Below are 69,308 nucleotides of genomic sequence, written 5' to 3' on the forward strand. Positions count from 1 at the left end.
CTGATTCTACTGATTTTACTTCAACTCTTTTGGGGTTCTCTACAGTTTAGGGATAGTATAAGGCAGTTTAATATAATTTCCTTGTAAAACTCCACTATCATGACATTCTTTAAACTTAATCTGCTCACAGCAAAAGTGAAAGACGATAACCAAGAAAAATAAATAAATTCTCTTTCTGACATGTTATTTGAGATTGAACCTTATGCTGGAATCAAACTAATGAAAGCTAAGATAATGTTGTCAAGTGCATTATATTTGTGTACCAAAAATTTTATGCCTCACTTTCTGCCCCAAACGAAATGAATATTGAGCATTTTCATATGCCAGAGCCTTTGCTGATGCTGCCAAGGACTCTGCCTCAAGTTTTGAAATTTCATCCCGTAAGTTAGCTGCCAAAGCATAATCCTCACTCTCAATTGCACTCTGCAAGTCTGCACTGCAAGGAAAGAAGCAAAAGGTGCTCTAATTTAATCTCAAAGTTGATACACTATGGCACAAGACAAAGAGGATGAAAAGAGGGGGAAGACACATATTAGCAACTTCATTACAGAATTTCTAAAATAAACTTAAGCAGATGCTAGGAGGAGACAGAGAAGGACTCACCGTAAGCGTATGATACTTATAGCCTTATCTTGAGCTTCACTCTTTGAAGATGAGCCCCTTTTTGCTTCTTGCTGCCTCATGACCTCTGCTTCAACCTTCCAAGAGAAAGACTTAATAAGAAGGCTGGAAATCATTTGATGCATCAAAACAAGGAGGCTTCTACAACGGACATGGAAACAAATTAGTCCAGGAAATTATACACATAATCATGGTCTTAAACTCTGTAAATACAAAAGGTTGCAGTGCCAACAATCCTCTTTAACAACACAACCATAGTGTAATCATGTGTTTCTATAAAAAGAAATAAATGTAGCTGCTAGTGCATGTGTGTATAAACTTATTGAATTTCAAACAAAAATTACTGGCAAAACTATTGAACAATATACAATGCCCCTGAACAAGTCTTTGAAACAAACTCCCAATTTAATATGTCCTCTTGCTTATCTTACATAAAAAGCAGGAAGAGAGGACTGACTAACCTCAGTCATCTTGTTTCTCAGTTGTTGTGCAATTTCATACTGCTCCAAATTTAGAGCGTACTGCCATGTGTGTATTCCAAACCAAGAAAAAAAAAAAAAGGCTTGTTAGCACAATAAAACTACAATATATATGTACATCAGTCATACATATAAAAATAAAAACTTAAAAAATCGCCTCCCAAACCTGTACTCGAGTTGCCAAGTCCAGCTGGAAAAAGAAGATCAATATATCCTCATTAGCACTCTCACTACGCTCACAGCTTGCTTCCAATCCTTGGCCACCTCCTTTAAACAGCCATCCAGCTTCAACTCTAAAATTCCTTTGTCTTAATATATTGGGATTACTTGTTAAGAACAAACGTTGCATGCACTGATGCCAGATGTGATGTCTATCAGTTGCAGATGTTATTTGACCTCTCTTCATTAGTTTGAAATGCTTTCTCCATGAAGGGGTTGATCCATAAACCCCACTACTACAAGAGGTTGTAAGAGTGCTTAATGACAGACCTTGTGCCATTTCCACCATACAATGAAGTATCCTTTTCAAGAAAAACTACTTTTATTTTCCCACCCTTTCGTTCAATAACCGCAGCATCTGCAATCAGACAAAAAGGTATATTTGGAATCGACCTACATAGGTAGCCTATCATTGGAACATCCAATCAAACTGAAAACATAAATGTTGCATTTAAATCCTAATAAGCCCATCAAACATCAAATCACCCAAGAATATAATGTATAAAAAGCAAAAACTTGTACGTATGAATAAGGCAACTTTAAAATCAGTAATAGTTAAACACTCTGTCACTAAGACAGAACTTTGAAGTATCTCCTTATTCATTTATTTATTGTTAAATGCAGAATAAAATTACGAATCTGAGGCATTCATACAACAACCAACAAGTCTTAGTTCAAATTTTGGTGTCTGCAATGATCTTCAACAGACTAATCAGGGAATCTAACACATTCATACACATGCGCATAAAACTTCAAGATAGATTCACTTTGATATATTAATCAAGTTACATGCACAAACAAGACTGGGTTATTCATTTCTTTTATTTTTTATCTTTAGAAAAACAGTTTTATTTCAACTTAATAGCTAGGTCACAAACTATACAAAAAGGCACCAATTGTATAAGCTGAAGCAAAGCTCAAACTTTTCATTATCAAAATTCATCCATCCCAATGATAAGGTATGTCCAGTTACCTTGTCACCCAATCTACTTGCAATATATAACATTATCTACATAATGGATCCCATATTACAAAACTACCAACAAGTCTAATTATATAATTTATAAAAATCTATACATGCCAACAAGAACAAACTCAAATGACACATTCTTCTCTTGTAAGAGAAATATACCAATAATTATCTTATTATGCATCAGATATATACATCTTCCCTCTCACATTGTGTAGACCCCAAAGCCCTTACCTTCTTGTGTGTGTATATATATGTATAGCCAAAAAAAGAACACAAGCCCAAAAATAAGCTAAGTATAAGCTAATCACATATGTAGTTCATTTTTTGTTTGTGGGTAATTAAGTATAAGCTAATCACATATATAGTTCATTTTTTGTTTGTGGGTAAGTAAGTATAAGCTAAGTACATATGATAGAACACTTTATTTGCATAAAATCTTTCTGGGTTTTACTGCCCCTCCTCAAATACATTTTTCAAAGGTTAAATCCTGGAATTCATTCATTGTCTTGCTGCTAGGACAAACAAACATGGAAAAGAACTAGAATTTGGAAATTATGAAAACCAAAAAAAAAAAAAATCATAGTAAATTGGATTCATGAATCGAGACAACTAAATAAATCAAGAAAGTATCGATATTTAAGTAATGATTGGAGAAGTCACCGGAATGATGGTCACCGGAGAAGCTTGGAAAGGCTGGCAAACCGAGAAAAGACCCAAGTTTTGTCTTGTCCTCACAAAAATTTTGCACACTATTGCAACTAGTACAGAAAACAAAAATTGATAAGAGTTTTTTCTTTGGTGGGTAGAGATTTGACACGTGGGATGCAAATTGCCAAACATGCGGTATTTTTTTTTTAAATATTTATTTTGTTGGAAAAATAAATAAATTTATTGATGCAAGAGGAGCCCATGGGCCTGGTTCATCTACCATTTTGCCTAGAAATATGGGCTGCCTTAAAAATTTGGATAGGAAGATTAGAGATGGAAAAGGCCTAATAGTATTACGAAAGGGGTGTCCATGAAGTGATTGAAGAATTTTGATTTGACATGATAATATTTAGAGATCATAGTAAATGAGGGTAATTAGGAGATAGTTTGATACTTATGTGATTGTCAGTATCTGTTACTCATTGTATGAGTTGAGAGAATTTCCGAGTCAATGATTAAGAGGAAATGGGAGAGGGGATTTTCCATATGGATTAAAATCTAGGACTCTAAATAAATCGGGCTATTCATAAATAATTCGGGCTTGACTCAAAAAAGAAAAAAGTCGTTTATGTTCATCTATTAAGTAAATGAGTCAAGTTCAAGTATAAGTTTAGGCTTGATTAAGCAAATCAAACTCTAACCCTAACATAATCATGTGCTCATATGAACAATGTCATGAATATGAGACTTATATTGTCTAAGTTTGTATGTGGCTTGCAATCAAACTATAACAATGTTTCTTTCAAAAAAAAAAACTATATCAAAGTATTGTAGCTTGCAATCCACTTAGATATCACATGGTGAATGAGAGAGTTTACAGGATTGAAAGGAATGTTTTATAGCCCACTCAAAGTCAAAAGCCCAATTCTCCCACCCTTGAAATAAAAAACCCCAAAACCTCTACACAGCACAGCCCAATCCAAAAGAAACAAACATGGAACTCATCAGCTAAAACCTTTCAAAATTACAAAAGGACCCCTAAACTTTTTCCAAATTACATTTTTGCTCCCAAGTTTTTCAAAATTACATTTTTTCCCTAAGGTCAAATTTCTAATTCTACCTATTTGATTTAATTCTTGATTTAAACTAGGAGAAGGCTTGTGCTGAGTGTACTGAGTTTGGTATGATTGATGACTACATCGAAACTTGTCCATCACTGTGTTCGCAATAGAGTACAACAATATGGTGCTAATAACTTTACATTATCACAGAATTTTAGGAAAAAAATGGGCAAATGCCCCTTTCAAAAAAAAAATCCAGCATTTTGCCCCATTTCCTAAATTAATTAGGGAAATGCCCCTCTTTTGAAACTCATTTTTCTCAAAATTGAGTTATAAAAAAAAAAAAAAAAAAAATTGTAACCCTATAGTGGCGTTTTAAGGAGCCTATAGTGATATTTTAAAGACCTATAATAGAGTTTTGTAACTCGATCTCCATGAAGTTGAGTTAAATGCAATTTTTTTTTTTTTTGTGCCTATAACTCGATTTCAAGGAGCTCGAGTTTCAAAACGTCACTATATGTCCTTAAAACATCACTATAGGCTCCTTAAAAACGCTACTATAGGGCTTAACTTGATTTTGAGAAAATCAAGTTTCAAAAGAGAGGTATTTCCCTAATTGGTTTGGGAAATGGGGCAAAATGCTGGATTTTATTTTTAAAAAGGACAAAGGCCAATTTTTTCCCGGAATTTTCAGAAGTGAAAGATACACTTATACATATTGTGAGGCTTGATCAGAAGCAATGTCGTCACTTACTGAGTTCTTCAGTTATCACTCATTTAAAAGGAAGAGATGTAATTAAAATTGTGTATTTACAGGCTTCATCACTCACTTATTGTGGCATCAAAGATATTTTGAAAAAATAGATTTATATTTCAAAATGCCCACAATAGAACGACTGCTTTCAAATCTACCAAACTAAAGAAGAAAGTGCAATCATTTATGAAGGATTATTCAGTCGGCTGGATGGCCTGCCACATAGGTTGCTTTCTCCCCTGTAGCATCCTTATCTACTACTGTAGCCCTGCTCTGTCATCTTCGCCTCCTTCTTCGTCCCCGTCGCCTCCTCTACTGATGCAATCTCCTCCTCTTATGAAGCTCAACTCTCACTCACCATCCCATATCATGACAAGTCAAAACTATATTAAATATTTACTTTAATTCTTATTATGGGAGTAAGTTTAAGAAGGGCACTACCACTTTTTTTTATTAATCTTTGGTTTCCTCCACTATTTCAAATGATTTTTTTTTTTTTTTTTTGCTAAACACCAATTTCATAATGCACAAACAAAAACTATATTCTTCCTCCATACATTCCGAACAGACTCAAGTAGGGAGTTCTTATTACAACAGAAAAAGGATTTGAGAGAGGTAGCACATTTAGCTACAACATGGGCTAAAGCATTTCCATTATTTCAAATGATAAAGTAACAAGAAGTAAAATATATCGAGTATGTGTGCTATTTATATTGAGAAAGACATTATGAATAAATATTATGTACAATACTAATTATTCGCTTGTATAGTACTCCTCATTTAATTACTTGAATCATGTAAAGTGACACACAATTGTCATTCACACTCACACATAAGATAAAAGTATTGCTAGTTAGGTGAATTGAACTTCTTGAGATGAGTGTGTTATTCTCCTTGTCTCTTTTTCTTTTTTGTTAATATAAGTGTGAGTGAAGTCTCACATTTGTTAATATATCATACTTGGGCCCAAACTCATAGAGTTTAGCTTTTAAGTTAATTGGTATCCCTATATGCTATTTAAATATTCTATTGGAGTCTCCCTAATATGTTAACTCCCCAACAAGTGGTATCAGACCTTCACTTCATATACTAACCATCTCCAATCTTCTTCTTCTTCTTCTTTTTTTTTTTTTTTTTTTTTTTTTTTTTTTTTAAGGTTACACACTTGACATATTGATTGTCTTTTTTCTTCCTTTTTATTTGTGTCTCATATATCTTCTCCCCCCCCCCCCCCCCCAATTTAAGATTTGCCAAGTCAAATAGACAAATACTCATTGGACTTTTACACTAATTTAGATTTAGAAGAAATAACACTTAATCCATAGTATCTGAACCTTTGTGCTACCTTTGTAATCTCCCCCTTTTGATAGTGAAACATCCTCTTCGACTTCACCCGTGGTTGTAGGCCTAAGGCTGATTCACGCAAATCTTTATAATTTGTATGTGATTGTTTATTTTATTTTCTATTTGAATCCTACACATAAATCAGTTACTAAAAGAATGGAAAGGGTTTTGATTGTTTCACTTAAGTTATATAGAAATTCTTGAACCCAAGAGTTAAGAATAACAAGTTCTTTATTATCTAGCATAGAATAACCATTTAGAATAATGAAACAGATCATATTTGCTCAGAAGTGCAAAATACAATCTTTATTGTGCATCTTGATCAATTGGATTGTAGAGAAGGAGAAAGAGTAACAAGAATTATTTTAACAATTAAGTTTTATTTCCATTTGACAACCCATGAATGTAGGTCTGAGGCCACACCACATAAATCTATGTGTTCTATATATGATTATTTATTTTTCTATTTTAATTTTTCATAAACTCATTATTATTAAATACATTCACAACAATAATACGAAGTAATGTTCAAGACAGAAGTGAAAAGAGAAAGGTTACAAAAATAATTCTAACAATTACGTTTCGTGGTGTGGCCTATTGACATTCTTTACTCAACTAATCGAGATTGTTTAATTCTAAGACAAGGAATCCAAAATCAATTAATAAGGAAATCAAAAAGCCCAAAAAAAAAATTTGGATAAGAGAATTGTTACAAATGCCATCTCAAAAAATAAAATTTTGAGTTGCAGCTATATTATTGGCAAAGCTCTTTAATCTAAATCCCCAGTCTCATTACTTTTCGGGACATTGCAAATCCATTCGTATATTAAATGGAATTACTATCAAATTGATTTGTGATTCAGATTATCTTTAACTTGTGCTTTATTCAATTTCTAGATCTCATTGCCTAAAGATAACACTACCACCATCGGGAAAATAAAATAACCATGGACTTCGCCAACATTGGAACTTTCATAGTACAGACGTAGATAAATTTTGGTATATTCTATTATTTATTTCCACGATCCGAACAATTAATCTCATGCAATATGACCTCTTCTGATTAAGGATTGTACTTCAAATTTCAAGAGATCAGGTGGCCATCAGAGTATTGATGGTTAATTCTTGTAATCAGATAATAGAATAACAGTGGAAATTTCTTCTTCTTTTTTATTATTGGTTGATAGAGCAACAGTGGACATTAGTTATAAATATTGTTTTCTAGCAATGTGTTGTAGCTTGCAGGGTGTGAATTCACAGGCTTGAGTGAATGCCTTGTAGCTTGCAATCCCCTTTAGATATCAGGTGGTGGATGCAAAATTAACCAAACCAAATATTTGCGGAATGTGAATTCAATAATTGTAAAAGCTAAACAAATAAAGTAAAGAATTTTTCAATATCAATACAAACACAAGCATCCTACTTTCATGACCCTCATACATCTTGAATTTTTTTTAACTCATCCAAGATAATACAAAAAGGAAATAACTTTATTTCCATTATAAGACAAAGAAAAAACTGCTTCAAAAAATAAAATAAAAAAATTGAGATATATACTCTTTTTACAGATTTAATGACAAATTTAATCACCCCACCTAGCACATTTATTAGAAGAGAAACAAATTCCAAAATCGCAATTGTGGACCTGCTTTTATCACCTCATGCAACTGGTGACTAGGGTCGATGATACACATATTTTGTTCTCGGGTCCACAATGAGACCCTTGCCTCCATTCACTTCTAAATCATGCCTGGTAGACCGTGTCATTGAAACATTAAAATCAAATATATGATTTGTTGGATTTGCATATTTGTTATTATCATTGTAGACCAGAAATGGCATGCAAGATGAAACAGATGCAACAAAAGTGATACAGGAAAGGACTGTTAAACCAGCCATCTATCATAAGCCTGTGGTTTGCACACTGGTAAAATATAAATGAATGGAGAATCCCTATGTATCATGAGTGTTGTCTGCCAAAGAGTCAAATTGCTTTCTATCGCCATAATAAAAAAGCATGAAATTTTAAGGGGTAAAACTTAGGTACACTTCATTAGGTCTATATCTTAGGTTCCCTAATTAAACTCAAAACACAAAAGTGTATTGAATTTTTTTTTTTTAACAAGTATAAAGGGTATTGAATTTAATTGTGATTGAGTATGATAACACCATTTGCTTTGCATCGGTCAATGCAACAATGTGTTTAAATTTAATCGGGGGAACCTACAGTACAGCACAAAAGAAACTATACCTAAGTTTCACCCAATTCTTTTCGATTAATCAAGAAAAAAATGGAGGAAAAAGAGAAAAAGAACACTCAACTGAAATACAAAGTCAGGGATTGTCAACTGCTCACGGGGAACATATCTGAACAGCTGCAAAAGTCGATCAACATATACCACTTTCTTCCACACCTAAAAGGGGTTCCCACATAAGAAATAAATAAATAAAAAGAGCACACTAGTGACCCATAAGTTGGTTCGGGTTCCAATATTTGATCAATTGAAATAAGTTTTAGACATACCACATTATCTACAAGTAATTGGAGAGCAAATATTGCAGCCTTAAGTCCAAACGTCGGGTGAAGAACATATATTGCCTATACAAAGCAGATCAAGATATCAGAGCGAGATGGTAAATATATTGCTCCAAACAAGACCAAATAATTCAGTGGTGCATACATGCAGGTTGCGCTGGTGTTTCCGACCTAGTATCTGTTGTAATCTTCTCATCCATCCCAAGTCTGGTTGACTGTTAATTGAAAGTAACATGCATAATGTATAGAATCAGCAAAATTAGATTACTTTCAGAAGAAGGAACTTCACATATACAGCATAAAACCTACCCAGATTCCCTATACGAGTTCCATTTAGACTAAGAACCATATAGAAGAGCTCAAAAAAAGCATCTTCCTTTTAAAATAACTAGTTTTTTTGGTTCTCCTGCAATGCCTCAATATTCTTATTCAATCTTCCAAAAGAAAAGTCACTGTTTGTCTTCTTTAGTATGTGAGAAGGTGAATCATTCTTACGTTCAAAAGTCTCTCCATGACTGAAGGTTATCACTCAACAGTTACCATTAAACATCAACCATCTTAGATGAATATAAATTTAGATGTTCCAAGTAACCATCTAAATGCCTAAAACTGTCAATGTCCCTCTTCTTCCCCCTCTTTGTATGGATAATAAACATGCTACAATATTTACCACAAGTTTTACTTCTTCCAGCACCATTTTTTTTTTTTTTTTTTAAAGTATTAATTCATCAATAATAGTAAAGAGAAAAAACTAAAGAAATGGGGAAGTTATGAGAATCGAACTGGCGAGCTCTCGCACTCACAGCAAAAATCATACCACTTATACTGGCCATCTGTGGCATAAATCACATAAGACAAGGGGTACTTTAGCTAGCAACAATTTTATAGTGTAACGGTTAACCTTGATATACCTGAAATCTGTTGGATAAAAACATGAAATCCCATTCCTCAATAAATATTTAACTACTCTTAGCAAACAAGCTAGGCATAATTTGCAGAGAGGAAGACAATTGAAGTTATGAAGGTGCCACCTAATTTAGTAGGTTAAGTCTCTTAGACTTATGCAAGAGACATTGATCAAATCGCACCTTCACTAAAGAAGGGGATTTTATGGGATGGCAGAAGGTACCTCTCTTCCTGTTGCTCATAGGCCCAATAGCCATCAATGGAACTGGGACAATGAAAAAAAAAAATACAAGTCATGCATTTTCTACCATCCTTTGAACTGTTGAACTTGGGATAGCAACAGACGCTACTAACCACCAAGGCAACTCAGAGGGCTGGTTAAAAGTCATGCATTTTACAAGTTTGTCATTTAACACTTACGGGTGTAAAGATGCAGCAGAGTGGAAGTATACAATAGTATAAGGCTTCTGTATCACGGGCTCGAACTCCTGACATTTGATAATAAAGATGATGATCTTAGTTACAACAGACAATACTCATAGAAGGACAAAAAATTTAGAAGATTATAACATGACTATTCACAAACAGTTGTATGCATTTTCCAATATCAAGGAGCAGAAATTCTGAAACTGATGAATCCAACTACCAACTGCTATGCAAAAATATTTCTGCAGACAATAATTAATGCGAGTTAAAGCTGTAACCAAATTACCTTTATGACATAGAGCACAAATCGTTCCAAATCGAGACATCGCAGCAGGAAATGTGCCCCCACAACCACCATCACAGGACGACCCTCACTGTCTACCCCACCACGATAGCTGATATAAAAATAAAGAACTGATGTTAAATGCCAACCAGCACCATCAATTTCAACACATAATAATGTCTCTAAACAAGAAACACTCTCTGAGGTTATCCAAGTGGGGATATCAGAAAACTGCTAGACAGAGTGCTGTTGCATAAAAATGAAAATTAAAATTCTATCATGTGTAGATCTCATAATTGGGGCTCACCACACACTTAGTTTTAAACTTTATTCTGTAACCACATATCAGCATCACAGTGTTCTGATGAACAAAAGCACATTCCTTATGAAGTTGTAAACATGGGTTTCTCAAAAGGTTTCTAAGATAATCACTGAAAGTGTACATACAAAATAGGCAATGGGAGAATCTAGGTCCAAAGAGATCACTATATCTGCAGCTGCTAAGGTGGCAAAGAAATCACAAACTTGAAGACTCAAGAACATGCACTAGTTAAACCAACCTAGACATCTTAAATATTGAGAATTGCATATTAATGGGAAAACATATTGATTAATTTATATAAACAATTAAAACCTATAGTAGGCAGGTAAGCAGTAGAAGAATATGAAGTACGGATGCTTACACAATCTTCATCTCTGCAATTTCAGAAAGATTAAGAGAATTTGCTTTAGCAAGGTATCTAGAATGAAGTGAGTATTCTTCAGCAACAGATAATGGAGGTGCACCGAGGTCACCAAATCCAAGCATTCTTGCACAATTCCAACCCCGTTGTGCTTGAGCAGTTTTCTCCCATTGTTCCTTGCGTCTCTGATCTGGATCTTTGATTAATGACATGAAGGCAGGATCCAGGTATGAATCCAAATGTGATGAATTCCTATAAAAATAACACATTCGTCCAGTGAAGTATTTGAATGTTGAAAACTAAAATCCAGTAATAGTTCCATTACAAAAGGAACAATAAAATGATAAACACAAAAGGAGAGCAAATGTGTGCATCAATAGCAACAGATATAGGCAGAAACAAAAGGTAACAGAGGTTATCATAGATGAAGAACTGTTTTAAAAATTTGTCCAGTTAACATTCTTCTACAATGTACACTATGCTTTCTTTCTTTTTTAAAATAGAAATAATTTTATTTAAAAGAAAGAAAAAAGGTTCACATACACAGAATGTGTACCAAACCAACATACACAGAATGTGTACCAAACCACTCCTAAAGAATTACAATCTCATGATCAAAAAGCTAAGAAACCAATAAAAGACAATGGGGGAATGCTGCCCAATACGGACATCCAATCACACAAGGACCTCAACAAAGAATGTTTGATATATGATTAGTACTCTCAATTCTAAATATTCTCCTATAGTCTTCCTTGCCAAAACTCCAACATATCAAGCACAGTGCCATTGGACAATGGAGTAACAGTCTCTCAACATATTCCCATCCACTGTCAATATTTTCCCCAAGGCTTCTGTTTATATGAAAACGCAACCTTTCTTGATACTCTTACTATGCTTTCTTAAACTGCTTTAATTTCTGCTTTGAGAAGTATCATTACTAAGATGTCAATTATAGTGGACTCAAAGAAGTAGAAAAGCAAGTAGGCTTGTTGAAGTTTGGGTTTTATTTGTGCAAGTTAATATCGGATTTCCCAGCTTTTCTTAGTAACCATTTATCAATAGCCATTGGATGTAAAAGGCTGGAACAATATTATTGTAGAGTTCTATAACATCCACAATGAAAGAATACATACAACCACAAAGAAATGCAGGAATCAAATAAGAATTGTATGAAATGCTGTGCCAATATACAGCAACGATACCAATTTCCCTCAACAAATTTAAAGTGACCAATTGTGCTGTGTAGCTACATGAAACAAATAAAAAACAATTGTAACCCCCAAGAAACAACTCAGGTTGTGGCAGCTAAGTTGGTATGGAAGAACTGCTGCGCTGCGGGAAATCCTTCTCTATACAAGTTCTCGGACGAGGTTTTTGAATAGAACTTCGATAGGCGAGAGTTGTAAGCACCGCGAGGTGTGAAGCGATCTCGTACTAAATGTTTACTCATAATAACCAGATTGCTTTTTAAGCAATCCTAACCATTAGCATACTAGTACTAGATTACCATTTACTAAAAGTCATTTTAAGGCTATTTATCCAAAATTCAATTGTAAAGTAGCGATGAAGTGTAGCAAACTAGAAAGAGAAATGTGAATGTAAAAGATGCACATGTATTATATAACTTTTTTTTCTTATTGGTATGGTAAGTCTTGACTCTTGAATCCACAACCTCTCCCTTCACATTCCTCTAACAAGGAGAGAAGTTGCCATATGAGCTAGAGCTCATTGGCACATTTGTTATATAACTTCATAGTGGCTGTTTTCAATTTGTCAATATCATTTAGGAGACCATTTAGGTTTGGTTAGAAGAATGAAATATTTTGGTATAGGTTAATACCAATGTACAGTTTCGGGGTTACTGCTATTTTTATAAATCAATACACACACACACATAATGATTTAGGGTATTTTGTCCCATATGTTTTAGGGGATATTTGTACCAGTTTAGTGGCTGGTACAGAATGGTATCAACAACATTGGACCGTACCCATTCCAACTCTTCTATATAATGATTACAATAAAACAATCAACCAGTAAGACCATTCATAGTGGCATTTAATTTTCTTAGATGTATTAAACTTCACTGACCTTCGTACCAACCCAACATCACTAACAGGAAGAGCATCTGGAGCTTGGGGAGCTTGAGAAGATTGGGGAGATTTCGGAACAGTCTTCTTTGGCAAAGGCTTTATTCTGATTTTACGTTCATCTATAATTGTCTCACCATTCTCATCCCCAACATCTGCTGGAAGCTTCGAGATGGCCATCTCCTCCTCATGTTTATCTCTAGGAAAGTAGAGTGGAAGCAACCTACATTGGAAAAATGTGATCAGCGATGATGCTTAAAGCCTACACAGTCGTTAAAACAAGTTGTCACAAAATTAATAGGAAATTGTAAAATTTAACTGATAAATCATACCATTTGATCAAATAGAAACACACTTTGCATCTAAAAGGCTAGATATTTTAACTGCAGCATTCATATACCTCTTATATATTTCAGTATCGGTTGCAGTGGTAGTACAAAAAACAACAGCTGCCACTTTATCTTTCTGCTTCTCAAGAAGCCGCCGGACAGTTCCTGAAAGAGTAAACAAAAGGTGAAATGGAAAGAACAAACTAGAAATATTTAACCCTCCAAAAACAGCCAGTTATGTAATAATTCATAAACATTCACATGATGCTTAGATGCATTCAAAAAATTATCTCCTTCACACTCACGCCAATAAGAGTCATGATAGCATGTACATCACATGAATACCACTTATTAATTCTGCTCCTTGTAATTTCACAGTATTTCACTGCCTCTGTTGTATCAGCTAAAGCATTTGAATTTTAGAATTTTCCAATCCATTGGATTGAGTGAGGCCACCACTTAAAAGGAAAAAAACACAGATTGGAGCTATTGAAGAAAACTGGAGGCTCCACCACAAGAAAAAAGAAAAAGAAAAAAAAGAGAGTAAGAAATCAATTTTGGGACTTCATAAGTTGGACCATGCCACAGACTTTCCATTTTTCTTCTTCTTCTTCTTTTTAATTTAATTTAATTTTTTAAAGTTTTCCACGATAAGAACAGAATTTTAGGGTATGTTTGGTAACTATTTTTTCCCTTATTTTCTGTTTTTAAAAACAATTTTCTATTTTTTAGACTAAAAACTTGTTTGGTAACCCAAAATAAACAGAAAACAAAAACTGTTTTCAAATCTCAATTTGTGAAGGAAACTGAAAACATGCAAAAGGCTGTTTTCAGTTTCTAATTTTTAAAAGTTAATGAAAACACGTGTTTAATTTAATGAATCTGTCTCATTTAATGAGTTAGCATTAGAGTTCAAATTCTAGTAACAACATATTTTAATATTTTCCATTTTTTTCTTCAAAAAACTATCTTTTTAATTTCAACTAACCAAACATGTTTTCGATTTAAAAAATACAAGAAAATTGCTTTTTCTTTATATTCCCAAAAACAAGTCTTTGAAAATAGAAAACAAAAACTGTTACCAAACATAACCTTAGCTTTTTTGATTGTTTGCATTGATGGCTGTCTGTTTATTGCTGGTGGCATTTATGATGATAAATTTGTACATAAACCCCACATAAAGGTTCAATTTACAATTTTACATGGGCAGCGCTGACATACACTAAGTATTTTGACAGTTTGTGGAAAACATCACAACAATCAATTGAAGAACTGTAACAAGTAGGAAAATATCTCACTTATAGCCACATGAGCAGCTGGTTCACGAGGATAGTTTTTAGCCTCTGTATATATACAGCCCATAGCAATGCTGCATTCATATATGTCAAGCAAAATAAGTTCCAGATTTACAGAACTACAGGAAAAGCACAAGAGATGAGCAAACTAGAACAAAAAAAAAGATGTAGCATCTGCTACTAAACCACCTTTTAAGCCCATTTTCAATGAGAAGTTCTAGGCAAGAGCGGTAGCAATGACTAAGAGCATTCTCTGCAGCAGTATGGTATTTCACCGCATACTTGGGACCAACGGTATGGATAATCCTTCTGGAAAGATATACAAAGAAACATGGGATTCAATTTTTTTAAACATTCATAAATATAGTTGAGAATAAAGAATGAGTTTGGATATTTAGAGACAAAGTGCATCAAAATGACACGTGACACTTTTTTTAACTGTTAAGTTACAGACACACTTGGCTGGTTTTGAACCCATGACCTCAACCTCCACCCATTGTTGTGGGAGGAGGAAGTGTCATATAAGCTAAAACTCATTGGCAAAATGACACATGTAACAACAACACAACAACAAAGCCTTAAAATGACACATGTAACACTTACAAAATTCGAAATGACAGATATAACTTAAAAGTAAATAGATAAATACAAGATTATGGATACTGAATCCCAACCAACATGCAACATGTACATTATGATAAATCCCCAAAACTGATAGCTTTACTCGTGAGGTATCAACGCAAAATTGATTGATGCAAGAACCAAACCTAAGAAGTTCTCACAATAATTTCACTTGGACAATGAAAAATACTAATTATTTTACCAAAGAGACCTTATTTATTCATCAACCAAATCTGGTAAGTAACAGAGAATCACTAGCAACATGCACAGAAATTTATGCTTCAGACCCTGTTAACTAGAAGATAAACTGCAACAATGAAGGCAAGCTGAATGATTTCTTCTTCTTTTATTTATTTTTTAATTTTTTTTAAAAAAGGTGTGCCGTAAGTATTACAATGTTGAGTTAAATATCATAGCACATCATTATTGTCTCTGATCTCCTAGGCAGTAGGAAACATATGTGAAGTGCAACAGAGTACAGAAATAAGCTTCTGAAATTGCATATGTTTCAGCTTTCTTCATTTTTGACAAATTATAGAAAAAGAAATGCACCAATATGCCCACCTAGCAGGAAGGTCATATGCACTAGTAACTTTTGCCATCCCAGTTCGGCATCCACCCTGTCAAGAAACAAAGATTTATCAGTAGAGTCTACTGCTGACATTTCTTATCACCAGCAAAGTGTTTCACCAATCAGAAGACCTTCATTTAAGAGAGAGGGGAGGGGGAGAACCATGCTTCACCCCAAAATAATGCAGGGAAATCTATGGTTTTGACAATTTTTTTTGGATGAGTTACAGTTTTGACAATGTCATGGTACCTCCTGACTATTTGCTTTCTTTTAAACCTCCATTGTAAAACCATATGTACATACTGTCATGTCAAACTATGAAGCATCATGCAATAATGCCTCGAGACCATATCTACTGAAAGATTTCTAGATAAAAACCAGGCTAAAGAAACAACGTCCATACCAGTGTAGCACATTCTTCTGCAAGACCAGGTCCAGCTGCAGCATGCAGACCAGGGCTGCTGTGTGCTTCATCCAGGTTCTGTTAACAATCCAATTGTAAAACATACAGGATTAGGTATTAAAACATATTATATGCATGGTGAATCTTATTAGTTGTCCAATGCAGGCATGCCTAATGTTGTGCTTTAATAGAGAACAACCATGCCGCCTAGGATGTGTAGAGTTAAAAACTCAAACCAATTTTCACAAATCCTAAACTTCTCCACCAGAAGGAAATTTACAGAGGAACCATACTGCCATGGCAAGCTCCTCATGTATTGATGAGCACCCTTTGTGAAACTTACATGGAGATTCAAGAAAATATTCTAATCACTCCTTATGTAAGAAATTTTTAACCCTAAGGTGGCAGCTCCAGCACCTTCTAGATGCTAAAGTTCCTCATGTCAATCAGAAGCTAAACCATTTTCTGCCAAAAATCTGGTCCATCCATACATTAATTAAAAAGAAACATGATTTTTTTTTCATACCCCAAAGTCTTTAACATCAGGTGTAGTAGCAGTATAAATCATTTGCATTTTCCAAAATATTTCAATAGAAGCAAGTTCAGAAGACAGAATCAAGTAGAAGATCCAAAGGCAACCCAGCAAAGGACCAAATTTGAATTATCTTACATAACAGTTCCAATGAAAATTATTGGACCCGTTGTTTTATCTCATCAGGGTTCAGAATTCAAGCCTCATTCCAAGCTTAAAGCCTTTTATAGCACATACACACAAGCCCAAGCCTGCTAATTCATTTGAGTTGTTTCCTCATCAATATATAACCACAAAAAGCATGTCCACATGTCACATTTAGTGTGAAAGTAACAGATTCAAGACTTTCATTCCCAAAGTGCAGAAATTTATGTTGTTTTGCCATAAAGTTATTTTGCAAAAGGCCAGACTACAAAGTATTAAGTGCTCACCTCATTTGTCGAGTTCACAACAGCATCAACCTCAAGATTCCATGGATTCCCCCTCCAAAGATATATCTTTGAATTAACCTCATGATCAACAGGAAACCTTGACACCATCGCATTGCTACCACTATCCTTCCCCGGAGATGTCAATGGATCAGGAAAGTACGAATTTGAAAATGACTGATCTTCAATCTCAAACTCCAAAGAAGACCTTTGCTCTGCGTCCTTCCACCGCGGGACTTGATCCAAGCTAACAACAGTCTCCCCACTATCCATTGGTACACCACCCCGGGTTGTGGCTGTAGCCACAGTCCGGTACATTTTTACAACTCTCAATTACAGTCCCACCTCCCTTATTATTGGATTTCTCAAACCCAGTTCCACAAACACTATCACACACCACACCTCTCCAAAAACAGCCGCATGAACTATTTTATTGGGTGCAAACCCAAACTACTCACAGAATTCCCCTGAAATCAACACAAATAGAAGTATATACCATAATCACAATCACCACATAAACACAAATTCATCAAGAACAATTAAAAATAAAATAAAAAATAGAAACTTTTAATCATATACATACAAATTAAACTATATTATAATGAAATCACCATAATTCTCATCAATGCTCAATTACATATAACTATAATTCACATAAATCCCCAAAAATTTTTTTTTTTTGAGCTGACCAAGAAGCACAAAAAAATAATGGATCACTCAGAATCTGATTCACCAGCTGAAAAAATGCAGTAAAAACAAAATTTTGAAGATCAAATTCACATAATTAAAACAAAAATTAAAGCCTAGTGTAATTGGATTTAATTACATTGAACACTAAGTTTTAAAATTTAAAAAATTTAAAAATTTCGCTTCCTTTTGTATTCCACAGTTTTCCTAGCAACCAAACACGGATAATAAAAATTTGAGCTTCGAACCCTAACCTGTAAAATTTTCCGCGAAAATTGAAAAATTAAAGAACGAAACCCTAACATTCGATTTGGAAGAGAGAGAGAGAGAGAGAGAGAGATAGAGAGACAGAAAGTACCTGTGATTGTGAGTTTGGGAATCACACAGATTTTTTTTTTTTTTTTTAATAAATTAATTTATTTATAAAACAATTTTTGGATGGGTGGGTGAGAAATAATATGTAATTTTGTAATGTAATATATTTGTACAACTATGTTTGCTGGGATGATGAGCTTGCAAAAGGAAATGATCCTTTTGGTCACGAAATTGCTTGGAAAATTAGCTTATTATATATCTTTTTTGTCTTTTTCTGATTGTTTGACTTGGAAATTTCACTACTGCCCCTTGATTTTTTCTTTGAATTCATTAAAATTTAAGAAAAATAAATAAATTTATACCAACAAAACATTTTAATTTTTTTCAATAAATCTAGTGATAGATTTGTGTTTGATTGGGAATTGCTTATTTTTGGTGACTTATTTTTTATATAACGTGAGATAAATGGCTAAAATTAGTTTATTTAAAAAAAAAACGATGGTTAGATTATTAAAAATAAAGTTGAGATAAAAAGTAGTATAAAAATTACAAATAGCACATAAAATAAACAAAAAAAACTAGCTTATAACTACTTCCCAAACCCACACAAGATGTTTTATAATGATTTTGAAATGGCACAATAAAAATAATATTAGTAATGAGCCGATATAAGAATAATATCTCATCCCTCACAAATTTTGTGAAATTGTTTTATTTTAAGTAATATTTATATACATCGGTAAGAAAAAAGTGTGAGTTGGTGTCTATAAACCTTACTAGTACCTTGAAGAGTTAAATCCTTTTGAAATTACTAGTATTATAAGTATTCCCTTTCTCTACTCCCTTTCTCTCTTCCCCTAGTGTTTAACTTAATAAAAAATAATTAAAAAAAAAAAAATATATATATATATATATGTATAAAATAATGTTTCAACTGAAAAAAAAAACATTATGCTATTTTCGCTAAAGATAATTTGAATGTTTCAATAAAAATCCAAACTGAATTTTCATGAATTCGTCATGTTCTTCAGAATATCCCTTTTTAACATCATCATTTAGATATCCTAAATATGGAAGTGAATACTTTTTTGTGTATTGGGCTTGTTTATAGGTTTTTTTTTTTTTTTTTTAATAATTTTTTTAAATTTTTTTTTCCAGTTATAATAACTATCTTAATTTCCTCCGTAGTTTTTTTTTTTTTTTTTTGGAGAGAAATTTCCTCCGTAGTTAGTACTTAGTAGTTACCGATAATTTTTATTTAAAAAAAATTAAATTTAAAGAAAAAAGTTATTGAGAATTGAGATTTAAATCATAGCCATGCCTATAAGCTTATATACTATATTATATGTTTCATTCCTAAAACTGTTTTTCCAATTAACATTAATCCCTTATTCACAAATGATTTTGGATTTATTTAAATTTCTCTTTAGTTGAGATTGTATAAATGAAAGTGGCTAAGTAATTAAAGTGACTAAGTAATTAAAAAAAAATTAATAACAAGCCTATGGTAGATTTAAGGAGCACTAAGAAACTATGTCATATTAATAATATCTTAAAAGACAACGTAATGATAATGTAAAGACAAGTGATGCCGCATGTATATTATTATTAGCCTATTAGGTACATACACTTGTCATGTGAAATGGCTATGGTTTATTCATATACTATATTGCGTGGCTCTCATTCATACCGCATGCCCAGAAAAATTTAATTCTTTCCCATCTGAATTCTTTTTAAATTTAATTTTTGAAGAAAAAAATATAAAGAAATTATGTGGTCTTCATAGAATCAACAATTTAACAAATTTTTTTATCATAAGTTAACTGAATAATTTTAAACAAATAAAAGTTTTTTAGTGGAATAAGCTACCATGAATACTTTATAATTTCTCAATATTATGGATTTTTTTGCAGCTCATATCATAAAATTATACCACTAATAACATAATATCGTATAAAATGCAGTATTACTTGACAAAAGTGGAAAAAAAAAAAATTTGTTGGCTGACAAAAGTTGGTACAATTAGTCAATTAGGAGATATTTAGTGGCTACTTTGTTTGACTGGTACCATCAAGCATCATGATTTTCACGTGTCTGTATCTAATAAAGTGCAGAAATAACAAAACGGGAGCTCCTAGGCAATCAGGTTAATTAGGAATAGCAATGGGCTCGGGTTTGGGCCGAGTTTTTGCAAAACTAGATCCGACTTGCGGGCTTGGATTCGTGACCCGAACTCAGCCTGATTATTAAACGGATTTTTTTCCTGGGACCCAGACCCACCTCGTCAGATCCCGTTTAGTCCAACCAGATTTGGGCCCAAATCATGGCCCAACTAAAAAAAATTGAAGCCCATTAAGATGTTTTGCCTAGATTCAAGCCCATTCAAGCCATGTAACGTGACCCAAATGCCAAAATTTGGCATTTAGGCCACGTTATATGGCAGCCAAATCAATCCAAATCATAGGTTAATTATAAATCAATAAATCACCTATTAATTATATATATCTATAAATCAATAAATCATAACTAAGATTTTAAATCAATAAATCACCATGCTAAGATAACCATTTAATCATTAATCAACAAAATCATAGCTAAAATCACCAGCTAAACATTAAAATAAAATAAATCCAACAAGTTCAAGAAATTAAAGAGCTACAAAATAAATCCCACGAGTCTAAGAAATGAAAAAGGCTAAGAAATTACAAAATGTCTTATCCTCCACAAACCAACAAATTAAAAAGGCTAAGAAATTACAAAAGGCTAAAAAGGCTTAGAATAATTACAAACCAACAAATTAATCCAACTAAATTATTACAAAATGTCTAATCCTCCACAATTGTGACACAACTCCCATCTTCTTCATTAGGCTCCCTATCATCAAGAATTGATTGAAGTGTACAATCTCCAGACATAGTTGAACCTACAACAACAATGAATTAAAAAATGGAATAAACTTCATTAAATTGTAACTAGCAAATATAAAAATGCAATTTTGATTTTATAAATAGAAATTAGACAATTGTTAACCGTTGATTTCACTCCATAACCAATTCTGAGCACACATCATTGCCTTTATAGTCTTGGGATGTAGCCTACTATGGTGTGGACTTAAAAGTCTCCCACTAGTGCTAAAAGCAGATTCTAAAGTAACAGTTGTGACAAGAATGACTAAAATATTTATTGCAATCCTTTGTAAAATAGAATACTTGAGATCATTACTTTTTCACCATCCCAAAATATCAAAATCTTCACTCCTCTTCAACACTCCCTCATCAATGAAATGATCAAATTCCATTTTAGCACTCCATGTTTCTTTGAACTACTTGAACTGTTGTTCACAAACAAATCAAAAGATGACATTGCCCCACTCACCTAAACTTCATTTGTGCCACAGGGCTTGAAGTACTTACAGGAATATGAGAACTTCTTTCATTATCTACAGAGGGCTCATCTATATCTCCATACTCATCAAGCAAATCATAATAAAGATTCTTAATTTTTTCAATCTCCAAATCAGAATTATCACCATAAATGTTAGGATAATAAAACTCCAATAACTTCATCTTATATCTTAGATCTAAGATAGCAGCAACAGTCATAACAATTACTTAGTAAATGAAGGGCTAGAGGAATTAGGGGTGAAAATAAAATTTTATGAATGGGACCAAAATAATAACAACTACTCCATAAAATTGAACTAATTTAATAATGTCATACAAGAAATATAAAGAGTTTGGAGAGTTAACCATATTTCTTTTGAAAATTTTAGGTAAATTTAAGGGGTAAAAATCTAACATTTAAAAAGTTTGGGAGGCTAATAGTATATTTTTTGAAATTTTTTATAAAATTGAAAAAGTTTGGGGAGCTATGGCCCCCACCATTCTTAGTGGATATGCCCCTGAAAGGAATAATTATAAATCACCATGGTCATTGGATCTTAGCTAGGACTGCCTCGACAATTGTTAGGAAGACTTTAGAAGTAAATGATGCAATTTCTGTTGCCCAGAATGGAAAGCACAACTATGAATTACCAAATCAAACATGTGTACACGTTGTGTCACAGATCGAGCTAATGAGAAAGTTGAACAAGCAAAATAAAAATTTCTGCCTTGTGCCCTCCAAAGTCCAAACTGGTCCCAAGGCCTGAATTATTTCTCCTCCCGACTCACAAGATTGGTTAAAGCATCATGCATGGCACTTGCATCTCCTTGAGTTAGAGGGAATCTATATATGGACGAAATCTTCATTTTCGGCACTTGCATCTCCTTGAATTAGAGGGAATCTATATATGGACGAAATCTTCATTTTCAGCTAATTCCCAGGAGAAAAGGAGAAGACCTTTGCATGAGAATAAATAAATAGATAAACAAAAGAGAAGAGACAATAATTGAGATACAGAGTTGATCTATGGGAAGTATAGTCAAAATAATAATTGAATGTTGAAGCTAAATGTAGCGAGATGATAAGCAATAAGATACAAGTCATTATTAGAATATGGTTAAATAATTAAATTCATAATTTCCTAACGGTTTAAGTTTTTAGGAGAATCGATAATTTAACATAGTATCAGATAAGATAATTTATGCCAATGATAGTATACATGTTATCAATAAACTAAGAGTTCATCAAAATAACAACTAATTAAGGGCTCGTTTGGATTGAGGGATGGGAAAGTAGAGTAGAATTGATTGAAAATAAACTAATCTAGGCCAATTCTACTCTTAGTAGGTAAAATAAAGCAAACGTGAAATATCTTAGTAGCTAGAGGAAAATAAAGCAAAAGTGATTCCCATAGTAGCAGCGAGCGTTATTTCAATTAATTGCTAGGGATCTATTTTCTTGTGTAACTTGAGTAGAGGAAAATTCGATATTCATTAAGTCAGTTTTAGTTCACAATGTATTGAATTTATCTTCGTTTAAATAAAATTACATGTCTTATCATTAAAAAAGAAAAAGAAAAAGGAGCCCTTGATGAATTAGTTAAAAAGGCTACCCATTGACTAACATGGTAGCCACTCACAAAATTGAGTCCATTGAAGATGGATTCAAATTTTTTACTCCATTAAATTGACCTAGATTTCTTTATTCATGAAGCCCATGTAGGCATACACCCATGGTTGTCAAAATTTCGATCCAGATCGTAAAATTGCACGATTTTACAATCCCACCTCACCAAAAAGTTTAAAATCGTAGCAAGATCGTAAAAATGGTAGGATTGTATGTAGAATCGTGTAGGATCGTGTAGGATCGTATGTAGGATCGTGTAGGATTGTATAGGATCATATGGGATCCTACTGATCCTACCATTTGGCTTCTTTTATTCTTTTTTTTTTTTTTTTTTTTTTTTTAAGTGGGATTCATTTGGGTAAGATAATCCACCTAAACCCACAAGCCTAATGGGTTATCAGAAGCCTAATAATGAATTGAAGTCCCAAATTTACCCCTATGTCAACATAAAATCTCAAAAAAACCTGTAGTACTTAAGTTTAACGTTTTGGATGTTGATACTAGGAAGGATATAGATGATGAAATGGGATATGACAATGACAGTGATTAGATTAGAAGAACCTTGGAATGAAAATTCTCTTTTGGATTTCATATTTGTAATTAGTTAGTTTAACTTAGATTGAGAATTCTCTTTTGGATTACATATTGTAAATTTGTACTTAGCTAGTTTTTATATGCTAACTAGCCTAACTTATTTTGGATTTGGAACTTAGAATTTGGAAAACATTTTCCATATGTGTAGATAATATTTTGGTACTTAGTTGCTAATTAAACATGTATTGAACTTTTTAGATACATTATGTCAAAAATTAAATATATTTTGTTTTGTTAGAATGACATAAGAACGATGTAGTGCGTGCAAATTACATTTTATGATGCAATTTTTTTTTAATGGATGGATTCATATTTTAAGTGATTATATAACATACAAAGTCACTATCAATAGATTTTTTGCTTAAAATTTGAAAATAGGTAGAATTTTATGAATTACGATTTGATCCTATGATTCACGATCCTACCTACCTCCCACGATCCTACGTAGAATCTTGATTTTGACAACCTTGCATACACCATTGTCATTGCACATGTGAAGGCCAAGTACACGTTATTTGCATTAGGGCCAATGGACTACAACTAGTGAATGCAAAATATACATAGGAGTGTTGTGGTTACTACATGTTTTTGTGCTTACAAACTAATGTGTTAGTGTCACCAATAACAAAGAGACAATTCAATATTCATTTATAAGGTGGTTGAATTCTACTAATCACATTCATTGCCTCATCATCACTTGAGTGTTACTCTTTTCCATTGCTTAAAGCTCCACTTTACTACTACAAGTAGGGTGTGCATGGGTAGTGGTGGCTCTAGGAATTTTTTTCAAGGTGTTATTAGGTGGGCTTGCTCTGTTACAATTTTTTTTTTCTTCAGATTCTCTGTTACAATTTTTTCTTTTTTAGATTTTAGTTCATTTTTTTTCTTTAGCTTTTTCTTTTTGCTTGAAAGCAATGTTATGAATACTGTTTTGGGCCTTGCTTCGATTTTTTTAGTGAAACGAAATATTTCGGTACCAATCTATTTTGATGTATCATTTCAGGGTGTTTCAGGGTTTCTAAAAAAAAATTTAAAAAAAAAAAATTTATATTTTCTTATACAACATAAAATTATGGATCCAAATAAGTAAACTCCAAATAAAACAAATCATTTAGTTTTTCTTTTTTGACATTCAAATCATTTAGTTATTACATAACAACTATTGTTTTAGAATATTAAAACATAAATATGTAATTAAATAATGAAAAACAACAACCAAAAATAGTACAATAAGAGTGTATATATGTATATCAAGGGGGTCAATACCGTATCGGAAGCCGTTTCGGTTTAGTCAAAGAAGTGAAATATTTCGATACCGATTAATACTAGTGTACCGTTTCGAAATTACTGTTATATATATATATATATAATTATTTAAAATGATAAATTTACATTTTATATATTTTTATTTTTATTTTTAGAATACATATGTAACCTATTCAATCAGTTAATCAATCAATAATAATAATAATGGTAATCTATGATTTCAAAACTTAAAAAACCAATAATATATATATATATATATATATGAAAATATGGAACCTTTATTACAATAGGTGAATATAAGTACATTGATGTGAGAATGGTACAGAGGGAACCATTTACGAGGACTTGAATCACCTAAGTGAAAGGTTGAAAGCTTGCCTCATGGCCATCTGTCTAAAGCTTTAACCCATATGTCTTTTCACTTGGTCACATGACCATGTGGGGGGTAAAGAGTGAAGATAAAAACAAAGTCCTCTCACTTCCCATCTCAATTTAAATTTCCATCAGAAATTCACGTGGGGTGAAAACCAAAAGGTGAAATGGAAAAAAGAGAAGAGGCTTGACAGATGTGTTGATGAGAGCGAGACCGAGAAGAAGAAGAAGCAAATGTAGTAGCAATGGTGTTCTACAGCAACAACGTCTGCTAAATCTGGTTTTACAAAACCTCTTCTTCTTACTCTACTTCTTTTCATCCCTCTTGTTTCCCAAAAATTTGCAAAGAAATCAAAACTTTTGTTTCGCTTCGGTATCCAGTTACTGGCTGAAACCCTCTTCTTCTTTTTTTCTTTTTTTTTGCTTGAAAATGGAACAAATAATTTTTTTATTTTATTTGAGGGTGTTCCTAATTTTGATTGAGGGTGTTTCTAATTTTTTTTAGAGGGTAAACAAATAAAAAAAAATTTTAATTATTACATTTTTTTTTCTTTCCTTTTCAAGTTAGAGTGTTCTTAGGAACACCATGAATGCATGGGTTGACCCAACCTACCATGGTGGGTTAAAAAGAAAATTCAACCCAACCCACATGGGTCGGGTTGGGTCGAGTTGAACCTATGAGTTTAACAATTTTATTTATTTATTACTACTATTATTATTAAATTGAGCAAAAAAAAATTTATCACACTTGCCAACTGAGTTGATAAACAAAATATACATCAATATATGAACTAATATTCCAACTCAGTCATACATTAATATATGAACTAATATACATTAATATTGGCTTTTTATATAAGATAGAAGGAAGAGTTGGTTATTTAAAAAAATTTATTAATTATATAATATATTTTAAATATATATTAAATATATGGGTGGGTTGGGTCGGGTTTGGAATTTTATGACCCGAACCCAACCCAACCAGCTATCAAAAACTTTTTTGTAACCCAACCCAACCCACCATGCCCTAAAAACCAACTCAACCTGACGGGTTGAGTTAGATCGGGTCGGGTTGAGTCGATTTTGGCGAGTCAGCGGGTTGGCTACACACCCCTAACTACAAGAGTTAGGCCTTTTTTGTAGTGATACTTTGAGTTAAGTAATGTGTTTGAGCTTGGTGAGAGAGTATAATTAAAGTGTGTGTTTAGCAATTAGTTTATTTCTCAGAAAAAAAAAAAAAAATTCGTTGTCTCATCAATTTGCAAGCTTTATGTAGTAAAAATTGTAGTATCTTTATTATTTTTCAAACATATAATATAGATTGGCATCTAAATAGTGTTTAACCATAAATAACATCTTCAGCTCGATCACATCCTTCTAAACATGTAGGGCCTCCTTGTAAGATTTAATTGGTTTTCAATGTCGCATTCATGCTGTGAGGCAAAATCTATAGCACACTCGTTAGCTCAATGTGAGGAAGATGAAGGTTTTGTGTGGGGAAAAGGGTTGCTTGGTGAATGGGGGAAATGAGGCCATTTGTAATGCTGGTGAGATATGAAGGAAAAGATTAGTCATTCTGAGTTTTGGTGCAAAAGGGTCAATGAGAATTTGATGTGGGAGAGTTTTTCTTGGTGAAAGGAAGTGAAACCAAAGCACAAGGGTTGAGGGATATAAGTTATAATTGATTTGTGAAGTTAAGACGGGCATCTATAATTCTTAGTAGTCACATAGCTTTTTATATCAATGAAAAATACAAAATGAAGAAGACAATGGAGCGGAGTTAAAAAAAGTGAACAAACCCAATGACTCATTAGTTGATGTGGCAATTTTAATTTTTTTTTTTTTATATTTATATTTAGGCCGTTTGACACATTAGACTTTTTCATTCAAGAGATAACGACAAAGATTAAATTGACACGGCACTGAAAGGTTAAGAACTAAATTGACACAATTGAAAAGTTAGAAACTAAATTGAAATCTAGTGTAAATGATAGAGACCAAATATGTAATTTATCCTTTAAATAATCATATAAAGTGGTTCTTTCCCTTATTTGTTTTGACTCATAGATGAGATAGTTGATGCTACAATAATTGTCAATCAACTAAGGATTCATCAAAACTTCAACCAATTAAAGGTATGTGTTCAAGAAAGATTAATGATTGCATGATTTCATTATAAATATGTTTCATTGGGTTCAAGTTGGTTTAACTAGTAAAATTTTTTATTGTCGAATAAGATATATGAGATTCAATCAATTAGCATCTTAGCCTTATAATGAGAACAAACATTATGAAGTGGATGTATGTCATAGGTTTAAATTTTATATATATATATATATATATAGCAGTCACCGGGTGTACGAAAAGCAACATCCTTTCCTTGGTCTAATAGTCAACTATGAAGACAGGGCAGATGATGATGACAGAGACCCAAGCTGGCTTTCAAGAATGTTTGAATATGGTTTCCTTAGACTCATCAAACTAACGAACCATGTTCAGATCACCCAATTCCCTCAGATAATCCAACAGGTCGTAGCAAAGATCAAAAGTCCTTTTGTATCCATCAGATGCTGGAGCACTCTCCCACAAAGGGACGGTAACAATTGGATGGCTGTTCAACCTGCTCACCACCTTGTACTCATCAATGGGTACACTCACAATGGTCCCTGGTACGATGGTGATTCCTACCTTTCTTATACAGACCCTTTGGCTCTCGCAGAATGTTGGAAAAACTATTTCAACAATGAACTCCGAGATGTCACAGGAGAACTATGGGAAAATTACTATTTTGTAGGAAATACTGGCAGAATTACAGTATTCACCACTAGGCCATACTCCGAAACCTTCACTACCCAAAGGTTTAACTACATTGATCCTCCCCAGTACACGGCTCAGAAAGCAGACTATGAACCTCTCCTCTATTGTGAGTTTTGTAATCTGTTTGACAGATACCATGAGCATGAGCATGAAGACGGTCCTCCTGGGTTTGATCCTTATGATGGGTATCCCTCTGGTTATGATACAGATTGAAAGTATCTCCAGAAATGGCTCCAGGAAGCTCCAGAACAGCTCCAGGACCCACAGTTTTGCTCAAGTACCACCTTTGCAAATCCGGTTACTATTCCGAACAGTACCCGCACTGCAGAGTTGACCGACAGAGCACTATTCACTGCACAGTCCAGAACACTATACAGGGTTACTATTCCAGAAAAGCAAGGGGACAATACACTGTTCATAAACAGTGACCAGTTACTGTTCACTCTACAGTGCCCCAGCAGAATCATTGAAGTTACTATTGCTTTCGGCTGAAAAGATATTCACCTGGAAGTAAAAGCATTTCACCTTCCGTGATTCAAGCAGTCTCCTGAATGGATCCAAGGCTCCCTCCATCTATATAAGGCATCCTTGGCCTCAGTCTTCAGCAGGCTCAATTTTAAGCTCAGCTTAATTTTGTAAAAACACCTCAGAGGTCTTTCACTTGTAAACAGAATGACTCTCTTCTTTTCCCTTTCCCTAGTTTACACTTGTACCAGAACTACATTTGTAACCTATTTATGCTTCCGCCCCCAGTGCCCTCTGAATGGCACCTCTTGTTTGTAGCTTACCCCCATTTGGTATATATATATATAAATATAAACTTCATGTTAGAGAACATGAGGTTGTGCCATGTGGTGCATTTCTTGAGATTCCTTTTTTTTAGGAAGGAGATTCTCTTTAATTAGGCTTCTACTTCAATAAAGTTTGAATTTATATCAAAGTATTAGTTCATTTTTTTTTAAAGAGTTTCAACCTATAGTGTCTGCTTCTGATGATAACTCTTTATCATTAGACCAAGATACCAATCAGTTTTTGATATAGGTAAGAATTGAACTCCAAAGTATTAGTTCATTGAATTAGCCAATAAAGTAAATGCATATATTAATTACCTATAGTTGTGCATTGGTTATTTTATATTAAATGAATTTATATGAACTCTATATAAGAAATTATTTTTAGTTGGAATAATAATAATAATAATTGTAAGGACCAGATTTGAGTTCTTAACCCAAAATGTGGATGGACTCATGCTCAAAAAGCCCAAAATAATGAATTTGTAGAGAGTGGGTTGGAAAACTGGGTTTTAATAAATCAGACAAACACTAAAATAGATTCAAATGACAAGAGAATGGAAAATAGACAGGTTTATGCTAAAGATAATCATCCTCGGCAAAGTCCAAAGAGATCTGTTCTTATATATTGCCCTTAGGTTTGATTACAAGATTTGTTACTGATTGCTACAATGTTTCCCCTTTGATTTCTTGATCCCTTTCTCCCATTGCCTCCTCTTTCTTTTATACTCTCTTCTCCTTTCGTCTTCGTCCTCCACGTGCACCTTCCATAAGTCTGGTGTAGTAGCTGTAAGGCTGATAACCACTGTTCAGGTATCACCTCTACATTAATGCGGCCAGAGAATTAGTCGTAGAGCATTTAATGCGGTGGTAGCAGCTTTCCCTTTAGATATTTTTGGATTCCCTTTTGTCCTTTGTCTCTACAATGCTTATTCGAGCCAACAGAACTTCCTGGAACACTCCTCTGGGCGATAGACCACTGTAGACTTCAAAATTTTATGATGTATTCACAACCGTCCAATTGTTCATGATAAAATGTTTGTGATCGAATTAATCACCAATTGATGAGGTAGAGGATCAGCAAATGAAATCAAGCCATGTGGCAACATCAAATAAGAAAACCATATGGCAATGTCAGAAAAAAAGACCTATATGGAAAGTTCTTATTAAATGGGAGACTAAATTAAATCCATAATTAGCTCTCAATAAATGCTGAGAGAAAATTCCAAATTAAATATGATTGAGTTGCCTATAAATAGGGGCTTCTCATATGAGAAAGGAGAAACTTAGAGAGAAAAACCCGACTGACACTTTGCCAAAATAGAGAGTCACCTCTAAGTCCAAAAGAGCACCTTTGCTCCCTCAAAATCAAGGCTCATTTCTACTTCCTCAAATCAAAGTAGAGATTTTCCTTCAATTAAGTTCGAGATCAAGTCAACGGCCCTCAACTTCAAATCAAAACTCAAGTACATCCAATCACACATCCAACTCGGAGACATCAAAGTACAATTCAAGATCAAGCTTCATAGCCCTTTGGATCGTAAAGTTACTTGGAGATCGAATCATAGGAGTTTTATTGTATTCTTTCATTATAAAGAGTCATACAGAGGATTGTACTCACATATATACAAATCAATACAATTGATAATTTGTTACACTATTTCGTGATCGTGTGATTCTTCTTTTACAAAAAGTTGTGTGTACAAATTTCTGGCACACCCAGTGGGACCTCTCTGTCTATCATCTCTTTCTCCATCCTAGAAATCTTCAAGTCTCCAATCTACCAAGATCAATGGGCTCGAAGAAGTCTCAGACGCCTAAGAATGCTACCAAGAGCATTGGAGGGTCAACAAGCAACAGTACTTCCACAGGTCCCATGACCCGAAACAAAGCTAAGGCAATAAGGCTCATCACATCACAAGAAGTTGAGGAAAAGGCTCCTGTGACCAAACTCATAAGTGCCCTAGCCCAGCCAAAGACTGTGATCTCCTTGAGCACTTTGAGGACAAGCAAGTACACTTCCTCTAGGAGGGGAGATTCAGCATTCACTCCAGAGGACTCAACGATAGGGAGCGAATATCACTATTCTGCATTAGGTGCTGTGTCGAGTACTGCTTCACAGTCAGGTTCTTCCTAAGGATCCCCCCAAGAAGTTACTTCATCTATCTTCTTGGAGAATTCTTCTCGTACAATAGCTATGGCGGCCATGGTGACAAAGAGTGTCACCATTGACAAAAAGATTCTTCTCGTACAATAGCTATGGCGGCCATGGTGACGAAGAGTGTCACCATTGACAAAAAGATTGCTGAAATGGGACATGCCATAGCTAAGCTTACCAAGACTGTGGAGGAGAAAGACCTTCAAATTGCCACACTTATGAACAAGCTTGAGGTTCAAAATCGAGGGGAGTCCAGCAAAGGTCATTCTCACATGCATCAGCATACATCCCAAGGAGCTTATACATCTTCTCCAAAGAAGGCTGATGGTCCATAAGGGAGCTCTACCTCAATTTCATCTCTATCGGTCCAGCAGTTACAGGACATGATAACGAACACCATTCGAGCTCAATATGGTGGGGCACCACAAAACTCTCTGATGTATTCAAAACCATACACCAAGAGGATTGACATGTTATAGATGCTTGCGGGTTACCAACCTCTTAAGTTTCAACAATTCAATGGGAAAGGGAATCTGAAGCAACATATCGCTCATTTCATCGAGACTTGCAATAACGCTGGTACGGATAGGGACTTGCTCAAGAAGCAATTTGTGCGTACTCTTTGAGGAAATGCCTTTGATTAGTACACGGATCTTGAGCCCGAGTTCATTGATAGCTGGGAGCAAATGGAAAGGGAATTCTTGAACCGTTTCTATAGTACCCGACGTAGCGTAAGTATACTAGAATTAACCAACACGAAACAATGGAAAGATGAACCAGTGGTAGACTACATCAATCATTGGCGCTCATTGAGTCTCGACTGCAAAGATTGCCTTTCCGAGTCTTCAGGAGTGGCGATGTGCAACCAAGGTATGCACTGGGGGTTGCTTTACATCCTCCAAGGAATCAAACCTCACACCTTTGAAGAACTTGCTACCTAAGCCCATGACATGGAGCGTAGCCTGTCTAGCCATGGAGAAAAGGGCTTACCTGTTGATGTGCAGCATAAAGAGAAGAAAGATACGAGGAAGGGGGATAAGTCTTCCAGATCCATGGTTAAGGAATCTATGGCCATTGCTGTGGAGCCTATGAAGATCTCCAGTAAAGAGAATAAGAAAATGGAGAAAAGGGTCGGTTCAATGCAAGAGTGGGAAAAGCGTCGATTGACTTTGAAAGAGATGGAAGAAAAGACATATCCTTTTCCAGATGCCGATGTCCAAGGCATGCTCGAGGACTTATTAGAGAAGAATATGATAAAGCTTCCAGAATGCAAGCGTCCGAAGGAAATGGGGCGTACCAACTACCCAAAATACTGCGTATACCATCAAGTTGTGAGTCACCCTGTGGAAATTTATTTATTTTTTTTTTTTTGAAAGACCTTATCCTAAGGCTTGTAAAGGAGGGTAAAATTCTTTTAGACCTAGATGAAACTGCTGAGGCAAATCATGCTATGTTCGCTATTGGATCCCCAATTTCTATGAAGTCACCAACTCCAACGGAAGTGCGGTCCACCTTGCCATCAACATCAAAGGCCTATTACAAGCACATCCAATTTGGAACACTTGAGCCTATGTGTATGTCATGCTTCAGCCCTCAAGATGATGATAGAGTTGACGACAAATTGGTGGGCAACGAAGAGGGTTGGACTTTTGTGACCTACAAGAGACTTTGAAAATAACGTAACCCAAAACCCCATGTTCCTTACAAGAAAAAGGAGCTTAAAGCAAGCGGTTCAAAAGTTGCTCGCAAGGGAAAGGGAGCAAATGGTCTGAAGAAACAAAGAAAGGGAGGTCATTTGAATGAGTTATTGCAAAATGAAGGTCCCCTGTTGGTCACGCAACATGAGTTTTTCCCTAAATGCTTTCTTACAGAGGGCCTAATGACAACCACTTACATGGTCTCTTGCCATGATGCTAATGACCAAGAAGACCTCGCTGAAAAGGAGGAAAAGTGAACCTTGAAGAAACCAAAGTAACCAAGGAAGAGGGAAGTGAAACCCATGCCTCAGAAGAAGCGGTTGCTTTATGTGCTCACTGTCACAACAAGATGACGTTCGCCGATGAGGATCTCCTATTGGGCTCCAAACCACACAATTGACCACTTTTTGTCTCAAGTTACACATAAGGGGAAAGAGTAAGCTGCATCCTCATAGACGACGGGTCTGCCGTCAACATAATGCCTAAAGGAACAATGAGACGTCTAGGCATATCCGTGAAAGAGTTATCAAAAAGTCAACTTGTCATCCAAGGCTTCAACCAAGAAGGTCAAAGGGCAATCGGCATGATTCGGTTAGATGTGACTGTTGATGAGTTGAAAGCTAGACCTCTCTTCCATGTGATCGATTCAAAGACTTCTTATAACTTGTTGTTAGGACGACCGTGGATTTATGGGAATGGTGTTGTACCTTCCACATTACATCGATGCTTCAAGTATTGCAACGGCAAGCAAATAAAAGTGGTGACAACAAATTTGCAACCATTTACAGCGGCAGAATCTCACTTTGCAGACGCCAAGTTTTACTTTGATTGCGACACAACTTCCAATGTACCACAAGAAGAGTTAATGGAAAAGAAGAAGGCAAAATGTATGGAAGGAGGCGAGCCCCTCACGGAAGGTCCCCAACCTAACTTTGAAGTGAGACAGAAGTTTCGTGAAGAGAAGAAAGAGGCACCCATGGTCTTACGATATGTACCCGCATCTAAACAGAAGGAAGGGCAATCCCCATTTAGGTTGATGATGGAGACTAAGGATAAGTGCAAAAAGCCTCTTCAAGAGGAAGATATCGCTATCCTTAAAAGTGATTTCACCTTGCCATTACTAAAGTTAGACCAAGTGACTTCAACAAAACCCCCACTCATGGGTTTCACTAGAGCCACGCATAACCTTGTTGAAGAAGATTCGTTGCCAGTCAAAAGAACAGAAGAGGGTTTTGACCCTAAAGCATATAAACTGTTGGCAAAATCAGGCTATAATTTCAAAAACCCTCCACAATTGGGGCAACTTTATTCAGATTACGTGGAAGAGAAGTCACATGGGCATAACTCGACCCAAAGCAAATTGAAGCAACAAGGCTATGCGATCGAGATTCCTATAATCGGGTTAAGGTATTTGTCACAAGAGCCAGTTCGACTCTCGGCCAAAGGGAAAGGAAAAAAGGCAACATCACAACACATCACCTTTGAAGTTGAGGAGGAGGGGAAGCCAAAGCCCGTGTCAAGATCTTCTGTATTTGACCGTCTAGGAACATCTACTCCTCGAAAGTCAGTATTTAATAGATTAAGCATTTCTCTCCCTACAAAGGAAGGAACCTTATGTACACGTAGGTCGGCATTTGATAGGCTTGGGTCTACAAGTAGCTCAACTGACACCCCATAACCCAAGGAAGGGAAAAGTGGCTTAGAAAAGAGAAATGGCACTGAAGCCTACAACCTTATCCCTTCACGCATGAAACATGAGTTGATTGTAGAAGTTAGTACAGGAAACTCCCTTAAAGTAAAGCGGCGGACTATTGTGCACACACGAGAGCTCGAGAAGCAAGTTGACGATGGGGAGGAGGATCACGAGACACTAGTCCTTCCTTCTTGCCACGTGACAGCGGAAACCGATTTCGAATCAGACACATCAGATGATGAACCAAATGAAGCCCCTCGGGCAATAGAAGACGGGGGGCAAGCAATTGTAGATGAGCTTAAAGAATTAAACTTAGGGATTGACAAGGAACCTCGCCCAATCTTCGTGAGTTCGCTTTTGACACCGGATGAAGAAAGCAAATACTTTGAGCTTTTAATGGAGTACAAAGATGTGTTTGCCTGGACATACAAGGAGATGCCAGGTTTAGACCCAATAATTGTAGTTCATTGGTTAGCAATAAAGCAAGGAGTACGCCCAATTAAGCAGGCCCAACGCCGCTTTCGACTCGAACTCCTCCCACAAATTGAGGCAGAAGTTAACAAACTCGAGCAGGCAGGATTCATCAGGGAAGTACAATTCCCAAAGTGGATTGCAAACATTGTCCCTATCAAAAAGAAAAATGGACAAATTTGAGTTTGTGTTAATTTTCAGGACTTGAATAGAGCGTGCCCAAAGGATGACTTCCCACTTTCAAATACAAAGCTTATGGTTGATTCGACTATTGGTCATGAAGTATTATCATTCATGGATGGCTCATCAGGACACAACCAAATTTGAATGGCACCCGAGGATGAAGAGCTCACCTCTTTTCGAACTCCAAAGGGGATCTACTGTTATAGGGTGATGCCTTTTGGGCTCAAGAATGCTAGCGCAACATATCAACGTGCAATGCAACAAATTTTCGATGACATACTCCACAAAATTGTTCAATGTTATGTTGACGATCTAGTTGTTAAGACAAAGAAAAGAGGGGATCATTTGCGGGACTTGCGTATTGTATTTAATCGACTAAGGAAATATCAACTCAGAATGAACCCTCTTAAATGCGCATTTGGCGTCACGTCTAGGAAGTTTCTAGGCTTTATTGTTCGACATCGAGGTATCAAAGTGGATCAATCCAAAATAGACGCTATCCAAAGGATGCCCGAACCAAAGAACTTATGAGAGCTCCGAAGCTTACAAGGCGATCTTGCATACATTCGACGTTTCATATTGAATATAGCAGGACGGTGTCAACCATTCAGTCGATTGATGAGGAAAGATGCCACCTTTGAATGGAATGAGGTTTGCAGGAATGCGTTTGAAAGCATTAAAAGGTATCTGCTTAACCCACCTGTCTTAGGAGTGCCTATGCCAGGAAAACCTTTAGTGCTCTACATCGCTACACAAGAACAATCACTTGGGGCCCTCTTAGCTCAGAAAAATGAAGAAGAGAAAGAGAAAGCATTGTATTACCTTAGTTGAAAGCTAACTGGGGTAGAATTGAGGTATTCTCCAATAGAGAAGATGTGTCTTGCGCTTTTCTTCTCCATTCAAAAATTAAGGCATTACATGTAAGCACATGTAATACACTTGGTTGCAAAGATAGATCCAGTAAAATACATCTTGTTTAGGGCAATCATGTCTGGTCGGTTGGCAAAATGGGCTGTGGCCTTTCAAAAGTTTGAAATCGTGTATGTGCCCCAAAAGGCCATCAAGGGGCAAACACTAGCAAATTTCCTTGCTGATCATCCTATTCCTGTTGATTGGGAGCTCTCAGATGATTTTCCAGATGAAGATGTATTGTACACTAAAGTCCTCCCACCTTGGATGATGTTCTTTGTTGGGGCCGCGCGACAAGAAGAATCTGGTGCGAGGTTGTTTTCGTGTCGCCACAGAAACAAGTGCTACCATTCGCCTTTGTGCTTAGTGAACCATGTTCAAACAACGTTGCTGAGTATCAAGCCTTTATTGCCGGCCTCCAAATGGCCCTCGATATGAAGATCTCATACTTAGAAGTCTACGGCGATTCCAAGTTGGTAATTAATCAACTTTTGACACACTATGAAGTTAAACATGAGGGTTTGATTCCTTACTTTCAGATGGCTACGTGACTAATTGAGAAGTTCGATGGAGTTTCCTTGGAACATAGTGTAAAAGATAAATCACACGATCACGAAATAGTGTAACAAATAATCAATTTGTATTTGATTTGTATATATGTGAGTACAATCCTCTGTATGAATCTTTACAATGAAAGAGTACAATAAATTCCTTTGATTTGCTGTGGAGTTTTGGGTTACACTATTTTTATTTTTTTATCAAATAATAAGGAACTCAACATCTCAAGAATTACATTGTAAAGATGTAACTATTTATATTCAAGTACCAAATTTAGGCAAGATAGAGGGAAAGAAAAGAGAAGTTTCACTAAGTAGCAAAATAGTTTTTATCAAATACATATACCCAATAGAACTGCAAAAGATAATTGACAATGGAAAGGGCCTTGATGCAACATCGCCTCCAATCTGAAGCCCCTCAAAACCATAAATAAAATTACAATTAAAAAATAAAAAATAACAAATCAACCTTGCCAATTTATGTTTAAATAATAGTGTATAATGAATAAAGCAAGGAAAAAAAACACAAAACGTGCATACGTCACGTAAAAAGTTAGTTTTCATAACTTGAAAACACCAAAAACTTGTTTTCAATTTTCATAACTCTAAGTGTGCATTTGCCTATTGTTTCAGTTGCGTTTGGCATTTTTTTAGGGGTCTCACGACACTGTTTATGGGACTACCAAACTCAGCAAAACGTGCATACCCTTACATTTTTGGGTCTCACAGTATTATTTACACTTTTAAAAATTATTTTGCTATAGTGTTTTCAGTAATAAGTTTTCAGTTTTCAGCAAATAAGCAGTATCCAAACAGACTCTAACTCAATTTTTTAAGTTATGAAAACTAAAAACAAAAATTATACCAAACACATAATTTTGAGGTGAGACCCATGAATTTTGATATTTGAGTGATGGAAACTGAGTTTTGAGTTAGGGTTTTGGCTAAACCAAACACTTTCTCACCGACTCACAAACCCAGCAACGAACCCACATCAACCTAGCAACAAACCCACGAACCTACATCGACACACCACCACGAACCCACCGACGAGAAGGAGAAGAGGGAGGCACTGAAGAGAAAAAAAAAGGAGAGAGAGAGAGAGAGAGAGAGAGAGAGAGAGAGAGAGAATCGTTTTTTAATGAGAGAAGAGAGATGGAAGAATAAACATTTTTTTATTACATTTTTTTTTGATACGTTTTTATTACATATGTTGCTACAATAAACTGTCATTTACAATAAACTGCCAAAAATGACAGTTTATTGTAGTAAGTTTGTTAAATTTTTTAGCAATGGCACCATTGATATAGTTTGTTTTTGTTATTTGTGGTGCTAAAAATAGCAATTTAATAATATACCTCCATCAATGCTAATGCTCTAATGAACAACATAACATTCTCCAATTAGCAACCTATATATTTCTCTCTCTCTTTTTTTTTTTTTTTTTTTTTTTTTTGTGGAGTAACAACCATATTTCTCTTTGAATTGCTGTGGTTGGTAATGTTGGGTAACAACCATATCTTTTAGATCAATGATATACCAATTTTTTTTTTTCATTTTGAATAAAAAAAATGAAAAGAAAGAAGCAAAAAGAAAACTTTACATAAATGTTTTGATAGGCCATTAACATCTGCAGTAACTGCTAACTTCTTTACATAAAAAGAAACTACTAATTCTTGAAAAATAACATATTGCAAGGATTTATGTTGTTAATGTTTTATGAAGCTTCTAATGATAGCTATTTTTATTTCTACCACCAGTTTCTAATGGATAACATAGTATTCTCAAATTTGCTAACTATATACTTCTCTTTATATTGCTGTGGTGGGTGACATTGGAGTAACAATTAACAACCATATTTTATATCAATTCGGTACATGTTGTTTGTTCTATCAAAAACACAAAATAAAGTATTACTTTGAGTTGTCTTTTCTTTGTCACAAGGATTACTCTAACTCTATCGCTACAAAAACTAAACTAAAGTTTATATATTGGAAAATATGAAATCCTTTGTGTGTTGGTGTTGCTCTTTTCACCATTAAAATGATCTTGGAGATGTAGTCTCTTTTCTCTTTTACCTCTACAAGTTTCTTTTAGAGAAAAATAAAATAAGATCTTTGGAGTTCTTAAAAGATAAATTGTAATAGCTTTGTCTTTGCTTTTTATGTTAAAACAAGATCCTATGTTTAGTTGGTTTAAGTCATTTGGTCATGCCTACGCTCATGTTTGTGAATGCCTGTCAATTGTTTTGTGGAAATAAATTGGTAGAAAGTAGAAACATATGGTAAATCCTAAATCAATAAGGATCTCAAAATCTATGTGGGAGGTTTTTGTTGCTAAGGTCAGATTGCCGATGGTGAAGGGGACATGGGTTTGTAGCCGTTGCCAGAGTGAGATCCTTCATAAATGCGAGTGGAGGAATTGTATGGCCTGAGTCATCATGAAGCATCTCACGTCCTCTGGCAATAAGGTCATGAGCCGATGGATTTTCTAGCAGAATTGAAGGTATTCGAGACCGGTTTCGTCGGGTTTAGGTTGGACGGGGCTAGATCCAGCCACACTTGCTGGATTTGGCTCTATTGAGATTTCAGACTTGAGAGCTCCAATCTCTTGGAATTTAAATCAAACACTTCACTAATTAAAAACAAAACCAGATAATGTTTACCTACTACATGTGAGGGAAAATTTGGGATTATTATTATTATTATTAGTTATAGATTTGGTGAACAATTTGGGTTCGATTGCAAGGTCTGGGACGAAAGAATTCATGGAGGTATAAGGTGGTACAAGCTAGAGCGGATGTTAGCATGATTTGGTCAATGCAGTGCTGGATTTTACTCAATTTACCTTCGCCATTTAATGGTTAACTTCATCTTTTAACCTTTAGTGTTTGGGAAATAATTGTGAAGAATAATAAGTAGAGATGATAAGTGCAGTAGGTAATAACTAATTATAGTGAAGAATGATAATTCAAGTAGGGAAGCATGATAGGGACTCAACAGTAGCATGATAAGTGACTTACATTACAGTGCAGGTAGGTAGAACGGAATTGGCCCTATTGGGTGCCTGCTAATTGATGAATGATGCGAAGGGAAATTAGTTTTTTTTTTTTTTTTTTTTTTTTTTTTTTTTTTTTTTTTTTTAAAGAAGAAAGAAGGGAAATTAGTTACACTTTGTTTGGATACGGGGGAGGAGAAAGGATTAGATAGGAAAGGATCGTATTTTTGCTGTTTGGTTACAACGATGGAAGGGAAGAATTGATAAAAACAATGGATTGTATTTCTGCTGGGCCCACCTTTCTATTGGAAAATGTTTTGTTTACAATATTTTTAAGGTCATGTTAACGGATGCTCTTAAGGTAATTGTTAATAAACCATAATAGCAAAGTTTTGGCACAACTTTTATGGGAGATATAAAAAAGTTGTTAACAAAATTTATTGTTTTATCATTCTTTCAATAAAATGTTTTGAAAAATAGCTCTTAAACCGATACCCTGGTTAACATTTCCCATATTTTTATCATTAGTGGTAGGTTGTTACAAGTAAGTAAATTTATTGTTACAAGTCTATATCATGGTTTTTATAAACTAGACTAGATCGGCTGGTTCAACTAGGAATTAGATACCAATCCAGTTTGATTATCATTAAAAACCAAAATTGAAGAAAAATCAAGGAAAATCGGAAATTGATGGTTCAATCGGGAAAACCGAGAATTGCTACAGTTAAACTGATTCTTGAATCTGAAGAATAATAAGAAGAAAAACGAGAATAAAATATTTCCTTGAGATGTTTACTAGACAGCCGTGGTCTTTCCCTAAGATCCGAACAAGATTTCCTTCTTTCTAGGATATATTTTTCGTCACTACACTTGTGTCACACTTCTGAAATTTTCCCAACCCCTAATTCCTGCCTCTTCTCCCTTATTTATAGCCTCCCCTTAGTGGGGTTATCATGATGAAGAGATTTTCCCCATGTCAGTGGGTCCCTCTGCACCATATTCATGACTAGAGGGGACCTACCTCTTACAGTTGATATGATTTCCTAGAAACTTGTGCCTGATGTCGGTTGTTACTTGACGGATGGATTTCCCCAAGGCATTATCTCTTGTTCACAACATATCATAGGATACATAGGCTAAATGTTCGGCTAGGCCTATCTTGGCTCGATTAAGTGGGCTGAGATAGGCCGAGACCATTCAAAGAGTGGGCTTGCAACTCAGGAATGGGCTGGTATTTCTTGGTCCGTATTATTAAAAAAAAAAAAAAAAACTACATATATCTTTCTTATTTTATTTTATTTTATAATTTGATTGTATAAATTAGTTTGCTCTTTCCTTACCATGTGATAAATTTGAAAAAAAATAAAATAAAAGATAACTTAATAATGGACTCACGTCAGTTAGTTTATATATATATATATATATATATATCTATATTTATATATAAAATATAAAATATAAGATCCATGGAACTTTTGGTCATTAACAATAATTGATATTTAATTTTGTGAGGGACTCTTGGTGGTTTATCTTTATGATGTCTTGTTGTTGCTACAGAGTTCTAAAAGTTAAGAAACACACTTTGTTTCACAGTCGTGTAACACAAGCTTTTTAGTTGGCATCCTAGTAACCTAGTTCTCCAAAGCAAATGTAAAGTGTGTGGAAACGTTGGCTAGGAACTGAGAGCTAATTGGTTAAAGATATTATAACTTACGGGAAATTAGACTTAACCTACTTGTAGCTAGGTCTGTTTTGACTTTGTTATTTATGGTTTGAAAATTGTCATTTTACCCACTTGAAGTAGTCTCTGTTAGAGAGCCATTACCCCTCTCTCCACTTGCCATTAAAAAAACACATTTTAACACAAAAATGTAAAAGAAAAGAGACCTAACCCTATGTATCTTAAGTCTGATTTTCCCAGAAAATTTAAAAAAAAGGTTGAAAAATTGTGTGGAAACGAAAAGAAAGGAGAATTTAAAAAAATGATTGGCCAAGATGGATTACCCTTTTGATTCTTTAATACAAGATCTGAATTTAATATATATATATATATATATATTTATATGAATAAAGAATACAGAAAAATGTTTTATTTAGAATTTCATATTTGAGCCTCTAAATATCAAGGTGAATGACATGGTAACATCGTGTCTGTTTGGACTTTGGATGAAATTTTTTGCTAAAAATTTGTTTATTGAAAATTGCGTAAAATGTAATTCTACATTTTACAAAAAAGAAGGCTTAAAAAATCATAAACAAAAATAAATTAATAAATTAAGGAGAAAACTGTTGACAACCGAAGGCTTTAAAAATCATAAACAAAAATAAATTAATAAATTAAAGAGAAAACTGTTGACAACCGCACACCTTGAAGAACTCTTGGATTGCAATGTTCGAGTCAGAATTTTGGTTTAGCGATAATTTTAAGTGGGATAATTCCGTTATTTATGCTTCAATTCTTTTCCCATCTGCATGTCACTGTTACAAGCAAAATGGAGTACTTGCTGATAGGCGATGTCATTATTTTACCATTTTAACGTGGTAAATTATGAATGGTTAGCCATCACTTGTGCATAGAATCACAATTTTTACTTCATCAATTATATTCGGTCACATTGTGAGAAGTTATGAACAATTTTTCGGTTTTATACCACCGCACATCTTTAATGTGATGGTTACACTAAAAGTATAAGAGTTTATGAGATGTGGAAGTAAGGGCCGGGGTTAAGGGGTACATTGCTTGGTTTTGAAGCTTAGGAGGGATATTGCGAGTGCACTATAATTAAATAAAAAGGGTAGTAAATCTTGCAGTTCAAATGTAATGTTTCGATATGCATTAGAAGTAAAAGTCATTTTTTACTTTAATTTTTTTTTGGGGGGCTTAAATTTAATGTAGAACTGTAATCAGCTAATAACTATTTGGAGTTTCTCTTGTGACAGACTTTAGCCGATGCTGAGGGAGCTAAAAAGTATAGCATGATCGAGTTGTTAAAATCATACGGTGGCTTATCTTATGTAAGTCTCTGGCTCTGGCTTTAATTTTTGTCTTCTTGTCTTTCCTTTCATTATTTAATGTCATCTGCTTGCAAATGGTTAGTCAGCTTCTTTTTCTAGTCCTATCTCATTGAGTTGTTGAGTCTACAATTACTAGGGTTTGGTTAATGGGTGCTCTTAGGGAATCCATTAATCAACCATTTTAGCAAACTTTTTAAGAGAAATTAAAAAAGTAACTGATTTTTTTTTTTTTTTACAGCCTTTTCAATTTCATATAAAAGTTTCCTAAAATGGTTTATTTATGGATGCCCTAATCCGTTAGTAAAATCCTAGTTGATATACTGGATTGCTTCTTTAAAACTGCGCCTGGTAGAGTCAATTAATTTTGGCTCAATTGGTACTTCTCCAATTAGAATAGTTGGAGGGTAAGTTAGAGGGTTTGAAATCCACTAGGTGCTTGTATAACTTGTCAATAAATAAATAAATAAATAAATAAAAACCACATTTACTAGAATGTATCTTCCGAATGTTAATAATCTGTTGACCCTTGTGTATTGGTACTAGGGTTTAGTTCAGAATTCATTAATACAAGAGATGAATCTGTTTTTATCAATATTGGAATAGAAGATGCTTTTCATTCTGTTATATCACTGACCATTATATAAGATAATATACATGGCCTTCTTCACTTACGATTCGAACTAGAAAATGATAACGTGATAATAAAGTCTTCTTAAAGAAAATAGTTGGCATTTGCTTTCAGTAATAGAAATGGGGACTTGTTATTTTATGGAATAATTGGAAAAGAAAAAACATGGGAATTCACTCACTATCTTTCTTTAACCTGGACTTTGAATAAGAGTTTGAATGTCTATCACTGTTATTAAAATGGTGTAACTGTTTAAGTAAGGTTCTAAGAGATGCTTACCAAGGGCCTCTTTTATATTGTCTGGTTGTTGAGTGATAAAAAAAAACCTCTGCTTCTTAAGGAACTAGTTGACAGTTTATGTTTTCAGAGACTACTGCTCTTCAGTTAGAGAAACTCAGACAACATCTTATTGGGTAATTTTTTTAGCAGTGGTTTCTTTTGAGGTGCATCACTGGAAACTATTGTTCTGTTGTTGCATTTTGTTTGCCATCAAGGATAAACTGAAGTCATAAGTTTTAGGGATTTTATCTTCAATTGACCCCATGTAATGTGATATGACATCATCGTAAATTTATTTATTTTTTTCCTTTTTCTTTTTGATAATTCAATATTTTACAATTGGGGAGGGGGATATGAACCTAGGACATCTCTGCTGGAAACATTAAGAGGTGTCGGTTGAACTACAAGACTCTTGGCCATCATCGTACATATTTCAGCAAATTGAAGTATGATTACTAGGATATTAGACATTTTCTGGGGGTTGATAAGTGGGAATCAAATTTATCAATGAAAATTGAAAGAAAAGATCTTTGGATTACCTACCATAACCTAGCAATTGCCTTTACTTTGCAGCCATGGCAGCTGCTACAGCAAATCTCCCCCTTCTACTCTCGGCCATCTAAGAAGAGAGAAGTTAACATGTGATATCCCTTTAACCAAAAAAGGAAAAAAGAGTGGAAAAAGAACTTAGTTTGGTGTATCACTTATTATACCTGCTAATCAAGCTGACTTTAGGCTAAATTGGCATGTAGCCTTTGGGATTTTGAAAGGGACTCTGCCTGGGCACTGGGTTCACAATATTTAACTTTGGACGGAATGAGTCTTTTGTTATTTTTTTTTTCAGAATGAGCATGTAATAATATCTAATGGTGGATTTGAACCCCTAAACATCATGGTTGATTTGTAGTCTTGCTCGCACTTTGAGTTCCTAGCTGCTTCTGAAACTTGTATTATTGAAAACACCTAGGGGGTGCTACCTATGAAATATATGGTGTACTAAGCTCTCATGAGGCTACTTTTTTTGTATGTTTAACTAATTCTTGATCACAAGATGGATAACGTGTCTAAGGTATTCTATTGTATTCTAACATGTGTAAGGTATAGCAATCACTCAAAATTTAAATAAGCTGCTGAAATTTTATTGACTTTAATCTCTTTATTTTAAAGTTATTGACATAGAGGCCTACATATAGGTTTTTGCAGAACCTGTTCCCGGAAAGACTAGGAAATCCTGAATAAAATTTTCCTATAAACAGTAAAACTCCCAATAACAAGGAAAAGTAATTAAGAATTTCTACAACTGTTAGAAAAAAGGACTCAAAACATAAAATAGGACTTATGGGCCTTGGATACAGCCCATTACAACCCATTCCAGAAAATCTTGAGATTACCAGATTGCACATATTATATTAAAACTGAAGAAAAGCAACAGCTTTCTAACCTAAATAAACTTAATATTAAGACTCAATAATAACTAAATTAGGCTAAAAAAGGAACCAAGAAGGCGCCACATTGAAACTGGACCACAATTCTTGAATCTTTTAGAATTAAATCTTGTTTTTCATTGAACTCTTTGTTGGCTGCATGAATTTGTGTTTTCTTATAGATATGGAAACAGTTTACAAGTCATATATTACCAGTTTGCTTCAAAATGGAAATGCTATCTGCCTATCTCTTGTTTGTGCTAAATGCTTTAGCATCAAATTCCTTCCATTTGGCATAATAGAGCTAGGTATGCCTGAATACTGCATGAAGACTCTTTTATATCTTGTGGATTTTGTGTTTTGTTTTCTTGTGCGAGCTCTAAGTTCAAGTGTTCTGCAGGGCCAAAATGGAAGTCATTTGGAACCAATACAAAAAAAAAATTAAAAAAAAACCCATACTAGGTTATCTTCAGGAGTTCTTATGAAAGAATTAATGGATAATTTACTTTTTTTTTAGGGATCATGTTACTTCTTATCACATGCTTTCATTCCCCATTACAAGATGCCACCTATGCCCTATGCTGGTATTTTATTTCCCCTGGCTAGGTAAAGTGCTGAGATGATTATCTTCACCGAAATAAAATATAATGTAGCTTTGATTGTAAGAGCGGGTAGTTTCTTTATGCTAATATAGTTCCATCTTTACTCAGTAATTTCCCTTGTTTGTTTCATGCTGTGGGTCTGTGGTGCCTTTTAGTTCTTTAATTTAGTTTGCAACTTGAATAATTCATATGCTGCTTTAAACCTGGATATCAACACACAGAACTTGGTGTGTATTAGATGTACTTTCACTGATGATAGCTGATGCTGGCAGGGGTCTTTTGGTTAGATTTTAAAAGCCTGTTGGTGTGGAACACCTGTAGCTGTCAAACGCATTCTTCCATCACTTTCAGATGACAGATTGGTGATATAAGATACATTTTCTTATGAAATTCCATTTAGGGGTTCTGCTATTTGTTTGCCTTTTTATTTACAACGGTATAAGTTGATTGTTTTCAATAAATAGTATATTATTTTCCTTTTTTTTTTTTTTTTTTTTTTTTTTGTGGTTTATATATTATGTCCTAACTCCACCAATGTCATACTCTATTATTATATCCTTTCGCATAGCCAATCTCAAGCCTGGGTAAAGAAGGAGGGTTTGGTAGGTTGATAGGCATTGTTATGAACATGAATCTTATTTATATATGAGCTGGGTAGTTCCCAGCTAGTGACAAAGTTTTAAGGTAAGACGTGATTCTTCAAGAGGTAGCTAGGAATATGGCCCTAGATAAGACCCAGTGGTGTAAAAGGATCCATGTATCAGTCGATTAGGGCTTAGTTTGTACTTATGGCTCATTTTATGAACTAATCTAATGGGAAATGTGATCAAAACCAAAGTAAAGGATGAGGTTTATATTTTAATTGGACCAAAAAGTTTTTTTTTTTTTTTAAATGATTCACTCAGAATTCTTTTCCAGAGTGACTGTATTGAAATTAAAATGGACCTTCACTTTAAGAAAACAATTAATCCTTCCTTGTTTCCTATAATCAATTTTTCTTTCTGATCCAGTTTCTTGTTTATCAAAAATGTAAATTGCTTACCTGTTCTTTGCTTTCCTGATTCAGTCAGGAGTCAGGACTTCAAGCATGAGGTTAATTTTCTAGTGAAGCTTCGTCCCCCTAATATGGTCCAATTTCTTGGAGCTGTCACGGAGAAGAATCCCCTGATGTTAATTACCGAGTACTTATGAGGGGTCTATAAATGCTTTTTTTATTTTATTTTTTTTTTAAAAGAAAAAAAAAAAAGGGTTAGGGTCATAGAATTATAATTGTGCGGTTTGAAGTTCTTGCTAGTGATTTAAAGAATGTACTTGTAGAGACACCTTCCTTATTTGTTGCATTCATCTGCTGTTTTAGGGTGATCTCCATCAGTAACTCAAGGAAAAAGGTTCACTTAGTCCTTCAACAGCTATCAACTTTGAATTGGACATTGCCAGGTACTTCAAGTTCTAACTACTTCTGGAAGAATGCCATGCCTGAACCCCATTATTATTGATTGTTGGTTATTTTTGGGGAGATAAACACCTTAGGGAGACTTCTTGAGTATTTAATATAAAATATAGAGACACTTTACTTAAAAGGCTTGAGCCCAATGGGTATGAGCTCTATTATGTTATATTAACTACTCATTCTTCTCATCATTTTCAATGTGAGACTTTACTCACATGTGTACACCCAACAACTATTGCATCTGTGTTTGTAAATAATTGTTGTACTTAAGTAGAAAAGTTCATTTAAGTTTCACTCTTTTTTTGAGGTTTTATAAACTAATTTTGTACAGAGATAGATATCCAAAGCTACGTTTGTTAATCACAATTAATTGGGCTGCTATGGATCCTCATCAACTAAAGGCAAGGGGAGAAATGTGGAAAAAAATTATACATGCATGCGCACGCACGCACATGTGCATGTGTATCAGTTGCATTGATTGGAATTCTGCTTCTGCTTAGATCATCCTTTTCTTTTGGACATCTGTTTGTGTATTACCTCAGGAATCAAGATTAGGCTCCATTGGTTAATTTTTACATCAATTAAAATAAATTAATTGCATACTGCTGAATCCGCAGTTTGAGTTTATATATATATATATATATATATATAAAATCAATGGCATTTGCATAACCCTCTATTACGTTGATTTTTTTTTTTGGATAGGTAATGAAAAATTTTTATTAAGAAAAAATAGCCAACCCGAGTACATTGGAGATGTACTGTGGGGGCAAAAATCAAGAATCAGAATTACAATGATCAAGTAAAACAGGAAGGGAAAAACAAGAAATATGCGATAAAGCCACACTCCAAGCAAGGAGAGTATGTAAGAAAAAAGACTTAATCTCTAGCAAGGATTGCTCACAACCCTCAAAGCTCCTAGCACTCATTTCTCTCCAAATACATCACATCACGCAATGCGGCACAAGTCTCCAAAGATCTATATTGTGACGTTGCCTGAATTTACCTTGCCAAGACTCAAACAACTCAACTACCTTATGTGGCATAACCCAGTGAAGACCAAATAAACACATCACCAAAGATCAATTAACAAACTCAATCTATCGTTTGTTATTTAAAAAAAAAAAAAAGAATTTACAAACTCAAGTGAGTTCAATTGTTAATCTGATTTCTAATATCTTATGTGGGCAGAGGCATGGCTTATCTTCACAATGAGCCAAACGTCATAATTCACCGGGACCTAAAACCAAGGTGAGTTTATTCTGTTTCATATTTTGGTGGGCATATTAACTTCTTTATATTTTACTGGTAACTACTGATGTCATGCTCTAATCAGTATACTAACATATCCTTGTAATTAGGAGATTATTAGTCTTTATAGGATGAAATGCTGTTTTCCCCAATTGAAATGGTTAGATTTTATTTCTTTTGTTCTGGTTTTCATCATCAAGAACATGTAGCTGGCCTCTGTACCTTCAATTTATTTTACCTGATGGAATATGTTTATAAATTTCAGGAATGTTCTTCTGGTCAATTCCAGTGCAGACCATTTAAAAGTTGGAGATTTTGGACTAAGCAAGCTCATCAAGGTTCAGAATACTCATGACGTTTACAAAATGACTGGAGAAACTGGAAGTTGTGAGTGTCTCTGATAACTTCTGTATATTGAAATACGATTTATAATACTGATAACTTAATTATTTTTTCCCTTCTTACGGGCGTGGAAATGAAACAAAAGACCGGTATATTGCTCCTGAAGTTTTCAATCACCGGAGATATGACAAGAAGGTTGATGTCTTCTCTTTCGCAATGATACTTTATGAGGTAATGCTTGCTTTTGTAAGCATTTGAGATAAGATCTCAAAGTACTTGAAATTGATTCTAATTCATAATGTTCCCAACTAATCCAGATGCTTGAAGGGGACCCACCACTTGCAAACCTTGAGCCTTATGAAGCAGCAAAATATGTGAGGGAAACAGGCCTACATTTTGCTCAAAAGGATATGTCCCTGAATTGAGAGAGTAAGTTTGTTGTAAAAATTTTATCAACCACAAAGTTGCTTCTCTTGTCATGCATGCACGGCCCAACTATGAATCATGTTTTTTTTTTCCTAATAAATGAATCTAAGATTTCTCAGCTGTATAATCATTAATAATTTGACTCAACAAAGCTTTACCCAAACTAATTTTTAGCTGCACAAATTGTTGTTGTCATTCTATTCTGTCTAGGTACAAGTATTTCCTCTTTTCCTGTGGTCTTTGGTACATGAACTGTTTAAATTATCAGCCACTTTTTTGCCCAAAAAAAAAAAATTGTCAGCTGTCTTGTCTTCCTTACAGCCTTGTCTCGTGTTCTTTTTCATCTCCCTGTTGTTCCTGCAACACCTTCAACACAACTAATCTCTTCTAATTGGTCCATCGGCTGATTTTGTTGCTTGAGAAAACCATTGTAGCTGATCTTGTGTTGTATTGGTACTGTCACTGAGTCCCGATTGCTTTCATCTCTTACTGTCCTTGTTTTCTCAATCCCAATTTGCCATATGTGTTTCAGCTATGTGCAATTGCTCATTCTTTTCTCTTGACGTCTATTTGTATGAACTGCGCCTCTTTGATCTCTCATTTGGCGTAGATAATTATTTTATGAAGGTAATATAACTAATGACCATGAGATAACCAATTTGGCAGATTGGAATCTAATGTTCTTCACCCTGCCTGGAGGGTTGTGGGGGTTAGAAACAGGATTAACTGTCAGCATTTATGTAATCTATTCAACCAAAACCATGTCATGTTGTTCAACATGCACTAGGATGCTGATTTACAATTGGATACTCTGTTATTGTTTAGAAGAAAATCACTGTTGCTAAAAGAATAAAAAACTTTTGTAAATATTATCCTTGATATGCACGCTAGAACTTGAACAATCATATTGCTAATCTCTTTTCATATTCAATGGTTTTAAATTAACAGAGCAATGTTGGGCCCATGACATGAACCGAAGACCTCCTTTCTTAGACATCCTCAAGAGGCTTGAGAAGAAAAGGAAAATCTACCGACTGACCATGACTGGAACATATTTAATAAATAAAATTCAAGTCCAATGGCATGGTCTGTATGTGGATGATATATTTTTATCATTTCTGCTCTTATACTCTTCCAATTGGGCAGATAGGGATTGTGAAGTGCCTCGAGTGGTAGTTTGTGAGACTAATAGCTCTGACTGGTTTTCCAATATTCTGGTCAGATTCTTATCATGAATGGAGCAGGTCATGTTGATTTCTTTTCTCAGATTCTAAGACTCGTCATGTTTTATATTGATCTGAACCAACCTATCCAAGAGTCTTATCCAAATTAACATATATGTAGAATGTTTCATCCTATGACTGGATTTTCTTCATTTTATCTTTCATTTGTAATCTGCTTCTGGTCCCATAGTGTATTTGAGAGAAGAGCAACATAGAATGTTTTTTCTGCTCTTTAATTGTTCTCTTTTAACAGTTAGATTAAACCTTTTCAGAGTTACTTGGATCTTTGTGTAAAGGATGGATTTGCAGATTGTGAAGATGTTTATTTTTCTGGACATATGGACCATTATAAAGATGGTACTGCTGCATGAATTGTTGTACTCGTTTTGTTTCTTTCATGCGACGAAGGGGGTGGTGATGCGCTAGTCACGCATGTAGTACTAGAGCCAGCTATTATTGTGATGGCTTGAGACTTAACACGGAATGGGGCTTGGTTATCCTGGGCTAGGACACTGTGTGGACCTATCTGTTGTCTGGATTACATGATGATGTGACGCACAACTTTGTGTTTAGGGCCAGTTTATAAGTTAGTTTTTATATACAATTAAAATTTTTTTTTTTCACATTTTCAAAGCATACTTTTAATAAAAAACTAAATAAGATATTTTCAAATGGATACTAAAGTTTCTAACAAAGTTCTATTAATTGGCTTTAATGATGCTAAAAGCCTTGTGGCTCAACTTGGTCTCACCCAAAGGGAGAATATGTTTTTGAATGGAATCCCTCCACCCTATTTGTTGTGAAAAATAAAAAAACACACTATTAATAAATAATTTAATATTTAATATTTTTTTATTAAAAAAGGAAAATTAGACTTAAGATATATGTGGTTAGGCTTGTTTTTTTTTTTTTTTTTTTTTTTTTTTTTTTGTTTTGATTTTGCTATATGTGGTTTGAAAATTGTTACTTTGTCCACTTAATGTGGTTTTCATTGGACAACCTTTATCAACCTTTTCCCTTATCATTAGAAAAACACATTTTAACATATAAACATAAAAAAAAAGGTCAAACACCTCTCAAGAAAAGCTTTTTCACACCATTTTCATGCACTGGCAAAAGTATGCTTTCATACAATTGCCTATGGTGTTGGACTTTGTGAAGTTTAGTTGTATTTGATCCAGATGATAATCCAACTTGAAATGATATTGTGTGGTTTTTTAATGAGAGATTTTTTGAGGCTTAGTCCATAGAGCGGAGGCTTGGGTTGATAGGCTACTGTGAATTCTATACGCAAGATATAGAAATCGTTGTTTTGGTGATTAGGGTTTTTCTTGATTTTTTTTTTTCCTAAGAGAAAAAAACTGTACTGCCGTATTTTGTATTTTTCCTTGATAATAGTGAAATCTTTGCAACTTTGTGGACGTAGGTAAATTACCGAATCACGTAAATACTGTCTTGTGCGTGTGATTATTTTTATTTTTTTTTTTGACGTGTGTTTTCTCTATTTTGTTTCTCACAGGTTTGAGAATTTCGTGTTAATTTCCTACGCAGTGTGTGCTCACTTTCTTTTGTACACACTTTCTTTTATCAGTCTCTTTGGTATCTCTTTTTGTCTTTGATGAATAGTCTGTGTGCGTCTTTGTGGATTAATTTATACATAAAAACAAAACAAAGAATAAGAAGTAGTAGTAATCTAATCCATCTACGTAACACACAGTTAATTAATTATCTGTTTCATCTTGCATGCATGCATGCCATTTCTGGTCTACAATGACAATAACAAATATGCTAGTCCAAATATACTAATCCAACAAATCATTTCTTTGATTCTGATGTTCCGATCGATATACTGTAAAATGTAAATCACTAACGTGTTGTAGGGAGTACAGCTGTGCCGCGCACTATCCTATAATTCCCTACGTATCCAGAAGATTCCAATATCTTGGTTTAGTTATATATGTACGGATAACGCCAAAATTCTCATTACAATGGATTTCGCACAGTTACTACAACTTTCACTCTTTTCCCAAATTCTCTCCTCCTCCATGGGTGACCACGATGACTGTGTTACTCATCCCTATTACTATGTGTCTCTCGTGATTGCCACTTTGATCGGTGCTCTTACCTCCTACATGTTTACGATAATGTACCATCCTGATCCAGCCTTAACTGCCGCCTCCGCTTCCGCTAATAATGCCGAAGCAAACAGCGCTCCTAATACTGGCGGCGGTCATAATACTGGTTCGGGCTCCGGTGGCCATGCTACTTCAGCCTCCGGTCAAAACTCCGACTCTATTGCTGTCCAAGCTGCTGCGGGCTCCGGTCTAAACTCCGATCATTCCACCGGCCATGTTTTGGGCCCCGGTAGAAGCTCCGGTGGACGCTCCAATGCTGCTTTGGGCTCCGGTAGAAGCTCCGATGCTACTTTGAGCTTCTACTCCGTTAGAAGCTCCGTTGCTACTTTGGGGTCCGGTAGAAGCTCCGATGCTGCTTTCAGCTTCGGTCAAAATTCCGATTTTATTACTATCCATGGAGCTGCGGGCTCCGGTCCAAACTCTGAACGTTCTACCGGCCATGCTTTGGGCTCCGATGGACCCTCCGATCCTACCACCGATCATGCTGCTTTGGTCGCAGGTACAGACTCCGGTTGCCATGCAACTTTGGACTCCGGTCCAAGCTCCGGTCCAACCACTGCCATTGCTGCATCGGGCTCCGGTCCAAGCTCCAGCCCTACCACTGACCATGATGCTTCGTGCAACACTCCTACTCGCCAAGCTGCTTTCAGCAAAGATCCAACTGCTGCTTTATTCAACGCTACTTTCTTCAATGCTGTTCCATTATCATCGGATTCTGATGATGAAGCGCATTGAGTTCAGTGGTGCTTGGCTCTGTTAAGCAATTACACCGTAGATTTTTTTTTTTTTTCATTTCAAATAATGAGATCTATCATGTCCGAAATTGTATCAAGATTGATATCGGTAATCTGATAGCCAAATATATTGTTCATGATTTCACTTGGAATTTCGCCATGGATTACTTCATCTTTCAGCTTTTGTGTGATAATTGTGAAGAATGATAAGTACAGTGATACGTATAGTAGGGACTCTGATAAGGACTCAAAAGTAGTGATAAGTGCGTTTACGTTGGCTCAATTGCCAGCTGGTAGATGAAGGGATAAAAAGAAGATAGATGGTTAGAATTGGTGACATAAGCTTTCTTGCAATGTCACCGTACACGTGACTTACTCTATCGTTGGTTTAAATCCATTAATGCTAAGAGCAAATTCAAATATAAGATGGGGAATGGGTGGTCCTCGAAAATTTTTAGAATCCAAAAAGTTTTCAATTTTTTTTAAAGAATATGAAATACGTCTTGAGATCCTAAGATCATTTTCTCTCAACCCTGAACTTATCGTCTCCAAAAAGTAGCGAGGCATGGGAACAAAAAACAAAAAATAACTGTATCTCTACCTTTCAATAGCAACCATCATATAAGGATTGAAGAAAAAAGGAAAATGTAATCGAATTCAAAGAATGAAATTGATACGCTTAATGTTTTAAAGTCACAATCTTTTGCCCTTTTTATTTTATTTTATTTTTTTGCGTTCTTTTCTAGAAATGTGGCAAATTTTTAAGTGGAGTTTTGCCCTACATGTCCCAGCATCCTTAATTGTAGGGCCTTACTTTCTCTTAACTTCTGCTTTTACATATATAGTATTAGATTAGATATTAATTTGAAATCACGTGAATAAACTACTGGTTTTCCGTCATTCTTTGGACAATATTCTCCCCCCTCCTTGCAATAGGATTTCAGAAAGAGCAATTAAGAATTGTGATTGAATGATTAAATTTATTAGTTCCTAACAATTTGCGATTTTTAGAAAAGTGGTAATTTATTTATAGTATCAAGGCAGATGAAATTATGTATGAAGTATCTTAAATTTAAAGTCACACCATTGCCTGAAGGAAAAATGTTATACAGGTCTTGCGTAATGAACTTTTTCTTCTTTGGATTACCAAAGCATGATTGAAAAGAAATAATATTCATGATGGCTTATATGGTCTCAAAAGATAAATAAATTCATGATGGCTTATAACTACCTAAAAAGTATATCTTGGTACACAGTCTCAAGAGATGAGATTAAAAGGCTTAATTATATTATAAATTTCAATACCAGAAGACTTGAGAAAATAACTTGAAAAAAATTAGCAAGGGGTAGAATCTTTCCAAACTTAGAATTTAAAAGTTTAGGGAATTGGAGATAGAAAGCTCTAGTATGGATTTAGGAACTAATTTATGTGGGAAAAAAAATCATACCATATGAACACTATTTAAGAATTTTATCAAACTCTTGTGAGAAGCCAATAGCAAATCCGAAAAAGACTTCCAGTTTGACTTCTTTCAAACTTAGGTTTATTTGCCTCCATCTAAAACAACCTTTCTAACAAAGAATGCTTAAAATCACTAAAATGAGACAACATACACTATATATTGATTACTATCTTAGGCATTAAACTAATTAGTGCTTTCAAAATCAAAAACTTAGCAGTCTCAATTTTCGAAAGAGAAACAAATACTTATCCCAATGAAGACAAACAAATAATAATCACCCTAATGTTAGTTAATTATTTTTGGGTTCGATTTGTTGTTATATTTCAAACTTAACCCCACACCCTCAGTACAACCAAACCCATGAAATTTATTCTACAATTTGACATCCAATTCTCTTTTGATAGCATCTAGAGATTCATTGTATATTAATAATTGATGAAATTTTTTAAATAATAATAATTTATATCAATACTTGCAAGCTCCTCCAACAAAATCACCGAGCAAGTCCAATTGCTTCCACTAATAGTACTGAATAGAGCCTAAAAAACTGTACAGAAACACATAAAAGAACTAAATAAAATTTATAAGCCAACAAATAACCAAAAAAAAAAGAAAAAGGAAAAAAGAAAAAAAACTCTATCTCTACCTTTCAACAGCAACCATCATAAAAGGATTGAAGAAAAAAGAATTAAAAGTAAAATACAATAATAGGTAGTCAGTTGAATGAATTAAACCCTAAAAAAAAAGGTGTGTACGCAACATGTATTCCTCCTCCTCATTCATAAATGGATTTCTTTTACGTCCACGTTCAATTAATTACATGACCTAGCCAGTAGTAAGAATTATTTCTAATAGTACTGAATGGACAATCACTTTTAAGTGAAAGCATTAACACCACTCACAATTTTACATGAAATTTATATCAATACCTATAAGCTCCTTTAGCAAACTCACCGAGCAAGTCCAATTGCTTCCACTAACAGTACTGAATAGAGCCTACAAAACTATATAGAAACACATAAAAGAAATGAATACAATTTATAAGCCAACAAATAACCAAAAAAAAAAAAAGGGTTTCTAAACCTTAGTAAATTAGGATTTCTAAGCGTGATGTGCTGCACCCAAAAATACAAATTGAAATTGTATTCAATTTTAAATGAATTTGTCATAGTTGTATTTAAGCTATGGCTCAAGCAATAAGAGTTAATAACTTTAGATGAATTTGTCATAGTTGTATTTAAGTTGTGGCTCAAGCAATAAGAGGCAGCAAATATTACTTCATAAAAACTAATCTCTTCTTGTCTAATAATTTTAAGGAGGGTTGTCGCCTTGAATTCAACTAAATTCTCTCAATTCCATCGGTCACAGCATAGACCATGTTGGCATGAAAAGAAACAAAAAATAATCCAAACAACAATAAAGGACTTTCATAGAACAGACATTAATTTTTTTACCAAGCCTATGATCTTCATTGATTTCAATTTCATTAATTTAAACTAAAGTTATACCAATAGCCATTGATAATCAATTTAAAAATTGCATCACCCTCTTTGCAAAGTGTTACTATTCTCATTTGCTAAAGCCTAAAATGCAAATAACATTCATAAAACCCCAAAAATTGCTTAAGATTAGAGACATGGTTAGGCAGTTTCTTTGTTATGAGATATGGGATGGCAGAAACATTTTCTTATGGCAGAATAGATGCATCCAGAAGGGGTTTTGATCCAAGATTATGGGAGTAGAGTGTCAATTTGATCTCCATTAAAAAAGAAAAAAAGTTGAAAAGTAATTATGAACATTAAGATTACTCAAATGTCTCAAAAGTAATTAGGTGTAAGTTAAAATCTCCAAAGTATTAAGAAATTGAATTGGATAAGGTACCTCTTCATATAGACAATAAAGTAAAGCACATGATCATGTTTCTAAAAGGACTCCTTACACCTCGAATCATAAAAAAATGAAAATTTATATCACATTCGATCTACTGGTTCCATTGAAGTCCAAAATATTAAGGCTTAAAGTTAGTAGCAAAATAACTTACATGCATGCTATGGAAATCCATAGTGGGATGTAGATGAGTGAGATTATTCATATTGAAATTTGACTGTAATTGGTAAAAAATCTAATAGCCCAAGAGGATTTAACCATGTGCCAAAAGGGTAACTTCGGTTCCACACTCAAAAAAATTAGTTAGCTGTCATGTTTCAAAACAATGTTGAAAAGTAGCATCTCGAGTGTCTAAAACTCGAGTTCCAAGAAAAAAAATCGAGTTTTTAAGTCTCGATTTGTAAGCGGGATGGGTCTTATGTGGAAAAAATCCACGTGGAGATCGAGTTTTAAAAACTCGAGTTCCATAAATTGCAGGAAAACGCCGCTATAGGGCTCCCTGAACCTAGTGCGGGGTGATCATACTCATAAAAAACTTTTTGCAGGAAAACCCTGCTATAGGGATTCAAAACGTCACTATAGGGATTAAAAATGCCATTATAGGGCTCCCTGAAGTGTGGGGTGATCATATAAATTTTTTTTTTAGGGAAACGCTGCTATAGGGCCTTAAAACGTCACTATAGGACTTAAAAACGCCACTATAGGAACTCGAGTTTCTAAAACTCGAGATCTATGTAGCAGTTTTTAGCCAACTCAGTAATTCACAACAACTACAAAGCGAGTTTATAAAACTCGATTTTTAATTGAATCTCGAGTTTTTAAAACTCAAGATGTTACTTTTCTTAAAACTTTGAAATGGTTCCTAACTTACTACTTTGAATCTCTATTAACAGCTATTCTGCACATTCCCTCCCAACTGTAGTGTTCCTTTTTAATATATCCTAGAACTTATTAAGAACACCGGCTATCCAATAAGTTTTTCATTGAACTTTAACCCAACATGAGATCAAAACTCCAACAATGCTTGCAAATCAAGAGGCACAAAACCAAAGTCTTCTGAGTTTGATTTATAGAACCAAAATCAACAAAATTAAATCTTAGTACAAACCATAACAGAGCAAAAAATAACAAAAGTAAATCTCGACACACAATCCATTACATAACCATAAAACCAAAATTAAACTCGCATAATGACCCCTTTCAAAGTGCAGTTTACATTTCACAATTACAATTTAAAATTTTAATCATAAAACCAAAATTGAACATGCATAAAGACCCCTTTCAAATTGCAGTACATTTCACAATTACAATTTAAAAATTTTAAGAAATTTTCACCCTAAATTTAGGTACTAAGTAATCAGAGATAATCATTTAAAAAAAAAGCTTCATATGTCACACAACTATAAGCTACTACAAACTTATGCCATTGCAACTAATGAATTTTGACAATCAACTCAAGTAGAAATGAAATCATAGAAAGATGCTAATACTAAATGCAATAAGAGAGCAATTAACTAACAACACAAATGTACATCAAAATTGAATCTCACATCAAATATTCATTTTTAAATTGCTACACTTGCCATTTAGGTAGTATTTATTAAAAACTACTTAAACCTTGAATTAATACCCAGTCCGAACCGGATAGAAAATTCATTTCAGAATAACCTCTGATTGAATCCCTTCTTAATGCCAACCTCTCATGAATTCCCTCCCAGAGACTGGAGTTGATCAATGGATGCTGCTCCACCCTTAGTTACTGGACCTATTCCTATCTATTTTAGGCCATTCAAATATTTTAGTTTATTGGAAAAAAAGAAAAGAAAAAGAAATTGTATTGGTAAAGAACCTGTGATTGGGTACAAGTATCTTCAGAGGGAGATTTCTACATTGTAGAAGATGAACAGTTTGCTGTGAGGCAACACTATTTCAATCTCTTTTACCAAAAAACAATAATCCTAAACAAAATCAAATCTAATCGGCCAAATACCCAAAACAAAATCAATTCTAACCCAAAGACCTTAGTTCAAACAAAATCTAACCCATATAATCATGAACTGATATCGAAAAACCAATAGTTAGAAAACAATAGTTTATATATTTGCACATGAATCTATAACTATATCTATATATATATATATATAATCTAAGAATATAAAAGCATACGATTGATGTCAAGCATATAATTCCATAGATATATTAGAATCATAACAAAGATTCTAGTGCTTCAACTATTATATGATAAAACAAAGCAGTTATGTTTTATCTCAATAAACCTAGAAATTTCATTGGCTGTGTGCACCTGTAACCATAGCTTTTACGAATCAAAGGATGAAGTGAGTGCAAGCAGTGGCGGCTCTAGGAATTTTGTCCAGGGTATTCCTTAAGAAACATAAATTACACAATCTTATTTCCTTTTAGCCTTTAGGTAATTAGGTTTGATTCAATGTTATTAATTCCGTTTTGTTCTGGTCGGAATAGCCAGAAAATACCTTGTCAGTAAACAAACCGGAACAGGTACCCACCATATTCCACTTTTAAATTTTTTTGGGTCATTCTAGTCTATTTTGGGTGTTTTGGGGCGTTTCAGTAAATACTGGCTGAAATTCAAGATTTGGTCGGCATGAAATTTGTGCTTAAAAAAAAAAAAAAATTGTTCTTAAAACCAAAACAAATTTGCATTCTGTACACCAAAAAACCTTAAAAGAAAAAAAAAAAAAATAAAAAGAAAAGAAATGAACAAAGGTACCTGTATAGCTAAAAAAAATCGTATTGAAAAATTTGAAATTCAAAACTTGAGAAGAGACACTACCTTACTGGTACTGGTAGAAGAGACAGAAGTTACAAACAAGGAGGAAGACAAAATGTAGATGTACAAGTCTAGATGAAGATGTAATAAAATTTAAAACGTAGATGTAAAAGTGTCTAAAAACCGCTTATTTTGCTAAAATTGAATTTTTTTTTTTGTTGAAAATACTGTAGAAAAAGGTAAAAGTTTGCTGAAATAGTACAGTTGGGGCCATGAATAGTACTAAAAAGTGTAGTAAGGCCCATGAATAGTAACAAAAATAAGCTGGCTAAAAATAATTTATCAAAACACACACGAAGCATGCATTTGGATTGAAATGAAAAATTAAAATTATTTGATCATTCAGCTTATATTTGCTACTATTTATGGGTCCCACTGCACTTTTTGGTACTATTTATGGGCCCCATTGTACTATTTCAACTAACTTATACTTTTATTTACAGTACTTTCATCAATAAGTTTTCAGTTTCAGTAAAATAAGTGGTATCCAAACAGATTGAAGTGTAGAAATTGAGGAGACAAAAGACGTGTGTAGTTAAGAATAAACAAGAGAAAAAAAAATTAAAAATGAGAAATAATATATGTATATTGAGGAAAAATAATAATAAAAGGTTGGAAATTGTGTTGTATTGGGTAATGTGCTTAGTCAAGGAATCAAGCCACTACCCAACCTTTAGTAGTATATATATATATATATATATATTTTTTTTTTTTTTCAGATTTTAGTTCAATTTTTTTTTTTTTGAGTTTTTCCTTTTTGTTTGAAAAACCCCAATATATTGTTAAGTTGCTCAAATTATGGAATTTAATTTTATTGGTATAAAAAAAATTCAAGGTGGTCCCAAAATTTTTTTTAAAGGTAAATAAATATAAAATTTTAAATTATTATATATAAATTTTTTTTTCCAGGTCAAGGTGATCCTGACCTGGTCCTGGGACCACCCTGGCCATAATGTGGCACCGCCACTAAGTACAAGGGTGTTACCAAGGCCTTCATCCTCAAAGTTTGACACTCAATCTTATTAAGGGTGAAGGAGTGGATGAATTTTCAGTAGTGTTTTTTTATTGTTCAAAAGATAATTGTTGAGATAATTTTATGGATTGAGATAAGAATTGTGGTAACATTTACTTATTCGTTTTATTTTTATTTTTTTGATAAAGGTAATTGAAGTATTTGAATTCAAATAGATAACAAATACAAACAGGAATTAGATATTTAAATACCAACTAGCCTCTGAGCAAGCGCTCACATGCATGCTCAGAAGCTAGTATTCCGTAATTATTATCCATTTTTGCCAATTTTGTTTATGCAGTAATCAACATGTTATTGATTGGAAGATGATGCTATAATTTAGTATTAACCTTTAGGGGAAGGAGAAAAAAGAACATTTGAATAAATCTTATAAATAGTGCATATGTTGAAAATGCATAATGAAATTGTAACAATAAAACTACTTACAAAATACATGTGATGACCTTTACAAAAGCTATTTTGAAGAAGTCGATGGATCAATGTAGAAAAGTGAGATATTTACATCAGGTAAAACTGTAAAATAATTCACTACATTTGAAACATGAAATATGTGAACTTATTAATATTATGCTAGCTGTGGTAGAGAAGTTGGTGGAGCAATGTTATTTGTTCCACATTCTAATTGCTTTCCAACAGCATTTGCCATGAACCTATGAAACAAAATGTGTTACTTTGTGTTATTAATAGAGAGTTTAAAACGTACATAATAATGATGAATACAATAAACATCAAGCATAATCTTGTGAAATGAAATAATGGAGACTTTAAAGTATGTATTATATACATTTGTGTATTTTTTGTTGTACATATAGTTTTTTGTTTGATTTAATTTGTATAGCAATTTATTTAATTGTTAGGTTGGATTAAAATTGATTGGTAGCTAATTTTGAGTGTAATATATAATTTTCAATGCTTGTCACACCCTCAGATTTAATTTTAACGAAGCTAGAAATAGGATTAATGCTCAGTTGAAGTAAAACAAAATTTAAATTGTATGCTTTCTCAAATTTTTTTTTTTAAATTGTATTAATTACTTGTAACACCAAGAATATTGTTTAAGAAGTCCACCTATTCTCTAAGTTTAATATCAAGCGATGTAATTTTTTTGATGCATCTATTATTTTTTTGAACCCAAGCCCAAAAGTTTAATGAATGAAAATTATTTCTTTTAGATTGTGAACTTTGTAATGACATAAGAAGATTTACCGGTCATAGAGTGTCACAATTAACATATTTTTTAAATGAGAGTTATCAATTTAAAAAAAAAAAAAAAATCCTAAAAGGCAGCCACTTAGTCCTAAAAGGTAGCTAGTTATTACACATCCATAACCATAATAAAAATTTGAAATGCTAAAGACTCTCACGTTGTAAACACAGATTTTTTTTTTTAATTCAATTTTTTAAATGGTAGTTATGTAATTATATTTAATCCTAAAAGATAGGCACTTAGTACACATCCATAACTAAATTTTAGCATGCTTAAAAAAGCTATACAAAAAAAAAAAAAAAAAAAAAAAAAAACTAAGAAGGGTTGTCAACGTTACAATTCCTTTAATTTTTTGAAAAAAATGTATTTTTTTTTTTAAATGTGCAATGAAAGGCACAACAAAAGACAATATTAAATTTCATATAGAAGAGATGTGATTGAGAAAAATGAAGTTAAAGTGGAGGATTAGTTCTTTATTGGAAAGCATCGACCAATCTAAAGGTGGAAGGTTTGAATAGATACTATATTGATGTGGTGATTGATAAAAATATGGAGAATGAGTGGAGATTAATGGGTTTTTATGGTGAACCCGATACAGCGAGACGACATGAAGCTTTGACCAAGCTTAGGGCTTTAAACTCATGACCTGAAAAGCGATGACTTTGTTACGGGGATTTTAATGAAATTATCAGACAAGATGAGATACTTGGGGTGCAAGAAGGCCTTATAATCAGATGCAGCAATTTAGGGAGGTGATTGATGAATGAGGGTTCATAGACTTGGGATTTGAGGGCTCTAAATATACTTGGAGCAAGCACTTCTAAAATGGAGTTTCAATTTGGGAGAGGCTTGATAGGTGTTTGGTCAATAATAGTTGGTTCATGAAGTTTGGAGGTTCAAGAGTGTACCACTTGTCATGTAATTCATCGGATCATGTTCCAATTCTCATATCACTATCAGGTTTGAACCCACTTACTCGGGGAAAAAAAATTTCGGTTCGAACAAATGTGGCTCTCAAATTCAAGTTGTGAGGAGGTGGTTGTTTTGGCTTGGGGCAGTGGGAGTAGGGTTGGTTTTGAGGGTGATATACTGAGAAAAAGTGGAGAAGTGTGGAAAGGAATTGGGGCAATGGGAGAAAAATGTTTTTGGTAATGTGAGATTGGAATTGAACCATTTGAAAAAGGACCTAGCTAGAGAAGAGAGGGCAGCCATGGTTAGTGGGAACAATTTTAAAGTGAGACAAATTAAAAAAGAGATTGAGGTGTTTCAAGATAGGGAAGCTACGATGTGGGCTCAATGATCACGAATCCTATGGGCAAATCAGGGGGATAAAAATACTAAATGTTTCCATAGTTGTGCCACAAGGAGATTTAGGAAAAACTCAATGGAAGGTATTAGAGATGAGGGTGGGGTGTGGAGAACTAGATAGGAGGATATTGGGGAAGTTATGGTGAACTATTACAAGTCTCTACTTGCCTCAATGGGTGGGAAGGTCTCCATAGGCATCTTAGATTGTGTGCCTACAGTGATAGATGAGGAGATGAATGAAAGTCTATGCAGAGAGTTTGAAGCAAGTGAAGTAGCTACAACTCTCCAACAAATGGCACCCCTCAAGGCACCTGGATCGGCAAACCGGATGGTATGCCTTCGCTTTTTTATCAACATTTTTGGAGCACAACATCTAGCTTTATGCTAATTGTTGTGTGGATAGAAAAACTAATTGTATCTTGATTTTTGAATACCTATCTATAATATTGTGTACATGAACAATAATTGGGTTTTTAGTTTTAGATTTTGAATTATGCTATTTTTTCAACAACTTGATTTTCTTTTTAGAATTTTCTCTTCTTGAATATGTAGAATACTATGTACATGAGTTTTAGACAAAACTTAACAATACTATTTCTTTTGGATTTTACTATTTCTTTCCTTATTAAACACAATATGACAAAGTTGATGTGTTCTAATGAAGGCAAAAGCAATTGCTAGTTTTGGGGCATAGCAACTAATACAATCTGATAACTTCCCCTAGCCATTTGAAATTTATAACTTGGAATGCTAATAGACATCTTCTCCGAGGCAAGAACAATTGGCCGAGTTTAGCAAGTTTTCCATCAACTTTGACCATGTTATGGCAATACAGGTGACTCACTTACTTACAATTCATATACGCACTATTTTGATTTTTTGTGGGAATTCAGAACAATGACAATTGAGTGATTTGTACATGGACACATTGATAAATGTCTATAGTGGACATGAGTGGAATCAATGGCACATTACAATATGACAATTTGGTTTTTGATGGAAATTGATTTAAGTGAGGGTCTATTAAATTTGATCATTTTGCTGAAGTAAGGTTTGTTTAATATATATTTTATTTATTTACCTTATTGTAAATAAGTTTTTGTACATTATGATTCTAACGTATAAAACTTCACTTTACTTTCTTTTTTTTGTGGTCTTATTCTTTTCTATTGGCAACTAATTAGACATCACTTTTAGGAATTAGGGATTTAGCAACTGGAATGAAGGTTGCACCTCAAAATTTAGAAGAATTAAAATATGATACAATCTCATCATGGGAAGAAAAATAGGAAATCTAATGTTGTTGGCATGTCCCTCCATTCTTGGGCTACAAATATCATATCTAAAAAAAAAAAACCCAAAATAATATAATGATATATTTGTAGAGATAGAGTTGGAAAATACTTTTAGAAATAATTCAATTTTTTAGGAGAAAACTATCTTTAATAAATTTTAGAAAATAAATTATGGATTATATTATATTACAAAATAATTATATATTTCCATGCATCGCGTGGATCTACGACTAGTACCTATAACTATTGAAACACTAGTAACACGTGAAGGCTTTTTTTGCCACTAGTGATACATATTCTTCTTAAATATTTTGGTCTTTGCTACAGTACTTTTCCTATGCACTAAATCCTGAAAGCCACTGTGGATGCTACTCAACTTCTGGATCCAAGTAACCTCCCAAAAATACATGCCTTCATCGAACCCACTCACAAAGTTGATCATTCCACTAGAAGTTCAATTCTTGCAACCCAAAAAAATAAAATGCTAAGTAGCAGTTGTTATCAAGTAAAAAGAAAAGCGTCAGCCCCTCACTCCATTTAAAAGCGAGCAAATCATGTCAATTCATAATAACTGTTTAGTTTCTGATAAAACTAGACAAGGAGCAGGGACGAACCCAGGATTTCAAGCTGGGGGGGGGGGGGCGGAAATAAACGAAAAGAAAAAAATTCAAATACACATCCATATAGTCACTGGCGGAGCCAAGAAATTTTCTTAGGAGGAGCAAGTTAGTTATGCCTAAATTATATTAATAGGTTAAGCCTATGTTGGCTCAAAATGCAAAACACACAAGTTAATTTGGCCCAAATTGTGGCCAAAATTAAATTACTTTATTTCATAAACTAACTTTAAGTAAACTTGTGCCTACATTTTTTTCACTGTACTAAATTTTTTGTACTTAGGTTAATAGGTTTGAACTTACCTTTTTACATTTTAGAGCCTTTCTAAGGAGTTACATCTAATGTTTCAGCATTTAGGATAAAAAATTGATTAATAGGTATGAAATTTTGAAGATTTATACAATAATTTTTGTTAAAAAAAGTGTGAACAATGAAGTGCAAATTACTATTTAAGTGCAATTAGATCAAATCAAACAATTAAACAATTATTTGTCCTCCTACTATTATCAGATATAAAGAGATAATCTAATATTCTAATATAAACCACATTATTATATATTATTATTATTATTTTTATTAATTGTAGTGTACTGTGTAAAGAACATTAAATCACCGAAACAAAAGTAATATACCTTATTATAAATAAAAAAATAAAGAAAGACAAAAGTATTATATGTGAAATGTTGTACAGCTGTACAGCACTTCATTACTCAGTCTAGAAGCTTTCTAGACGGTCAAAGTGAACTGCTTCAACGGTTTTGGAGTCTTGCTGTGCTGGGTTTTCTTTTCTTTTCTTTTTTACATTTTATTTTTTTAAGGTTTTCATGGCTTTTGAAAACTACTGGACTGGCCGACTGGGGGTCCTGAGCTAAAAACCAAGGGGGGCCCAAGCTAAAAACCAAGGGGCCCAAGCCTTTTTTTTGAAAATTTTACTTACTAATTTTTTTTTTTTTTGGACCCAGGGGGGGCCCGGGCCCCCTTTGGCCCCTTCCTGGGTCCGTCCCTGACAAAGAGGATCCAACATGATACAAGGAATTAAAGATTTGAGCACACCTGAACCCTGTAAAGAGAAAATATTTCCAAATTTTGTGTAGTGCATAACTGTCTGACATACAGAGGATAGTAATATGCAAGTGAAGGACCTGGTAAGTATGGTAAGTACTAAGTACCTAACACAAAAACTGTCTTTCCTCAAAACTCGGTACAAAATACTTTCAAAAGCAACAATAGGCGCTCAAGATGCCAACCAATCAAGCTGGAGGTTTCAGAAGATAGTAAAATGCAAGTGAAGGCCATAAGTTTGAATCAACCATAGCAATAGCAAAACCCAATAGACATGAAAGACAAGCACCAAAGCAGATTACTAAATCTAACAGCTTACAAATCATCAGAAAAATTAGCAAAAACACAAAGTGAATTGACAACCTGAAAGAAATGGCAATTTTCTTATAGTAAATTCATAAAATAAATGAATAAACAATAGTCAAACTCAGCAAATCACAGTACTGGTGTTATGCTTCATTTTCACTTGGGGTTCAAGGTTCAACAACTTAATCAAATATACCAAGGTCCCATTGCTATATGCTCAAACTAAATATCAAACCAATTCTAATATACTCAAATTGTGCTTAAAAAGAAGAAGAAGAACAACCGATAAACAAAATTAGAGAGAAATTTAGAATCCCATGACTGCTTTCCACATTCAATCAGATTTACTAAAACAATACTGACAGATTTAAACCAACAACAAAAAAGATTCAGTCATTGTACATTCAAGAACCACAACATGAATGTTCAAATGCTCCATTATGTTGTATGGATATTCAATGAACATCTTTGACAGAGCTTTGGGGAACAAAGTGCCTGTTTTTTTTTAAAAAAAAAAAAAAAAAATCATGCCCTCTATGAGCCCAATACATTTGTTAGGCCCAATTAATGTCACGGTATGTTTTGACAACCATATACCTTATCCTCATCTAAAAAAAAGAAGTGGAAGTTGCTATTCAAAACTCTAGATACCTTAGTTGAATTACCTCCATAAGGCGTTGGATGGATTACGCCCCCTAGGTTAATTAGAAAAAGCAAGAAAAGCAATTATTACAACAGTTATAATCAACTGCTTGGAAGAAATGGTCTCTCATAAGACAATCATGAATTTTTTTTTTGACTTGAAAGCAATAGGGAAGGTAAACTGCTTCACACCTATTTACAAACCCTCAAAGGGAATAGATATTTTATTTAGATGGGTAGTAGACTCTAATACCAGTTACACAAACTCAAAAGACTATTTGAAAGGAAGCTTTTTTTTTTTTTTTTTTTTTTTTTTTTTTTTTTGAGGGGGAAAGTAAGCTAATATTAATATAGAAGAAAGTTATATTTTCATTCACCGATTCTTTTACATAAAATAGCATCTCTTATATATATCGCGAAAGTGAGATGCAAGAATATAAAAACTAAAGTAGTCATGTAGTACATTAGATGTCTTTGATAAATAGTTACATATTTAGGAGTAATGGAATCACGAGGAGAAAGAAAATAAAAGAAGAAAAATTACATTGATGAACAAAGAAAAGATAGATACATGGTGTGTCCCGACAACGACAAGTTGTAAGAAATAATGTTTCTCTAAATCAAACTAGCACGTTTGGAATTAAAGGTTCAATTGGTTATGCAGCTCCAAGTAAATAACTACTTAACTCCTCAAATATTTCAAATCATGATTTTTATCAAGTTGTCCAGCACCTCTAACAGTCTTCTGACTAAGATTTACATATTCATTTTAACATTATCGATTTATTCCCTCCGGCCTCTCTATGATTATTCTGATAGCATGCCAATCAGGTTGATCAAATATGTAGACTACCAAAAAATAGAATTATGCAGACCCTGCATAAAAATGGTGCACGCAACTTTTTAGTAGAGAGAATTGGTCTCTCTGTAGCCTGGGAATATTGGTCTCGACATAGAAAACGCTGCAGTGTTGCAGACAATATAAACGCCGTAGGATATCCTATTATTAGCTAAAATGGGCTGTCCAGGTTTATGTGTATCCCTATAATTAGGAGGGCTGAGAAGGCTTGGGTTCGTATAGCTAGTCATAGTACTAGTAGTAGCACCAGGAGGGTTGACTCCTGCTTGGAAGGTCACAGAAGCAATCAAAGTAGCCAAAACTGAAAGAGCATTTATATTGTATGCTGATCACTTCCGTTGTCTCCTCAAGCATTTTGTGAATCAGCGTCAGACCTTAGAGAATTAATAGGTAGGATATGCTGGATTGGTTGGGCTGGCCTTGTGCCATTTTGGAAAAAAAAAAGTGTGCCTGTACCCAAGCCTTAAAATACTCTCGTATCTTTTAGTTAAATAATTTTAAAATTAAAAAACACAAATCAGTTAAAAGAATTTTCCACCGTGTTCCTAAGTTTTAAGTTTTTTTTTTTTTTCTTTATTTTTTCCATTCAATTTAAAATTTAGGACATTATTTCTATTTTATTTTTAAACATTATTTCAAGTTACCTTACATTTTCTTTTAAAAAAATACACACGATTATTTATATATCACCTTTAAACATTATAACACTTAAAAAAAAACAAATAAAAAAAAAGTATTATTGCACGCGTAAAAGAGTATGTGATGAGTTTAGTCTATATATTTTGATACTGATTGATTTGTTTTTATTAAAAAAGAAGAAGAAAAAAAGAAAGGTAATTTCCCACCGTGTTTGACACTGCAATCCTCTCTGTATCAAAATTTTGGGCGACATTACAGGCTTACAGCTGGTATACGTTTGAAATTTGATGTTGACGAATAATTAAAATCGGGAAGAGTCAAAAAGTGGAAATAAAACAAGTAAAAAGACTTAAGGTCAAGTCTCCTCGCATAATGCCAATTGATATTTTGTTCACCTCAAAAAAAGAAAGGTAATTTTCCACCGTGTTTGACACTGCAATCCTCTCTGGATCAAAATTTCGGGCGACATTACAGGCTTACAGCTGGTATACGTTTGAAATTTGATGTTGACGAATAATTAAAATCGGGAAGAGTCAAAAAGTGGAAATAAAACAAGTAGAAAGACTAAGGTCAAGTCTCCCCATATAATGCCATTGCCAATCAATCTTAATAAACTTTATTTTATTTTATATTACTTGGGAACGTTTGATTTTTGTCACTAACGATTTGACATAAAAGTTGATATCTTGTTCACCATTTTTTTTTTTTTTTTTTTTAGTTTCAATATAAATGCATATGCCGTGGCCCGTGACCCAAGTGCCAAGGGGTTAATTATTATTGGTAAATGCTAACGAAGGGTATTATTTAATAATCCATTTAAAGAAAGTTTTTATAGGAAAAGAAAAAAAAAAATTTTTGATAGATTTTTTTATTTCCCATAAAAATGGTATCAAAACTTTTCTAAAATTGATTGTTAATCAATGTCCTTTGAACACTCGTTAGCATAACCATT

The 69,308-nt window shown here is 34.0% G+C and overlaps 2 protein-coding genes and 1 pseudogene across 4 annotated transcripts in view; 1 reads left to right on the forward strand and 2 right to left on the reverse strand.

Moving 5' to 3' along the window:
* The window catches only part of LOC115978858 (clp protease adapter protein ClpF, chloroplastic), a 4,575-nt gene extending 1,512 nt beyond the window's left edge, over window positions 1–3,063 (reverse strand). Inside the window, exons 1-5 of the mRNA XM_031100735.1 lie at window positions 2,953–3,063; window positions 1,267–1,677; window positions 1,083–1,142; window positions 604–698; window positions 264–436 (exon numbers count right to left, since the gene is read on the reverse strand). Of these exons, the coding sequence (XP_030956595.1) occupies window positions 264–436; window positions 604–698; window positions 1,083–1,142; window positions 1,267–1,608 (670 nt within the window). The 5' untranslated portion in view covers window positions 1,609–1,677; window positions 2,953–3,063. The remainder of the gene's footprint in view (window positions 1–263; window positions 437–603; window positions 699–1,082; window positions 1,143–1,266; window positions 1,678–2,952) is intronic.
* A 4,372-nt stretch (window positions 3,064–7,435) lies between these two features.
* Window positions 7,436–18,410, reverse strand: LOC115978860 (protein GDAP2 homolog). 3 transcript variants are annotated; one of them, XM_031100736.1, is made up of 16 exons: window positions 18,248–18,410; window positions 17,206–17,669; window positions 16,243–16,320; window positions 15,833–15,888; window positions 14,837–14,956; window positions 14,651–14,721; window positions 13,424–13,517; window positions 13,025–13,246; window positions 10,934–11,185; window positions 10,254–10,362; window positions 9,962–10,029; window positions 9,765–9,806; window positions 8,781–8,850; window positions 8,624–8,698; window positions 8,422–8,513; window positions 7,447–7,849 (listed from the first exon to the last, which is right to left on the reverse strand). In XM_031100736.1, exons 2-16 carry the CDS (start codon window positions 17,518–17,520, stop codon window positions 7,774–7,776), a joined length of 1,740 nt encoding a protein of 579 aa, XP_030956596.1. In that variant the 5' UTR covers window positions 17,521–17,669; window positions 18,248–18,410; the 3' UTR covers window positions 7,447–7,773. The 3 variants fall into 3 exon arrangements, with proteins under 3 accessions (XP_030956598.1, XP_030956596.1, XP_030956597.1); XM_031100737.1 differs by lacking the exon at window positions 18,248–18,410 and adding an exon at window positions 18,144–18,179; XM_031100738.1 differs by lacking the exon at window positions 9,765–9,806 and having other exon boundaries at window positions 7,436–7,849.
* A 17,833-nt stretch (window positions 18,411–36,243) lies between these two features.
* LOC115981385 lies at window positions 36,244–50,202 on the forward strand (annotated as a pseudogene).
* Window positions 50,203–69,308: the final 19,106 nt, after the last annotated feature.

Source organism: Quercus lobata, chromosome 3 (assembly GCF_001633185.2).
Source record: "Quercus lobata isolate SW786 chromosome 3, ValleyOak3.0 Primary Assembly, whole genome shotgun sequence".
Classification (NCBI taxonomy): domain Eukaryota; kingdom Viridiplantae; phylum Streptophyta; class Magnoliopsida; order Fagales; family Fagaceae; genus Quercus; species Quercus lobata.

Excerpts from the sequence above, each read along its gene's own strand:
- LOC115978860 (XM_031100736.1), bottom strand. The coding sequence starts at position 17,520 with ATGTACCGGACTGTGGCTACAGCCACAACCCGGGGTGGTGTACCAATG. Across the intron at positions 13,247-13,423 it reads GATACTGAAATATATAAGAG|GTTGCTTCCACTCTACTTTC; the intron begins GTATATGAATGC and ends TTTCCAATGTAG. Across the intron at positions 9,807-9,961 it reads TCTGCTGCATCTTTACACCC|TTCCATTGATGGCTATTGGG; the intron begins GTAAGTGTTAAA and ends TCATTGTCCCAG.